Raw genomic sequence first — 71,340 nt, forward strand, 5'->3', positions numbered from 1 at the left:
AAACTACTATTTGCGGGCCCCACTGTACTTTTTTACTCCATTCTTTAACTAAGGAACGGAACCTGCAACCCTCCGTTTCTTATCCATTCCTTAACCGTTCCTTAAATTACTATTCATTCAATTTCATTTCTTATTTTTATTTCCAACCCAATTCAATTAAAACAAACACACTTTATTAAATAAAATAAACTTACAACATAAAATTCGTAAAAAAAACATAATTTAATAATTTCCTAAAAAATAAAAATACACAATTTTAATAATTTCATCCGCCAAAGTTTGCTCAAATGTGCTCAATTAGATCCTGTTGGAGTTGGGTGTGGGCGCTAGAGTCGCGTGTCCTTGCACGAATAGATAACCGTTCTTGTATAGACGGATGCACTCCACTTCGAGGCGGACTACTTGCGGTTGAGCTTCCGGGGATTCAGGGTCGAACCAATTTCCCGCCTCGGGTCCTTCGTCTAGGACAATCATGTTGTGCATGATTACATACGGGAGCGTCGTTGGGGCGGCGCGGCTTCTTCCGCCTCCCGTCGTCGATCTTCTTCAAGTGATTGTTCCAATATTTGACGCATTTGTTCAAAAGGATCCATTAGTTTGATTAAATTTGGGAGAAGAAAAACAGAGTTGATTTGAAATGAAAATTGGGGTGGAAATAGAGATGATTTGAGAGGAATAGATGTGTGTTTGTGAGTGAAATGAGTATGAAATAGGAGTATTTATAGAGTAAATAAATTAAAAATAAATAAATAATAAATAAAAACGGATACAAAAAAACGGTAACAATACCGTTGCAATTTTTTTTTATTAAATTCGATTTTTTTTTTAAAAAATGAATTATTGCGTCACCGTAGCGAAACCCACTCGCGGGGCAGCGAGTGGGCGTCACGTGTCGAATGAGAGCCTGCCACGTCGCCTCGGCGCGTGGCGGAACGTGTCGTGCCGTGTGCCGCGGCAACGACACCCGGAACGACATCGACACGGAATGGCGACGAAACGGCGGCTGCAACGCGTGCCGCCGCGGAACCGTTCTTCAGGAACGGCATAGGCACCGCAACGGCACAACGTTACGGGTGCTCTAAGAGCGATTCCGATGCGTGATTTGAATTACAAATTACCTAGAAGGGCAAAATAGGAAAATGAATAATGAGATTTAGAGCATTGACCGGCTCATGTGGGTTTGACCAGATGTGCACGTGTGGGTACACGTATGCTACACGTGTGCCATGCTGTAGTTGGGATGTTGTTGGTGGAACCCATCTAGGATGCACATGACTCTTAATAATGTTGTTTCCAACTTGTTATTCTTAATTAAATTGAGATTAACTACCCCTAACTGCATATGATTAGCCATTATTGTTTCTCAATTTAATTAATCTCATTATTTAAATAATTGTTGTATGAACGAACTCTACTTGAGACTCGATTTGTGGAATCTTCTCACTTCATCAAATAATTGCGTTATTTACTAATGGTGATTAAATGTAACAACTACAACCTCAGGTGCATATATATGTACTAGTTTATGCCAAAACCACTATAATTAACAGTACCCATAATACGAGTAAACTCGTATCGGAGAATAATGGCGAGAAATCGCCCGATAAAGGAGGTCCGTTCGCGGAAGGAATTCCGTCGAGCAACCTATGAACAAAGACGGAACAAATACTCCTATTTATAATACTCCATAATAACTTAATTTAGTGATCAAGAAATAAGAAAGATACGCTAAATCAATAATATGTGAAATAATAGAGATATGAGAATATTCCGTAGATATACTCGTGTCAACCCATCATTAGACACACTTTCTCAATCAATTTTCAAAATGCACATATTTTATACTAGTAATTTATTTGTATGGTTTAGATTTCTTTTTAGTTATTAATAACTTATCACATTTGAATTGAATTGATATAACTTAGTCAATATCTCTTGTTTAAATCTAGCCTTATAAGATGTTATGTAGCATAAGTTATTCTTAATAATTTATGAAGATCAAATAATTATCTGACTTACTTAATTACTTTAGACATAGTAATTAGTTAATATTGCTAATATATCACAACCCTAATTCATTTTAAAAGCAAAACATAAAATTGCAATATAAAAATATTTAATTCTTGACCGACTTCCTACATCGTAAGTAGTAAAAGAATCGAGATATTAATACAAATTGGTCTTTTAAACACCTCAAAAATTGGATTAACAACCTAAATTATAAAGCATGGGTTAATTTTTACCTTAATGATTTGACGTAATGAGGTAACCAGTCGAAGCAAAATGACGAAATTGACCTTAAACGCATGTGACTAGGTTTTCTGTCTAGTTCTTCTTAAAATCAGTTAGATTACTGTTTTTAAGGAATTTAAGTTTTAAAATGATGCATGTTGTGCCTTTGGGAAGCCTACATAGGTATTATAATGATGCATGCTCAATATATATAATTGAAACCTAAGCAACATGTAATAAAATAATAGGGTTGCAATGATTATTGACATGAAGCATTGTTTAAAGTAAAATATTTGAAAGCTTGTAGTAGTTGTCAAATTCTATTAGTATTTTCATACTACATATATTCTGATATATTTGTATATTCACCGACTAATATATAGTATCTCTTCTTCTCTTATTTTATTTTATTTTATTTTTGAGATATTTTACTAACATGTGGGTTTCCCACCAATTTCTTAATAATACTATTAAATTTTTATTATTATTCTTTATTAAAGAGGACTTGCAACTGCAAATATATACTCTATCATCCAAGAATGAAAAGTTGATAGTTACCCTCGAACAAAAAACGAATGAAACTGATAGCCGATTTATAATTTCCAAATGCAAAGAATGATTGTAATCCATTGAATATTACTAACAATTCAATACCATCTTTCTCAAGTTACTTTTAGTAATCCATTTTATGATTTATAATTGAATAATAGTACTTCAAAGACGATATCCTTGTCTCTTACTTTATAAAGAGGGTTCAAATGATGCGTTTAATTGGGTTATCAAATATTGTGGTTCTCATATAATTGTTGTTATTATTTTGACATGACTATTAATCGGATATAAATAAGACCTTTTCTTATTTTGTTGTCCCAATCATGGGTATATATAAGAGGTGAACCATCATATAAATATATTCTAGAACTGAATTTACCATCTTTGTATACATAACAAAATAAAAATGAGTATGACCCCACTTCATGTATCAACTTTCCATGGCCATAGTGATGTTGTTCTGATCACCAATAATAAAGTGTCGGAATGAATGAAAAGAAAGAAAATAAAAGAAAAGTCATATATATATAGTGAATTATTGTTGACAACGATCGGTACTTTAGTTCTCTGCAATTAACTTCTTTATCTTCTTAGTTGTGTCAATTATTTAAGCTTTATTATTCAATCAACAGATAGAAAGTAATGAGTGGATGAATAACTTTCAAACAAGAAAAATAAATTATGAAAGATTGATGAGTATTTTATTATTGTCAATAATGTTGCGGCTAGCTAGAGGTCTCATCACTATTATACCAAATACTAATATTTTGGGATGTTAGAAAGAATCTGATGATATTGATCTTTCCAGCTTAGGCAACATCGATACATATATTCTTTTTTTAATCTGAATAAATCTTAATTTAATACTCCTATAGGACCATATTATAATGATCTACACCATAATGTGACGACCTAGCTACGTAAACTAGTTGCTTAATTGATTAAAAATTATATTCAATACTAACATGTATATATCGATTTCAATACTAATGTAACTATTTAAATTTTGGCAGATAGGTTTTTGCGAAAAAATGGAGAAGTCTTATGTTGAGACATACTTATAACTAACTTGATTGGGTAAAAAAACATTCACCCACAAATATTAATTTTCAACAATCATGACATATACGTATATAGTATCCATTCTATATAATTAAGTAACTATAATAATGAGTTATTAAATAACAACCCTAATAAATGTGAATAGATAGAAAGATGGTGGTGGGATTAAATAGAGTTGAACATGATGAAAAAGAAAACGCATCTTACATATCTATCACTTCATTTTATTTGAAGGAGGAATTAGAAAGAGAAGGGAAGGGCATGTGAAGATGGTAGGGAAGCACTTATTAAGATGTGGAATTTGATGAGCAATCAAATCAAAGGAATTAGGGGTGGACACGTTATAATACTAATATTGATTGAATTTTTCATAAAATTAGTAGTAAAAAATGGCCCAAAATTTTTATAAAAAAACTTCTTAATAATTGAAAAAATGAAAGGAAGATTATTAGTCCAAAAATGAAGATATTGAAATGAGGTGGGAGTGTGGGGCCAGGTTCACACGCAGATCACGTGGGGGGAGCCTCGTACAGCATCCAAGCGGGTAGTTGTCGGATACGGAATGTGGATGCATAATTGGGGAACACGTGGGGCAGCTGCTAGCACGCGCCCACACTCAATCATCACCCAAAATCTTGTCGGACCACTTGTGTTATTATTATTATTATTATTATGGGGACATATTATTGGGGCATCCATTCCATAATCATTTTCTTCATCACCAATCATCCTAACTTTCCGGAATTTACAATTTTTTGTTTGGACAAGTATTCAAAATTTAAGAGCAATATAAATACTCCATCTCTCCTCCTACAGGGACATGCCCAATTTATCCAACACATATTTTAATACATAATTGATAGAGAACGAGATATAAAAAGAAAAGTATTATTAGTAGATAACGAATATCACTTCAATAGAAAGAAAATGCTTATCAAAATTTAAAAATATTTATTTTTATAGAACGGGCTAAAAAGAAAAGTATATACGCTAGGAAAGAAAGAGTAATAAATAAAATAAAAGATTTAAATTAGTAATCCCCTCCCCATAAAAGACCTCACACTTACATGGAACGAGGATTTACTAACTTATTCATGCATGTAGTAACTATATTCAAACTATTCAATGCATATGTATATATTAATGGCGAGTTAAAGTAAAAAGAAAATAAAAAATCGACATCTACATTAAAATTGGATTAAAATTGCAACAGTAGCGCCCCCACCATATATAGCCAATCAAAGTCCCAAAAAGGTAAAAACTCAAACCACAAAGATCTTTACATCTAAGTAAGAAAACATAAACAGTTAAAAAAATTAATTGATTATTCATTTAATATAAGTCTTGCGATTATAATGTTTTCTTTATTGTGGTTCTTCAGTTTCATCTACGAACCTCAATTTCATACTATTAGATTGTAGCATCATTAATTCATTGTGAAGGGATAAATTGTTGAAAAATTTATAAATATTTTGATTTGGATCCAAAAATTCATCTGAAAACAAGATGATTCATGCTAATGTATACTCTGTAACGCATATTTTAGGAAGCTTTTTGTTTGACAGATTTCAGAACAAACCTACATGAAGATATCATGTTGGAAGAAAGCTTAAGATATCAAATATGGCTTGTTTTAGCTAAGGAGGATAATCTCGTGTTGCATATTAAGTTCGTGTTGTTTTCATATCACACGATAATTTGATGTGCAATTTGTGTCTGTATAGCATATTAGTATAATATGATAATAATATTATATATTGTTATATAGTATCATTATATAATATATAAATTTATATCCTAATAAGGATTTGAAGTTTAAGTGGCACGTCTACATGTCTCGTACCAATACAAATGTAATCATAACATTTTTGTAAATCATGGTTGGTTTTATTACGTCGAGTTGACACGATAATAACATGATATTTAGTACAAATTGTGTGCCACAATTACCGGTGGAGTATAAAAAATATTATAAAAAACTTTAAAAATCCTTGTTGGTCAATCAAAATGCATTGAAAACAGGAAAGATATGAATTATCATTTTATTAAATCACATTATTATCGCTTCGACACAATAATGACCTAATATGTATGAATTATGTGTCATAATTATGTATGAATTATGAATTATGTGTCATAATTACAGACAGATATATTCAATATAAAACTTAAAATATTATACACTACTTTAGAACACTTTTTGGGTAAATAAAGATGCATTGAAACGGGAAATATCTCTGGCCTTGTTAACATCTCATGGGCAAATAAAACTCTTTAATACACTTCCTATATATTAGTAACATAATAACACAATGGCCATGCTAGTTTGATTCAAATAATTGCAGGTGGATTTTGTGAAGGCCAATATGCATCTTCACATCACATTAGTAATGGATTCAAATCAAATATGATACTATGATAAATCTGGAAGTTGGAATATAAAAGTAAATCTGATTTTATAATTAAAAAGTGAAGATATTCTGTAGTAGAGAGTAGATTTTGTAGCAGAAATATGTAGATTTAAAATCTTCCATAACACTTAACACCATCTTATAATTGACAACTATCACAATAAACTCCACCAAGTTGTCTTAAAAAGCAAAAGAAAAATGCCTCCATTATTAAGACATCAACATTGGGAATGCTTTACCGATTGAGTAGCATTTGTAGTGGAAAATGTGTCTAAATTTTTTTGTACTATCATAACAACCCATCCAAAAATATACTATTGTCATTTCAAATTTCCCCTAAACTAAATACATCCCACAAAAATATACTCTGAACTTTTGCCCATATAGTTTCTCGTACCAAAATAATTATTGCCAGAAAAAGAAGTTCATAATCGATTTTTCTACCAAAATAAAAATATATCTGAGGTTGTATTTCATTTTAAATTTCCAATTTTTCAAACGAGTGAGAACAAAATACAAGAAAATGTGCAGAGTGAAGTCATTTTTGACTGATTCATTATTCTCCTAGCCTCATAAAATATACCATCTAATTAAGTAGCATTTGCCCCAAAAATCTTAAAGTATGGCTCGTCTCTCAACTTTAAAAATCAATTAAAAGATCACGATGTTTGATTTATTTTTAATCATCCCATGGTAAAAGAATACAATCATTTGCGTGTAATACATCATGGAACTATTCGGTTTGCAAGATTATATATCATGATTAAATATATATTTGGTTTATGAGATTGATTCTCACAACTTAATCCTAGATAAATAATCATATGATAATTAGTTATGAGAAACAAGCGACATCTATTTATATTTTTCATCCAGATAATATTATTTTCTTTATGAATAGATAATATAGTTTAATGAATTGACGGTGAGATTCACAAATGACTTTACTGACTTTTACCATAAAATTTCAGTATTAAATAATTAAATATAAATTTATATTTCAAAATTTTCTTAATCACGTTATGATTATTTTCGGCATTTGGGGAAAGAAAAAAACCATGATTGATGAGATAACAAGGGCGTCCCACTTCAGTCCCCGGTCAATGTGGTCGGTCTCCACCAATCATAATCTCTCTCTCTATCTCTACTTTCTCTCTCTCACACACGCACGCACGCGCAAGCTCAAACATAAATAATTGTAGAATCCACACCTCTTTCTTTCTTTATATAACAATAACACCATTTTCATCTCTGCATCTCAGCAAAGCCATTCTTTGTTAAACAAAGCACTTTCTTTTTTCCTTCCCAATTCATCCTTTTCCCTTTTGCAAGATCAAGATTCTTCAGCTGCGATTAAGAAAATGATGGTTCAGAAAGATCAAGAGCTGGGATTGAGTTTGAGTCTCAGTTACCCTCCGCAAAAGAGGGCAGATGTTTCAACTGCAAGTCCACTCCACCTCAATCTCATGCCTTCTTCGTCTTCACCCTCTCCTTTCACCATCAACACCAACACCAATTCCTGGACTCAAGCCTTCACCTCTTCAGGTTTGTTTCATTCATCTCCACATTTCTTTTCTCACTTACTGCTTTTGCCTTTTCAGCTTTATCCAGAAAAGGGCAAAATAGGAAAAAGATGAAAAAAAAGAGAATACTGCAATTTTTTTTTCATATTTACAAAAACTCAGATCCGATTACTGATAGATGCAGATCGGAGAGGTGAGGAGACGAGATCGTTTTTGAAGGGAATCGACGTGAACTGCCTACCCGAGACGGCGGAGGAGGCGGCCGCGGAGGAAGAGGAAGGCGGAGTCTCCTCCCCAAACAGCACCATCTCCAGCCTCAGCGGCAAGCGCAGCGAGCGCGAAGATCACGACGGTTTCTCCCGCGGAATCAGCGACGAAGAGGACGCCGAGAACGCCAGGAAGAAGCTCCGCCTCTCCAAGGATCAATCCGCCGTTCTCGAGGAAAGCTTCAAAGAGCACAGCACACTCAATCCAGTAAGTTCAAATATCCATCCATAAATTTTGCCCCCTTTTTTGCCCTAATTGATGAATTAAGCTGGCATATCGACGATTGCTTGCATCCGCAGAAGCAAAAAATGGCTCTGGCGAAGAGATTAGGGCTCAGGCCGAGGCAGATCGAAGTCTGGTTTCAAAACAGAAGAGCAAGGTCAGTTCGTATCAATTTGGTCCTTTTTCTCAACTGCAACATTAAATTCAAAGGCATTGAGATCTGATAGTTGAATATGCAGGACGAAATTGAAGCAAACAGAGGTGGATTGCGAATTTCTAAAGAGATGCTGCGAGAATTTGACAGAGGAAAACAGGAGGCTGCAGAAGGAGGTGCAAGAGCTGCGATCGCTGAAGCTCTCTCCGCAGCTCTACATGCAAATGACGCCACCAACAACTCTCACAATGTGCCCTTCTTGCGAGAGAGTGGCGCTGCCCTCCGCCGCCGATCCCATCGCCGCCGCTCAGCCGCGGCCGATTCCGTTCAATCCGTGGCCGGCTGCCCCTCGCTGCAGGCCTTTCGATGCTATGCAATCTAGATCGTGATTTGATCCCGTTTATTCATATATTTTTTTGGAGTTTAGTAGATTCATCTTTTTAGTACTGATTTTGCTTGTTCTTCTTCTTGAGATTATTAATCTTTGGATGTAAATTGGCTTCAGATGATCAAATTTTAGTGGAATAGTTGAGAATTGTGAAAGTTTTCAGTTTTGAACTAACAACAATACAATGGGAACAATATGATTAGTTGTTCTAGTTCTGGTATCGTGCAAACTATATGCATATTCTTTTATACTACCAATTTTTGTATTTTTGTGACATGAAGTGCAAAAAAAAAACTAAGCAAGAAAAACAAGAGTTTTGAGAAGTTGTTGTTTGATGATTGGCGAATTTTTGATGGTAATAAATGCAGGTAATAAATATAGATCACGACACAGAAAGTTACGTGGTTCGATTTACTGAGGTAAATCTACGTCCACGGGAAGAAAGGAGGGCAAATTTGTATTGCTTGATCTGGATTACAGCTTACAATACTGACTTGCTATATGAGATTCGATATCTAGAGAGCTTAACCCTTCTCTATCTGATCTAAGTTCTATTTATACATTTGAACCAAGATCGTGGCTTGCAGGTTGACAACTGCTTCATACCACTAGATAGATCGTGGGTGTAGTGGAGGTCGTGGAGGTCCTGCATGGGTCCACTATCTCCTTGTTCGGTCGAATACTGAGACCGAACTGCTGAACTTTGCCGATCAGCTTTTGCCGATCTGAGAGTAGAGCTTGATTGGTTCTTTTGCCGATCTGAGAGTAGAGCTTGATTGGTTGGCTTTTACCGAGCTGTAGGCTGCGACCGAACTCTTTGGTTGTGCCGAACCGAACTGAACTCTTTGGTCGTGCCGAACTGATACTCTTTCTTGGGTTTTGGGCTAATGGGCCGTCACTGCTATTGGGCTCGCCATTAGGGTTTAGTTGTTTAGTTCGTACCCCATCACTACCCCCCCGAAAAGCGAAGTGAATCACTTCGGCATTTTGGATGAGTGTAAGGGGGAGGCTGACGTCAGGGGACGTGCCATGCGCGTGTCTGCATTAAATGCGATAGCAAATCCGGCCGTTGAATCCAGAAAAAGGGGGATTTGAAACGGCGCTACGGATTTGAAATGCCTCTGTGAATCTGATAAATATTACCATTTTCCATCATTGGAACACTTTTGCTATTGTTTCTTCTGCATTCTCTCTCTTTTGCGCAAAATTTCCTTCCGCTCCTTCAAGAATTTCTTCAGAACTTCTTCAGACTTTCAAAGAGTAAGAATCATGTCTTCTTCTTCTTCTTCTGAGTCAGGTAGCGGTAGGAAAGGGGGTAAGGGATCTTCTAGCCGGAAAGAGTCCGGGGAGAAGACCGTAGAATACTTTCACAACATCTTGAGTAAGGACACTGTGATATCCCTACACGGAAAATATCTTCTTCCCGGGGGGAAGGTGGTGATTCCCGACGACGATCATAGGGCTAACTCGCCGCCGGAGGGTTATGCCACCGTTTACGAAGCCTGCTTAGAATGCGGGCTTCGTTTCCCTCTTCCCCCACCTTTTGTAGAGCTTCTTGATTTTTTCCAACTCCCTTTAGGTCAGGTGACTCCGAATTCTTGGAGGCACTTATCGGCCTTTGCTGCCGAACTGCGTAGGCTAGATAAGGATCTGTCTCTGAGGGCAATCCTTAATTTCTTCCAGTTTAAGAGGAAGGGATCTTGGTTTTACTTGATCCCTTTACAGCCCTTTAGAGCCTTTTGTAAAACCAAATGGCCGAAATGGCAAAATCGTTTCTTTTTTTATAATAGGACTTCGGCTTCGGACTTTTCCTGGAGAGGGCCGAAGTCCGTTATTTCTCATCCTCGGGTAGAACCGTTGGACGAGCTCGAGGCCGAGCTCAATAAGATTCCCATGATTAGGAAGCAGTACTTGGAGTCTGAGCTCGTCAAGGGCGACTTCGTGTTCGACTCCTCGTCTTCGGACGACGAGACTGAGGGTGAGGATTTCTTTTTTATGCATTACTGCCTTGACGACAAAAACTAACCTTGTTTTCTTGCTTTTTGGCAGTGAACTTGCTAAACAAGCTCGGTCGCAAATCCTCCGAATCTAAGGAACCGGAGAGGCCGAAAACCACCAGCTCGGCGTCTGATGCCGAGAAGAATCCGAAGAGGCAAAAGACCTCTTCGGATCCAAAGAAGCCGGAGTCGACTTCGGCAAAGGGGAAGGCGAAGCTTCAGAAGCCCCCAAGAGCGCCAGAGAAAGACATGGTCTTGGCGCCTCCTTCGGAACATATCTGTGAGCCCGTTTTATGGCCCACGGACTTCGCCGAGGTGAATTCTCTTCTTGATTTTCTGGCCTTGCTTTTTTCCTGTATTTTTTGTGGCCCCTCGGTTGACTTTTTCCTTTTTCCATTTTCAGAGGAACGATATGCTCAGCAAGCTCGTCGCAGTTGAACTCTCTAAAGCGTCCAGCGACTATGCTGAGATGCAGAGGAAGTTGACTGCTGCTCGTCTCCAGGCCGAACAGGCTAGGGCAGACTTTGAGAAGGCAAGGGCTGCTAGGATCTCGGCTCAGGATGAGGCACAGCGGGCAAAAAACGAGCTCATTATCCAGAGAGAGCAGTCGAAACAGAGGGAGGCTGCTGCCGTGGTTGCCCAAGGGGAGGCTCTCCGTGCTTTCGCGGAGAAACTCTTTTTGAGCAATCAATTTTTGGCCTTTGTCGGTGATCTGCTGAAACTGATGACCGATAATGCTGAGCAGGGACCCGAAGTCGTCCTGCCGCTGTATGGCCGAGAAATTGCAGCTCGTCTCCAGAGTCTGCCGCTCCTTGACGAGCTCGCGTCTTCCTCGGTCCTGCTTTCTGCTGACCGAGTCCGTAATTGCCGAGCTGACCGGGACGAGAACATGGAGGCCATCTTTGCCTCCTTGGGACCTGTTTCACCCGCTCCAATTTTCCAAGGAGAGGGTGAGCAGGAAAACGAGGCCGGCAAGGAGACCGAGCAGCCGGATCGGCAGACCGGCGACGGGCAGGCCGAGCAGGAGGTGCAGCAGATCGGCTATGGGGGCGCCGAGCAGGCTGGGGGGAGTAGGGAGGCTGAGGCTGAAGCCGAGGTGGTCAAGGAGGGAGAAGCTGAAACCCGGAGGGGAGCCGGAGATGAAACTGGAGGAGTATGATTTCATCTCCCTTCTCTTAGTTTAGTTTCTTTCTTCCTTCTTGTAAAATGGCCTTGAAGCCCTCCTTGTGTAAAAATTTTTTTTCTTATGAATGAAAAAATTTTCTTTCTACACTCGTGTCTTCGTATGGCTTTTCTTGATCTCTTTTACTCCTGTTGTGGTTTACTGCCTGCTCGGTAAGCTGAAATGCCGAACTGACCTAGCTGCTTTGTATTCTTTAACTCTAAGGAGCTGGAGGTACCTTACTGGAAGCGGCTATACTCTTCGGCTTTAAACGAAGCTGAGAAAAAAGCCATAGAGGACCAGATGAAGTATGACGAACTCTTGGCTCGTTCAGTGGAGCTGGAGTCCGACAATAAGGACTTAGAGTCCATAAGGAAGGATCTGGAGGCCGAGCTGGATATTGTCGTCGCTGAGAGGACTGCATATGAGGATTTCATCTGCGGACGCGGGGGAATGAGCATATCTGAAGTTCAGAATCAAGTTGATGAACTGTGGGAGGAGCTTCATGTACTCCGGAGGAACAATGCGCTGGAGAGCTCGGCTTGCCAACAAGTTGTGAAATCATTGCGGCGCTGGGCTTCTCGGTACGACATCATTCTTTCCCGGCGTCCTTCAATCGAGAGATTCCTTAGGCATTTCCCGCCAACAGATGCTCACACTCCAGCTCAAACCTCTGATCCACTTGCTCAAAATCCTACTCCAAATCAGCAGCGAACTCAGGAGCAACCGGAAACGTCAAGACGAGAACGGACTCAGGAGCAACCGGAAACGTCAAGACAAGGACGGACTGAAGTTCGTAGAGGAGCTGTGATTATGAGTGAGCAAGATCAACAAATGCTTCGTGAAGAGACTCTTCGCCGCCGAGGTGCCAGAACTTCCCGGACTCAGGGAAGAGGCGGTAGGTCGATCAGAGCATCTCGTCGACCTGCTTATTCTTCAGCTGCCCGGAACGCCCGAACTCGGCTTCACGAGGATTTTTTGAATAGGTGGCTCAACTTTAGCAACCGTGGACAGTAGAATAGTCCTTTGTAATAGCGTAACGCCTTCTCGTAGGGCAGCGGAGTTGTATGCCGAACAAGACTTAATAAATGAAATTTTTTTCATTTCGCTTCTATCACTGCGTACTTACAGTTCAGCGATTTTATTTCGCTTCTATCACTGCGTACTTACAGTTCAGCGATTTTTTATTTCATTTATTGTACTCGTCCTCGGTCTTATGAAGTAAACTTCTTTGACCGGACTCGTCCTCGGTCTTATGAAGTAAACTTCTTTGACCGGACTCGTCTTTGGTCTTATGAAGTGAACTTCTTTGACCGGACTCGTCCTTGGTCTTATGAAGTAAACTTCCTTGACCGGACTTAGTCCTCGGTCTTATGAAATAAACTTCTTTGACCGGACTTGGTTTGTGTCCTAATTTGGCGAGTTTTATCGCTTGGATCGGACTTTCCCTTTGTTAACCGAAGTGGTCTTATGAAGTAAAATCTTCTTTGACCGGACTTGGTTTGTGTCCTAATTTGGCGAGTTTTATCGCTCGGATCGGACTTTCCCTTTGTCCTAATTTGGCGAGTTTTATCGCTCGGATCGGACTTTCCCTTTTTGCAGTTCGTTTCAGACGAACTGCTTGTTTCTTAAGCTGAATTGTGGAGTCTTGTATCTTCCTGAGAAGCTTGGACTCACAATTGTCTTTAATACATGTTCTAAAAAGGGGATCAGCCTTTAAAGAACAAGATACCTCAGTAACATTTGTAAGAGACGACACGCACATAGAGAGACAACGCACATAAAGACAAATAAAAAAGACGAAAAAGGTTTTAAACTTTTATAAAACGACAAGCATGAAAAACAAGTAAAAAACAAAGAAAGCACATACCCCTAGGACCGAACTAGACACAAGACTGACTGACCGGACTGTCTCTTACAAATGGAACTTCTTGAGGTTGGAAATGTGCCATGTTCGGGGTACTTGTTCTCCTGACATGTGAGTCAATTTATAAGACCCTTTGCCGAGGACTTCTGACACCCGATATGGACCTTCCCATGTGGGTTCGAGTTTGCCCAGCTTTTCTGCTCGGCTTACTTCATTGTTTCTCAAGACGAGATCTCCCACTTGAAATTGCAGCTTTTTCACCCTTTGGTTATAATACCGGGCTACTTGCTCCTTGTACTTGGCTGCTTTTATGCAGGCCAATTCTCTTCTTTCTTCGGCAAGATCTAGTTCGGCTCTCAGTCCGTCCTCATTCAGCTCTGCTGAGAAATTAAGAGTTCGGGGACTGGGTATGCCGATCTCAACCGGAATCACGGCTTCAGTGCCGTACACCAGACTGTACGGAGTTTCACCGTTTGAGGTTTTTGGTGTAGTTCGGTAAGACCATAGGACTTGAGGAAGATTTTCTACCCATTGTCCTTTGGCTTGTTCTAACCGAGCTTTTAAACCTTTCACCAGAATACGGTTTGTTACTTCCGTTTGTCCGTTTGCTTGTGGGTGAGAGACCGAAGTGAACCGCTGTTGAATATTCAGCTCTTGGCACCAATTCTTGAATGTCTTGTCGGTGAACTGAGTCCCATTATCCGAAATGAGGATATGGGGTATGCCAAATCGGCAAACTATGTTCTTCCAGACAAAATCCAATGCCTTCGAGCTTGTTATCGTAGCTAATGGTTCAGCCTCCACCCACTTCGTGAAGTAATCCACGGCAACGATAAGGAATTTCATTTGCCGAGGAGCTTGTGGTAGTGGTCCTACTATGTCTATGCCCCATTGCATAAAAGGCCAAGGGCTTTGCATAGCACATAGATCGGTCTGCGGCATCCTTGGGATATTTGCATGGATTTGGCACTTCGTACATGTCTTGACGAGCTGCACTGCTTCTTGTACCAAAGTTGGCCAATAATATCCCCATCTCAGAACTTTTTTAGCTAAAGCTCTAGCTCCGATGTGGCTACCGCAAGATCCTTCATGAACTTCTCTAAGGATGTAGTCCGTCTCTTCTGGTCCTACACATCGCAATAACGGTTGAAGGTAGGACTTTCTGTATAGGACTCCTTCATGAAGTTCATACCGAAGTGCTCGGCATGTGATTTTCCGAGCTTCTCTCTTATCCTCGGGCAGTTGTCCTTGATCTAGATACTATAAGATCGGCGTCATCCAGTTCGGCGAGCTGGTTACTGAATGTACCTAAAAAATCAGGGAAATCAGGGAAATCAAATCTCAAAAGAAAATTACTCGGTTTATCCACTGGTTTTTATTAATAATAGATTTTAAATTTTAAAATTAATTTATGGCATTCTGTTTAAAGAAATGATGATGGAATTACTCTTATTACATATGAAATGAAAGTAATACAAGTCACGCAATAGAGACTGCTGGTCAAACTGTTGGTGATAGAACATGCCTTAATTGATGATAATCGATTGCTTTTGTTATTTCATTGTCTAATCAATAGTCCTCATATGACTTATATCATTTCAAAGTTGACAACTTCGATTTTGTAAGTTATTCTTAATTAATTTCACATGTAACAACTTATTTACTGATTCACAAATATCTTGCGTTCCATTCGTCTATCATCAATTCTCTTGAAAGTTAACTAGAAAAATTATTTCTTTGTTTCTTTCTTTCATATGGGTGCCAAAACTACTATTACAAGTTGCAAATAATGCACGATGACATGCGTAGAAAAAAATACATGAACTTGCCATAACTAGCCGTCTCATCGTGTAGAAAAATATATGATGACATCCATGACTACTTTCTACTTGATCGTGAATATCTCGTGTAAAACCTCAACGAGATATTTGGTCCACATCCATCTATACAAGAACCTCTTCCTCATTTTGGTCCATATCTAGTAGGACTGTAGGAGTTTGAGTTGTTTCATAAAAATCCTACAGGTGCTTTACTGATTTGATGCTTTTGTCATGCCATCATTGCATCTTATCATCTAATTTAACTTCCTCATTTGCATATACGCAAGTGTCACAAAATTGAGGTCTGATCGTTAAACTACCTGAAACTGCATTGTGTGTTTTCACAAATCGTTTAAAGCATGCTTTGCTCTCAAGGACAAGTTTTTTGTTCCTTTCTTGAAAATAATAGCGAGTTTAAAAGCAGACCTCACATACTTTGGTTCCATTTTTTTGACTTTGGAATCGGATTATTATATCTTTTTCTTTAAAATTCAGATTTTCAGTTAAGTTTTGATTGGATTTTAAAATTAGAATTATATCTAATTAAATATTTGAATATTATACTTAGATAAAATTCTTACTCGAACAATATTTTATTTAAATAATTCTTACATGTAGGAGTACTATATATGGAATTCTATTTTATAGGTTTATGTTAAAATATATATAGTATTCAATCCACAACTAAGACCAATCCTACACTATTAGATCTTAAAATAAGTGAATGTGATTAAAACTCACAAATTTCAATAAATAGTAAATAAAATATCAACAAAATGATTAAATAGTCAATGTGTTATAACATATTAATTTTCACGGATTTTTTATATGAACATAGTATATTACAAATATCAACACGGTTTTATTGAAATTGCACATGGATTATATTGAGATTGTTTGATGCATTTATTGGATTATATTGAGATTGTTTGATGCATTTATTGATATAAAATCTGCTTATCAACATTTAGGAAAATTGAAATAAAAATTATAAAATTTCATTATCCGATCATCGTTGGAACATATGCAATTAAGATCTCGTTAGAATCCTTATGAGATTACCTTTAATTTGACATATTTTTTACCAAAAAATAATTAAAATCGAGAGTGTTATGTAAATTTAAAATTTTAAGACGGTTTTGAGGAGATAGGAATGATTAATTTTAACTCTCATATATAAAAATTGACATTAACACTCTTAAATTTATTTAATAATTTTTTAATTTAAAATATACTCCACCTGACATAAGTGAATAAGATTTAATAATGGGATTGCTAATTAGTTAGAAATCGATCATAACTCCTATTTTTTATTACTAGTTTTCAATTTGTGGATTTTTCGGTTCGATCCAAAATCACTTAGAGTGTCCACAATGGTGGCCCTTGAAGGCCACCAAATGTGGCCCGGCCACCATTTGTGGCTCTCTTGTGGCCTTTACAATGGTAAAATTAATAAAAACAATAGGGCCACGAAATGTGGCCCTCTCCAAAAAACAAAATTAATTTGTTTGCTTTTTTTAATAATATTTTTAATTTATGTCTAATAAATTTTATTAGTCTTTAAATTTATGATATTTATAAATTTAATTAAAATAAAATAATTTGGATTGTAAACAAAAAAAATTCACAACCTAAAAAAAATGTAACAATAACTTCGTTGTATTATATTAAAGTAGGAAAATTATACAACGAAAGTGACCTAGTTTAAAAACAACAACCCGGAAACCCAAAACTCAAATCACTCTGCGGCGCTCCTTCTACGGTTCCAGACCTCTTCAACCATATCAGCCTGCAGTGATGAATGCGATATTTGGCTCCCCATATCGGTGTACCGCTGGATCAGGTATTCATTACTACGTGGTACACCCATCTGCAGGGGCTCCATGGCAGTACCCGAGCTCGAACTAGCACCATCTTCCGGTGTCCATCGCTCTGCAGCAAATCCTTCGTCATCTATTATCATATTGTGTAATATGATACATGCAGTCATGATGTCTGCGACATCATTTTCGTGCCATTGTCGAGCCGGGCACCGTATAATTGCCCATCGCGCTTGGAGTACACCAAAAGCTCGCTCAACATCCTTCCTAGCACCCTCTTGTTTTTTCGCGAAGTAGGTTTGCTTCGGCCCAACGGGTTGTCGGATCGTCTTCACAAACACGGGCCAGCGAGGGTATATCCCATCGGCCAAATAGTACCCCATGTTGTACTGAGTGTCGTTGGCCATGAATCTAACTTGCGGACCCTCACCCCGGCTCTCGTCATTGAACAGGTGGGACGATCGTAGAACGTTGATGTCATTGTTCGATCCAGCGACCCCAAAACACGCGTGCCAGATTCGCAAGCGGTAATCAGCAATTGCTTCAAGAATCATCGTGGGATGTCGGCCTTTGAAACCAGAAGTGAATTGCCCCTTCCAAGCCACCGGGCAGTTCCTCCACTCCCAGTGCATGCAATCGATGCTCCCCAACATCCCTGGAAAATGATGTACAGTCCCGTGCATATCCATCAGACGTTGGCAATCATCAGCCGATGGCTTCCGTAGATACTCCCCTTTGAAGATATCCTTAATGCCCCTGCAAAACTGCCTCAACGACTGTAGGGCAGTCGTTTCACCCATCTGTAGGTATTCGTCGAACATGTCAGCGGGTCCGGCATATGCAAGCTGTCTAATTGCCATCGTACACTTCTGGTATGTCGATAAGCCGGGTCGGCCGGTGGCATCATATCGCAAGTTGAAGCACCTGAACCGCTGCGCCAAACACGTCGCTATATGGACGAAGAGACGTTGCGACATTCTGAATCGCCGATGGAAAATTTCTGCCGGATAACGGGCGTTCTCGTTGAAGTAGTCTTCCATCAACCGGCGGTCAGCCCCGGCATGATCACAGTCAAAAAATCGCCGATGATGAAATGGCCGAGGGACTGCCACCGCCGCCTCCGCCGCATCTTCCGCCTCGTCGGCTTCACGTTGCACCGCTGCAACAAGGTTTTGGAACTCCAGATCTACCGCTTGTTGGAATTGTTCATCGTCGGAATCCATAGTTCCAAGGTTGAATTGAAATTGAAAGGAATGATTGGAGGAAAATGGAAGTAAAATGGAGTTGGAAAAATGGAATGGAAGTGTAGTGTTTTATAAAATAATTTTAAAAAATTAAAAAAAAAAAAAATAATTTTTCTGCGGCCCGCTGCAGTGGAGGGCCGCGGCTCACACGGCTCAGCAGCGTGAAGGCCGCGGCCGTGGCTCACCCTCGGCTCTCGGCCCTGCGCCCCGGCTCTCGGCTCTCTGCAATGGGGGGCCGCGCACCGAGCCGCGGCTCCCCCATTGTGGACACTCTTAGTAAACATTTTAGATGGGTAGGAACTACGAATTAGACAAAAATACGAAATACGGATGTTTGTTGGTCATCATCATACAGCCACGCAATTCCAAGAGATTTGTAGCACTCAATCAAATTCAAGTGCAGGAGCAGGAGCAGGAGCATGAAAAATATTTGGTTAATCAAACACTAGAGTCGTATACTTAAATAGCAACACAAATTAAGTATGAACCCACCATTTTTTACATAGTATTCTTCCCCGCACGCTGCGCCGCTGATCTTCTGATCGTCTCTATCCTCTGCTGCCGTATTTGCTCCCGGAATTTCGCTATAAACTCGTCGGCCTTCTTGTCCACATCGGGCCCACTCTCCTCTCCCCCTTCGCTTGTTGAGATTCCTTCATCAGATCTCATCATCTCCTCATGACTCCGAACGCTCCTCGCGCTTCGTTCCACCGCCTTCTCGCCCGAGCCTAACCCGGTTTTGGTGCTGCCAATGCTCGAATTCGCCTTCATCAGCACCGACTTCCTCAGAAACGCCGGCGAAGGCGGCGGCGGAGGAGCCGGTGGGGGAGGGACGAAGCTCTTCTTCCTCACCGCACCTTCTCCGCTCTTTGATTCAGATTCAGATTCATATAAGAGAGATGGCGACGACGGTGATGAATTAGGGTTTGCCCTAAATGATCTAGATTGATCACTCCTCTTCAAATCCAATGAAGGAGAAGTGATTTCGTCATCACCATTCTCTTTCATCTTCATCCTCCCCGACCTTGATCGCCATGGAATAGGCGATCGGAGCACCACCTTCTCCTCCTCCTCCTCCTTCTCCACCTCTCCGGCTCTTGAATTAGGGCTGGGAAGGGGGTGGTTCAAGCTTCTAACGGGAAGAAGGAGAGGCTTCCGGCTGATCTGTGAAACGGCGTCGTTTTGCTCCCTGACTACAACATCCGGCTCGCCTCTCTGATACTGAGAATTCAAAGCTTGAAACTTGTTCTCCTCGATCACGGCATCGGATTCGGATTCATCGTCGAAAACAGAAGAAACCTGCAGCAGCTTGGACAAATATAGCTGTGCATTATCAACCTTGTGGTTGTCTTTGTGAGGCTCAATATCGTTTTTCTTGCTGAACAGCCCGTACGAAACGGCGATGCCCACAAAAATGAGCTGCAGAAGCTCCCAGCTTGTTGAGTGAAAGGTTTGGCTGAAGAAATCAGGAGCTAGAGAAGGGAAAAGTGGGACCAAAACCAGGACAAGTGTGACAAGGCCAGCCTTGTATAGAAAAAACTTACTTTGATTTCCATGATCAGAGGGTGATTTGGTTTGGGTTTTGGGAGCTGCATCTGCCATGGATGGTTTGGTGAAAAAGTCTAGTTTTTACAGATTGAAGATAGGAAAGGAGAAGGAGAAGGAGAAGGAGAAGGAGAAGGTGATGGACAGGAAGTCTTAGGCACTAAGGAAAAGTGTGGGAAAGTGGAAGGAGTGATTAGGAAAAGTTTTGGGGTGTGAGATTGTTTCAAGCTATGCTTTACTTTTTCTTCTTTTTTTTTGCCATTTTGATGATTTTACACTAATGCCCCACCCCCTTCTTGTTTCTGGATGGCTAAGAATCTTCTATTTTGAATTCAAAACCATTAATTATTATACTCTCTATTCATCTTTATTTGATGATATATTTTGAGTTTTGTGTGATCTTAGGGTGGTGTTGTAGACCATTCTTACCATTTCGCAGTCTAAGTGTGAAACAGATCCACTAAAATTTACTAGTAGCATTTCGTGTATAAAAAGTTGTTTTTAGATTAAGACAAGAAAATGAAGAAAGGGCATTAGTGGAAATGGGAGAAATGAATAAGGTAGGTTGCGTGGATTCTTCTTTTGGACTGCGTACGCTAGCTTTTGATTTTGGGATTAAAAATGCTGAATAGTCACTTTTGTCCCACTTGAGTTATCCTTTTCTTCTTCACCACATTCCTCTATTTTTGAGTTTCATACAAATTTAAGATGCCCTCAAAAGCCACATTCCTCAATTTTTGAGTTTGATACAAAGATGCCCTCAAAAGGTGTGTGTGTGTGTAAATTTGACAAGGACCAAAATTAAGTGATCCCATCAAGAAATTTTTGTCTACTAGACCAAAATAGTAATTGGATAATACTAGTTGTTGGCAATTGAAACATAAAAATAAATATAATAATATCTCACATCGGTGTACACAAAGAGCTTAATCCACTATATAAGTCTCATGAGCCTCTCCTCTTATCACCAATTGGTTTTATGATGGAACCCATGGATTTCTATCATGGTATCAGAGCGGGTCGCCGACTGTGGGTTATATTTAACTAACCCAGTAGTATATCTGTGCTGAAACCGAAAAAAATGACTGACCCAGCAGTATAACTGGGCTGAAAATACTGACCCAACAATATAACTAATCAAGAAATCTATTAGAATAACAATTTTCAATCTATATATTAACAACATGAATCATTTCAATACAACTGCAAGGCTGAATTTTTATTCCTTTTAATCTTAACAACATGCATTCAGAGAATACAAGCTCACATACAAAACAAGCCAGCAGAAAACTCAGGCATGCTAAGAATTGAGAAGTAGGCAGTGTGCAACTTCTTATATTTAATGATTTCCTTCAACATCAAAATACTACGATTGATCAAATCTTAATTGATCGAATGTCCTAGGCGGCACCCTGTAAATAAGGGACGACGTGCTTCTTCATGTCGGCTGTGGAGATTCCAAGGTGATTTCCGGGCACCTTGATGAACTTCACCCTTCCAGCCTCGTCTAGCGTTTTCAAACCAATCCAATCCTCCGAATAAAGTTTAGTCTGTGCAGTGAAATCCAAGAAAAAAGTATGACAACAGAGTTATGTTTAATGTGCATGATGCAGAACTCAGAAAGATATAACTAGACAAATATAACAAGATCTTTGACTGAGATTGAAGATTCCAAGAATGGAGAATTGATGATTTTTGCAAATGAATTCGTAGATAGATTGATATACAGCTGCATTTAGGTCTAAGCATTAGAAAGTTTGGCAATAATCTTACAAGCTTCACCTTGCAGGTTTTGAACTACTACTGGTTTTCTTACATAAGCCATCAACCTTTTAGACATAAAATACTGAAGAAGATTTTTGAAATTACATTTACTTTGGAATCATATCTAGCACAAAAGCAAGACTCCAGAAGAAATAACACAAACTAGTTTATCAAAAAATTACCTTCTGTGGCGACAAAACCGGATTGAAAGTCCCATCTGGATAGTATCCGAACCAAGAGGTCTCCTTCGGTATTAAAACAGTCTCATGTTCAAACTGCTCACACAGGGGCAGAGCGAAGGGTATCAGTCTATCAGATATTGCGCGACAAGTCAAATAAACAAAACCATCTAAATTTAAAATGTGTAAAGGTTCCAGTTACCATGATCAGCACAAGGTTTTGCAGGCTCGTAAACCGTTGTTTGTAAGTGGCATTTCTCGCTTCAGGGATCTCATTGTTGAGCTTGGGGAGAAAACTACATTTGTCCAAGTAGGCAGGAATATTCTGAGAAAACAAGAAGATAACCACTAGGAGTTAATAATGCATACATAATGAAGATTGTTTTCTTTGCTTTTCTTGAATATAAATGCAAAGAAACTCACATTTGGCAGTTTAAGATAGCCACTAGGAGCCAAGTGTGCCTGCAAGTTCACATATTAGCACACTATGTTTGGTACGAAAAGGAAGGAAAACCAAAGTTGGAAAGTATACTTGGACGTAGTCAGTGTAGATGCCCGATTTGATTATGTTATCTGCGAGAATGCAAAATGTGCCGTTCTGGGAAAACAAAGCAGTGTGAGAACAGATATCAAACTGATATATAAGGCCATATGTAGTCAAAGAACAGCCCTAAACGAAAGACATGTACACAGCTAGTTTCGAGGTTTTAGGGATGGTCATGAACATATGAAATTTGACAAATCTATGGCTGTGTATCTCAAGAAGATTCACTCTAACTGAGCATCAACTCAGTTAACAAAAGAAGTTTAAGACTTACGCCGCAGAGAGGAACTGAAGCAGTACCGGCATGAGGCCCTCCGAGGGAGATAAAATTCTTTACCTGTCACACAAAATCAGACATATAGATCCTAAATATACAGCCTGCAACTAATAAAAGACAACAAGAAATATCCGAAAACTTGTGCAAAATGATGTAGATACTAAAAACATGATTTGGTTTGGCCCTTACTGGTGGTCCTCCATCACAAAGCTGCACAATACCTCGCCCGATCAAGTTACCCTGTATGTACAACCAAGAAAGTTATCGGTCTATGTCGTTTATTTGGCCGGGACTTCAACTATGTGATGATAAATCATCCTACTTTAGGGTGTAATTGAGTTGATGGATCATCTTAAGTATCTTAATCGTCACATGTATCAGACATATTAGTATATAACCGGCTTAGGAAATCACCTGGGAGAGACCAACGATGTTGTAACCGTCTTTCAGTTCCTTCATTTGCTTGACCTGAATTTAGTTCAGACTCATCACTGATCTCACCACTCACTATATCAGCAATTGAGAATGCAAAAGAGCTTTGTTACCAACCTTATTACATGCAATTTCTGTCTGCAAGTCAAATAGAAGAAAATCAAAATTAGACCTTAAATAAGAAACATGGACAAAAAACAAGATTGCACTGTCTTCTCCTTTACCTGTTCATTAAGTGTCTTAAACCAAGAATCCCATGTTCCATCTCCAATTTCTCTACAAGAAACAAAGAGAAAATTCATAACAAACTTCAGTATACCAAAAGAAGAATGCAAAATCTCAAACATGAATTCAAATGATTCAGAAGGCTAAGAAAGACTCTTTTGTCTTTGTATATTTCCTCAGCTGTAAAAGAAACGCTCTTATGCTTACTTGTTCTGGTACATGATTTGAGCCATTTATTCAATCAGAGCACATGACTATGTCATCATAAGCCTAAGAAAATCATTGAGCACATACAAAATATTCAAGCTATACACATCTAAGGTACTGCATATGGTTGAGTTCATCTATCTAAAATTTTAGTGCTTGGTTCTGCTCTAAAATGGATTGATTAATTCTGAGCTTGTTTGACCATCTTATCCTTCAAATACTCGATCCTATCACTCAAAGTAAACGCCCCCTTAACGATGCTTACTTTTCATGACTGATAAAATACATGATTGAGTATTTTTTATCTTCGTTGCAAGAATTTCTCCAATCCTACTGTTGTGAGACTTGAATCAAGCAAAAGGACAAAGGAAAAACATGTGAAATCCTTACAAGCAGAATCCTTTAGATTTCGACAGCTCGGTTAGCTGGTCTGTTATGTTCTTCACTCCTTTGTTGGCACACTGATCTGCAATACCTACCTCACCACCACCAACAACAAAAACCCATAAATACTAGTCTACACCATTAATGATTCAAAGAACAAAACGGAGACAAGCAAAACATTTTACCATGGAGTAGGATGAAAGGAAGAGAAACAGAAACATGGATGAGAGAGGAGGCAAAGAAACAGAGGATCAAGCCAGAGGATCTCATTTTCTTGAATGGGTTAAGGTAAATTTTGCAGCCCTCCTTTTCCAAGATCTTTTGCGGGAAATACAGTTGGGATATTGGTTTCTTGAGGCAATTTATAGTTGAGATTTGTTGCCGCAGCCAATCGGCGTTGTCCATAATTTATGACATATCAATTGTGCTTACTTGTTTATTCCCTTCAGTATCTGCGATTCCCATACTCTAATTATTACTTTTATAAATTCATTAATTATGTGATTCTCCATGTAGAGTGGAGTATTCTACATACAATATACTCCACAAATTATATACTAGGAGTACTAGATAAAAGAGTTTTTAATTTTAAATTTTAATAAATAAGTTGCTACTTAACAAAATCCTGAAAAAAGTTTTTTTCCCTTTCTTCTTTTTTAATTCGTATTCCGCCTTATATTTGGTACCTCTTCTATTAATCCATATCACAGCTTATCTCATGCTTACTAAAATTAATGCATATTACATCCTATCACATCACATGTCTAATAGTAATTTTCTTTCTTCTTATAGAGAGAGGGGTTGTGTAGGATCTGAGTTTTATGAAATAACAATATTTTTCTTTCTTTCTTTTTCTTTTTCAATTAATTCATATTGTATCTTATGTCATTCTTTCTTTTCTTACTAATCCATATAATATCTTATTACATGGAGTACTACTTACTAAAATAAATCCTTAATATTTATAAGATCTCAACTTTATTTATTAACTTTCTAGTTAAATGTATTTTTAATATATGTTTTACTTATCTTAAAATACTTAATTTTGGTGATCCATATTGCCTCTTATTTTATGCCTATCAAAATGGATATTCAAAACAATTCATGCCTATTTTATACTACATGTGTTTTTTGTATTTTTATTTCGTATTTAAAATCAAGCTTTTTGATATTTTGTATAGTACGTATTACTATTTAATTAAAAATAGTTGATTATTTATATATGTAAAATTTGGTTTGAACTAGGTAATGACAAATGTATGCTCTTGATAATCTTACTTTGCAGACTAGCAAAATAAGTACTTCCCCTCCCCCGCCCCTCATAATAAGAGTCACATTTTTTCATTTAGCACTGTTCCACAACACATTTAACTTTTACAACAAATGGTAAGGATGTTTTACATTCCACTAACTTACATCACACTCATATTCTATTATAAAATCATTATAAAAAAGTGAATCACATATTTCACTACCTTTTCCAATCTACTATTCTTTATATTTCTTACCGTCCATGCTCGCACTAAATGTGACTGCTATTATAAGACGCATGGAGTATAGTCAATACACATAGTTATCCTAAATCAACAGAATGATCTAAATTTTTTCTCAGGGTAGGATGAAAAATGGTACCACCGCCACCCTGATCAACAAAATTGTCTTTCGCAGGAGAATTAGATGAGATTTTTAAAACATATTTTGCAAAAATTACAATTTTATCCATAGTTAAACCGATAAACAACGCTGTTTACTTCTACTATTTCGCCCCCTCCAAAATTTACCTCGGATCTGGCACTTATCCTAACAAGTAACAACCCTTAAAGAAACATACACGAACACGAACACGCCATGCCAATGAAATAGCTTGAGTAAAGTAGTAAATCACAAGGTTAACACATGATATTCTCCCAGTAAATTGACACTCTCTTCATTTTCTTTACTGCCATATTTTGCATACAACACCTTCCCAGCCATCAACACCACTGCCATCATGCTTAATACTGCAATAATCACTGCTACACAAAAAGGATTAATATTACTGCAACACAAAAAGGATTAATATTCTATTCAAAATAGCTCAAACACAAATAATTTGCTCATTTTTTCACTCTTTTCACATGTTTAGAGAGTGGATAATTTATCCTGCAGATTAAGTGAAAAAAAGTTCAGCATACTAAATCCTTTTTCCTCTTTTTTTTATTCCAATTCTGGACAATATATCGTAGTGATATTTTCCCTTTTTTTCTACGTTAAGAAATATACATCAAATAGAGACAATTGAAATGTAATAAAATTTCAATTTTTTTAACTACTACTCCATCCGTCCCCAAAAAATATGCACTTTGGGTTCGACACGAGTTTTAATGCAAAATTGGGAAAGTAAGAGAGGGATAGAGAGAAAAAGTAATTAAAGTATTGCTAGTGGAGAATGAGTCTCACCTTATTAGAGTGAAAAAAGTTTCCAAAATTGAAAAGTGCATATTTTTATGGAACGGACTAAGAATGAAAGAGTAGATATTCCTGTGGGACGGATTAGTTTGTGACGATAAATTTGCAATCAAAGAGAATGCACCCATAAACCAATAACGTACAAGGGGTTTTTAGGGAAGCACAAGCACCCACCTAAATGAATGTCTTTTTGTGAAGATAAAGAAACTTTATGTTAGAAATTGGAAATGAGTAAGACGCAAAGATGGAAATATGTGTTCGTTGAAGTGATGACGTAAATATGACTTGCATCTTAGGGAAGAGTCGTAAGACGCTAAATTCGACTAGCGTCTCTTGCCTCCATCGCACCCAAAACAAAACCACATACACTTTTGCACTGTCGGTGTCTTTTTCTTCCGAAATTAATTTCTGGGCCTAAATTTACCAAATCAATAGTAGTATTAAATATTTAAAACCGTCTCATACATACCTCTGTAGTTGTAGTTATACTCTGTTTCCTCGACTGGAGCCGAATGCCACGTCAGCCCAAGTGCAAATTGCAAATTTCCAAGTCAGCAGTTACCCTAAGGCCTAAGCTTTAGTTTAGAGCATCCGCAATGGCTGACTTCCGCGCGGAATTCCCACGGACGTCCCGGAATTCCGTCGCGGACGTCCACCATTAGGCGTGCCCGCCACGGATACGGAATTGGGCTGAGGACGTCGCATGTCCGCGGCGTTAAGCGGAATTCCGCGGGGAAGTGTGGCAGCGTAAGGGTCGTCGTTGATGTAGTGTTTAATTATGGAAATGTATTTTTTTATTTGGTGAAATGTACTTTTCTTATTTTAATGGAAAATTTTCCTTATTTTCGTCGAAATTTTAATTACGTAAATTGTTACTTCCGGAAATTGTTTAATTTGTGAATTTGTGATTTTTTTTTAATGTGGGAATTCCGCAGGGGAATTCCGCCACTGTGCAGTGGGAAATCCGTATGACGTGGAAGTGCAGCGGGAAGTCCTTATGACGTGGCAGAAGGTGTTTTTGGGAATTCCGCGGGGAATTCCGACGGGACATCCACACCACTGCGGATGCCCTTAGGGGGTTGGACTTGGATGGATGACTTGCATTTGGTTGTGTTGACCATTGACCCCGGAAAAGGTACATGACCAGTCAGTCATCGTATTGTAAAACTTGGATAGGGTTAGGGCATCATTAACCCCGTCCTCATTTCCGGCCCCAAGTCCCCTCCACGTCATCATTCCTCTACAGTTGCGGCCCAGGCCCCAACTGCTGTAACCCTGCAGGTTGCGGCCCGGGCCGCAACTAATAAATGACACTATTCACAACTCCAACCTATTTAACTCGTAAAATAAAAAACGCTGGAAATTTATAACACGGAAAATTTAATTTCATCGAATACTGCAAAATTACAACATATAAATTTTAAAACTGAAAATAAAATACATAAAAACATAACGTCAATTCTGGAAAACATTGGTGTGAGTCCAAATTTCTTCGATTAGATCGGCTTGGAGGCGAGTGTGTTGTTCCTCTTGGCGCATCGCAGCTGAACGGGCCATGACATTGCGGATGTCGTGAAATAATCCGTGAAAATCCGCAAGGCAGCTTGTTCACGGTCTCGGTGAATATACATACGGGTATGTGGTACCCGGGTTTGTTGTTCGTTCCAAGCTTGAATAACAGCTTGGTAGCGTTCAACTTCGTTGTTGATTTCTTCTTGGATTGCCGGTAGCGCCTCTGCTAACGACCGTGACATTTGATCTTCGAATATTCTTTGACGTGGAGGCATTTTTTCGAATTCTAGGAAGAGATTTGAAGTTGAATATGAAGTTGAATGTGTATGAAAATGGAGTAGTATTTATAGAAAAAAATTTTGAATTTTAAAAAAAAAAAATTGATTGCGGCCTGGCCCGAGGAGCGTGTAACGCTGGGCCGGGACTCTACAGTTGCGGCCCGTCACCGTGCAACGCCGTCCCGGGCCGGGACGCGGGACGCGCGACAGGCCGGGAACGCGGCCCCGGGACGGGCCTGGGCCGTGACTCTCCTCCATGCAACGCTCGGGACGGGTCGGGACTCGCGAGATGCGGCCCGGCCCCTTGCGTTACAGATGCTCTTAGATCTATAGTTATTTGATTAAGCTCTTTTAAAATGTTGAAACTAATAAGTTTTTCAGCTGGCCTATCACTCTTAGATCTATAGTTATTTGATTAAGCTCTTTTAAAATGTTGAAACTAATAAGTTTTTCAGCTGACCTGTGATAGGCATATTAGTCTTAGTGAATGCATGGACCGAGTCACCGAGTTATTTTATGGTTCGTTGAAGCCTATTTTAAAATCCATATTTTGGTCTAGATATTTACTTACTATCTTCACCTTTCTTAATTCTTACTCTCAATTGTGCAAATATATTGTTGGGGTTTTTTTTAAGGTAATTTTATCACTCAGATATTTTAGTTCATACTTTAAAATTTTATCATTACTAAATAGTAGTACGAATTAAAACATGAAATAAATTTTTAACTAAACTACCAAACACATTAATTAGATAATTAACCCAAGCAATGATATGCTAACAGAGTTATTAATACCATACCCAGCTGAAAAAACATACTGTTAATTATGGAGCCTAAAATATCTCTTACCATGTTTAGGATTTGTTTCCTTGAAGTATATTTCCTTGTGATAGATTTATTCCTTAAAAGATATTTCCTTATGGAATATGTTTCCTAGTTTGACTAGAATTATGGCTCTCTAGTTACTTATAAATAGAGGTGCTCCCTCATTGTTAAATCATCCTGAAATTATATAGTGAAATCCCTGGCTTGGCATCGCCCCCAGACGTAGATACACATTGTATCAAACTGGGTAAACAACTTCTTGTGTTCATTCTCTTTCATATTCGTGATTGCCTGTGTTTATTTCCCAATAACTGGTATCAGAGCCTAGGGTTTAAGAGGCAGAAATCACGATGGGGATCGACGAGAAAATTGCTGTAGAGAAGTTCGATGGATCTGATTTCGGATTTTGGAAGATGCAGATTGAGGATTACCTGTACTGTAAAGATCTCTGGAAGCCTTTAAAAACCAAACCCGAAAAGATGGAACATGAGGAGTGGGAGCTGCTGGACAGAAAAGCGATGAGCGCGATTAGGCTATCGTTGTCCAAGGATGTAGCTTATCACACGACTGCAGCAAAGTCGACAAAGGAGATGATAAAGATCTTGGAGGACATGTATCAGAAACCATCAACGGCAAACAAGGTACATCTGATTAGACGATTGTTTAATTTTAGAATGCAAGAGGGAAAGCTGGTGCAACAACATCTCAACGAGTTCAACATGATTACTTCGCAACTGAACTCGGTTAATATAAAATTCGATGATGAAATTCGTGCCCTGATTTTGCTATCGTCTCTGCCTGAGAGTTGGGCTGACACAGTGACAGCAGTTACTGCTGCAGAGACAAAACTAACAGTTGACAGAGTAAGAGATCTGATGATTGGTGAGGAAGTTCGCCGGAGAGATCAGGATCTTCTACTTCGGGATCAGCACTGAATACAGAACAGAGAGGCAGATCGAAGGGAAAGCAAAATCGTGGAAGATCAAATTCCAGAGGAAGGAGTCAATCCAAGAAGGATTTGGATAAAGTTAAATGCTGGAATTGTGATAAGTTTGGGCATTTTAGAAATCAATGTGAGGCACCGAAGAAGTATAAGAATAAGGATCAGAAGGACAAGAAGACAACAAACGCTACCATGTCTGATGACGATGGCGAGGCGTTGGTCTTGAGCGTCAGTAGTCCGATAGAATCGTGGGTATTGGATTCTGGGGCGTCGTTTCACTCCTGCAGCAATGTGGAGATAATGGAAGACTACGTTTCTGGCGATTTTGGGAAGGTACATCTGGCTGATGACGAGCCCTTAGATATCGTGGGAAAGGGAAACGTGAAGGTAGTGACGTCCAATGGATCCGTAATAAAACTGAATGGAGTTAGACACATTCCTGGATTGCAGAGAAGTTTGATTTCGATTGGGCAGCTTGATGCAGAAGGGTACACCGTGACGTTTGGCTGCAACAATTGGAAGATTACCAAGGGAGCTATGATAGTAGCTCGAGGTAAGAAGGAGGGTACGTTGTATACCACAACTAACTCCAAAGATTGCATTGATATTGCAAGTGAGGCAAATAATGCAGATTTGTGGCACTGTCGTCTTGGCCACATGAGCGAGAAAGGGATGAAGATAATGTGCTCAAGAGGTTTACTGCCTGGCTTGAAAACTGTTGAAGTTGGCCTGTGCGAGGATTGCGTGTTTGGGAAACAGAAAAGGGTGAGTTTCTCAAGAGGAGGCAGAAAATTGAAGACACAGAAGTTGGAGATGGTCCACACTGATCTATGGGGACCAGCACCTGTGAAGTCCCTAGGAGGCTCTGAATATTATATGACTTTCATCGACGACTCTACTCGAAAGCTATGGGTTTATTTTCTGAAGAGTAAATCCGATGCGTTTGACGCTTTCAGGAAATGGAAAGCCCTTGTTGAAACTGAAACCGGGATGAAGGTGAAGTGTCTAAGATCCGATAATGGAGGAGAATATGAACTTGCAAAGTTCAAGGAATTCTGCGCCGAGAATGGAATCCGCATGGAGAAAACTGTGAAAGGAACTCCACAGCAGAATGGAATCGCAGAGCGCATGAACAGAACGTTGAATGAGCGAGCAAGATGCATGAGGTTGAAAAGTGGATTGCCAAAGAGTTTTTGGGCAGATGCAGTCAACACAACTGCATTCCTAATTAATAGAGGTCCATCAGTTCCCTTGGAGTTTCGGATACCCGAGGAGGTTTGGACAGGAAAAGAGGTAAATCTATCTTTCCTACGCATCTTTGGTTGTGTTGCTTATGCTCATGTTAGTTCCGTTGAGAGAAGTAAGTTGGATGCTAAATCTATTAAGTGTACGTTCATTGGTTATGGAGGCGATGAGTTCGGTTATAGACTCTGGGATGAGCAGAACCGTAAGGTTATTCGCAGTAGAGATGTCATCTTCAATGAACAGGTATTGTACAAGGATAGATTGGAGGCGTCAAGTCCCAGCAGTTCTGAGCCACAAGTGGTCGAGCTAGACATCTCAAACTCGAGTGGGAGCAAGGAGAGTCAGAATGCTGAAGAGGTGCTTGAAGAAGAACCAAACACTCCACCACCGACTATTCCGCTGCCTAAATCGACTAGAGAGCGACGTGCACCTGATAGGTACTCGCCCTCTAATTTCTATTTGTTACTTACTGATGGTGGTGAGCCCGAGTGTTATGCAGAGGCAGGAGAAGGCCCTGATAAACGAAGGTGGAAAATTGCCATGGATGGCGAGTTTGCCTCTCTTCTCCTAAATGGCACATGGGAGCTTGTGGAACTTCCTAAAGGGAAAAAGGCATTGCATTGCAAGTGGGTCTATCGAATCAAAGGTAAAGCTGATGGTAGCAAGCGCTACAAGGCTAGGCTGGTTGTCAAGGGATTTGAGCAACGATACGGTATTGATTATACAGATGTGTTCACTCCTGTTGTGAAACTAACTACTATTCGTTTAGTGTTGAGTATGGTAGTTGCAGAAAATCTATTGTTACATCAGATGGATGTAAAGACGGCATTCCTTCATGGTGATTTGGAGGATGAGTTGTACATGACACAGCCTGAAGGATTCATAGTAAAAGGAATGGAAAACCTTGTATGCAAGTTGAAGAAGAGCTTGTATGGTTTAAAGCAAGCTCCTACAAGAAGTTTGATGGATTCATGATGAAGATTGGCTATAAAAGATGCTACACTGACCATTGTTGTTACTACAAGAGGTTTGACAAGAGCTATCTTATTCTGTTATTATATGTTGATGATATGTTGATCGCAGGAGGTGATCAAAAGGAGATGAATAAGTTGAAAAGGCAATTGTCTGAATGATTCTCCATGAAAGATCTTGGAAAGGCTAATCAAATTTTGGGCATGAGAATCGAGCGTGACAAGGCGGCAGGAAAATTGTATCTTTCGCAAGCTGCTTACATTGGTAAGGTTTTGGAAAGATTCAACATGGATAATTCGAAGCCAGTAAGTGTGCCTTTGGGCAGTCACTTTAAGCTGTCGAAGAAGGAGTCGTCGAGTACAAAAGAAGAACGTGCTGAAATGAAGAAAATTCCTTATGCTTTAGCAATTGGCAGTATTATGTATGCAATGGTGTGTACGAGGCCTGATATTGCACAAGCAGTGGGAGTAGTGAGCCGGTTCATGGGTGATCCGGGCAAGCAACATTGGGAAGCAGTTAAATGGATCCTTCGATACTTGAGAGGTACTACAGAAAGCGTCTTATGTTTCAATGGCAAGAATGTCGAGCTGGCAGGTTATGTGGATGCAGACTTGGCGTCCAATGATCTTGATGGGAGAAGAAGCACAACCGGGTATGTATTTACTTATGGTGGTACTGCTATTTCATGGACTTCTAAGTTGCAGAAGACTGTTACTTTGTCTACTACGGAGGCTGAATATGTAGCTGCGACAGAGGCAAGCAAGGAGATGGTGTGGTTGCAGAGTTTCTTAGATGAACTTGGGAAGGAGAACAAGAGTAGCATACTCTACAGTGATAGTCAGAGTGCTATTTTCTTGGCGAAGAATCCAGCGTTTCATTCTAGGACAAAGCATGTGGAGTTGAAATATCATTACATCCGACACCTAGTGGAGATGAAAATCCTGCAACTTGGGAAGATACTTGGAAGTGAGAATCCTGCAGACATGTTTACTAAGGTGGTGACCTTAGAGAAATTGAAGCTATGCATAGCTTCAATTGGCCTTGGAACTTGAAGAGAAGGTTAGGCGATGCTAAGCGGATGAAGGGATGCGATCACGAGGAAATGGTTGTTTAGGAGTTGTTAGTCTCCAAGTGGGAGATTGTTAATTATGGAGCCTAAAATATCTCCTACCATATTTAGGATTTGTTTCCTTGAAGTATATTTCCTTGTGATAGATTTATTCCTTAAAAGATATTTCCTTATGGAATATGTTTCCTAGTTTGACTAGAATTAGGGCTCTCTAGTTACTTATAAATAGAGGTGCTCCCTCATTGTTAAATCATCCTGAAATTATATAGTGAAATCCCTGGCTTGGCATCGCCCCCAGACGTAGATACACATTGTATCGAACTGGATAAACAACTTCTTGTGTTCATTCTCTTTCATATTCGTGATTGTCTGTGTTTATTTCCCAACACATACATAGTTTACCGAACGTATTTATATAGTGGTTTGGATGTTAGAACATCTAAGTAGGGGTGCGTTACGGTGACACCAATCTTAAAGTGACAATTTGACAACAACGTAGCATGCAATCTGCGATACATATGCATACAAATCGGCGTATGGTTCCAATCAATCTGCGATACGAAATCAGAGCACTATGGTGACACCATAATTAAAATGACAATCTAGGCAAACAATGTGCTATACACAATCTGGTATACATAGGCATGCAATCTGTGATGCATAGACAAGCAACTCGGCATATGGTTCCAAACAATCTGCGATATGAAATTAGAGACAATTAAGTAATATGCGATGCATAAGCAAGCAAGTCTATCACATGGCATGCTAAGATTGAATCTACTATTGAATCTAAGGGTCCTTATTAATGACCGGTCGTCATTTTAATACATATCTAAGTATGATGGATAATTTAAAGTATTTCTACCTCTATTGATTTGAACCAAGTGTCAAGCTTAAAGATTTTTTTGTCACTCTTTCAAAAAAACATTTTGTGAACTCTGTTAATATATATATATATATACACATTAAATTGTAATTTTAAATAATATTGACAACAGACTGAATTAGGTGTATTTGTCATCTGTGTAAGTTTTTTTTGTTATATAAATTATCTCAATAAAAACTATATTTCAAATTTATTCTCTCTCTTTGATCAGCAGTTTGTTATAATTCAATATTTATCGTTTAATATGCATCTGATGGTTAAAATATAAATATAAACTAATGATAATATTCCTTTCTTACTTTAGTTAAGTGTAACACTGGAAGCAATAATTGGAGTTGGGTTTCTTGTACTCGCCAAGTGCTTTGATGAAAGTTCTACTCAATTAAATAATGCAAAAACAGTGGCTTATGCCATATCCAACTAGCTACAAAATGAACCAAAAGTAAGGATAGAGGCTATTCCATTATTAGTGAGAAAGGAGTTGGTTTCTTCAAAGTAAAGTATTGTATTTAGAAAGCATTGATTTATTTGAAAAGTTGAATTGTCATATCCTAAGATTGAGACATATTTGCAATGAGGTCCCTTTTCTGGAAGTTAGAGTTATACCAAAGATTCATTTCTTACATGCAGATTGGGGGTTGAACTAATTCACTAAGGAATATTTAATTATTAACTTTACTCTCTAAAGCCAACAACCAAAAAGACTTAAAGAGTGTTGTAAATAAACCTATATACTCTGTCAAATTATTCATATATGGACTCAGACAAATGACTCAAGCTTAGTATTTAGCAATTGACATCACCAAATTTATGTCACACTTTAACTTGACGCGGGTTAAAAAATAAATGTAAAGCCTTGGAATGAGTCATTGAAGTTTAGTTTCTTATCTAAAAAGAACACTACATAAATATTAAGATTCAAAATAAATCCTAAAACAGAAGTTAGTGGACTCGTTCTTTCGTAAAACAAATATGCTCAATAAAAGCACTGTTTAACAATATAATCAGATGATATTAAACTCCTACTTACAGTTAAGGCCTTACATCTACATATAAATTGTATGAGCCAAACTTTCACATCCACAGCTGGTCTCTTTGACCACCATCTGCAGTAGAAAATTAAGACATATACCAGAACCAAGATACGACAGGAAACCAATTTTCATGCGGCTTACAGAAGGCGTGCGTAAGATTTCTGCATACAGAAACTCGGAGCAAGTCCTGCGAAAGAAAGCAGTCAGCAGCAGGAAAAAGAAAAGAGTTTGAACAATCATAAGTTATTCTATTATTAAGAAACTAATAGGTTGGAGTAACTCGGATATCACCTCAACGCTCAATCAAGAAACTCGCTATGAACTCCAGATGAGAATGAGATGCCATGAACAACCAAACTGATTCATAAACTTCAGAACCATGGCCGAGGATATACAAGAATGGTAACCTTGTATTTGACTAACAAAAATGAGGGCACTAAACAACTTTCAGATGTACTATATATGCCTACAGGTTACATTAGAGATCTACATATTACTTGTACAAAGATAAAAAAAAACAAACATACATACAATTAAAGACGATTTTTTGTTTGCCACAGTTGCGGTCGATCTGAAAGTCCCACATTACCATGTGCTGAGATAAGCACATGATGATCAACATCCTCCGTCTCACTCTCATCTGTTGCATATGATCCATCCGAATCACTCCAATCTATTTTGGTGTAAATGAAAAGTTTAATCAGCTAAGTGAGTCTCTGTAAGAATACGGACTAAAATGTAGAATCTTACTGTTACTATGCTAAACACAAATAAATATTACAGTTATGAATGACCATGTTAATATGATGCAAGGAAACTTCTCTGTTTTGTTTCTTGATAAGTTAATCAAACTCAAGTCTTTGCGAAAATATTATCTGTGATCAACTCATTAATGTCATAACATTACCAGATCCATGTTTGCATACCTTCGGACAAACTGTGTGACACTGAATAACATTGCTGGTTACATTAAAACACATTTTTCGGCTCTGTTGTTTATAGTCACCCAAGAAAAAATCAAGATGCTAAAAGGAACAAACCAATAAATAAAAGAAAAAACACCCTTACAGGTTCTAGCTTATTAGGCAACACTAGCAAAAATGATAGACATTATCCAGAGCCAAACATAGTAAGAATTGAAAAATTTAGAATCACACAGCAACAGTGAAAAAAAACACAATTCATTACTTGCCTGAGTATGTTTGGCTTTCAGTTAATTGTCTCAACGGTGTGGTCTGGGCACTTTCAGGAAGCACAGACTCAATAACACTACCTGAATTTACAGATAAGAGAGGGAAATATTGGTCATAATTTTTACTGTTACACAACTCAATGACATTGACAAATAAAGTAAGGGGATGGATCAGAAGTACAAAAAATGTCTTGAATAAGCACAATACTTAAGAAAATGCAAAAATAATATGCTTACAAATAATAACTTATTCGGGACATGCTTAAAAAATGCAAGAATTAGATGCTTACAAATAATAACTTATTCGGGACATGCTTAAAAAATGCAAGAATTAGATGCTTACAAATAATAACTTTTCCGGGATATGCATCATCCAAACATGTATAACAACAAAAAGATTTCCATTACCTATTCGAGCCAATCTGTTGACCCAACCAGGTATACGATTTCCAGTTAGACAATGAGAAACTTCATCCGTGAAATGGTTGCAATTCTTATATATTAAATTGTATGTATTCCCTTGATATTGGTCTGCTATAAGTTCCATGAAAGAGCAAATTTCTGAGCGGGACATATCAGTACTGCCCAGAAGAATTGAGCGCCTAAAGACATACTCAGGGCAATGTCTTGGTTCAACCTCGAACACTCCACTTGTTGGTTCCACATCAGCTCCAAAGGCATACTCCAAGCCGTGTACTATTTCAAAAAATTTACAAGTTTAACAACCATACATGTATAAATATTAAACAAGTACATCTAAACTAGTATTAAGAAATGTCTCCATGGAATCTGAGATGGATATACAAAATCCAATAGCATCTAGCAGAAGAGAACGTCTTGAAATAAGGATATAACAAAAGAGGCCAGCCAATAAATTGACTGGCACTAAAGCAATTTATACTATTATTTATTTCTCATTAGAAAATTCAACAAGAATTTTTTAAAAATAGCCTCATTGTACAGAATAATCATGGGGACAACTGCGGCCATAGTATCAAGTATCATCATAAAAAACCAGACAATCAAACACTTCTCATTGCCAAAAAGACCAAATTACCATTAGTTTCAATATTACATAATCTGTCCTTCTCATACAACAGTTTTTCAATATATATGCCCTTACAAGTACATTTAAGAGATGCTAAATGTGGAAGCATCATAAGCAAGTAGGCATATCAGCATTGTAAGGAAGTACAAAACAAAGAATACAAGTAACCATTCTATCATGTACTACTACATAACAATGCCTTGAATAATTGTCAAGAAGAGTATTGCCAACAGCAATTTACATTTCACAGAACTGTTATCAACCAGGATATCCTAGTACCTAGTTATACCTCAAATGCATTTTCAATCTCAGACACAGAACATTTTAACTACAACATTTTCCAATAAAGAAGAATGTTTTGGCCAAATTACACAAAACTACAACCTACTAGTTGTCTAGTTCTAATAACGCTTCCATCAATCATCCTTTATAAGAATCAAAGGCACCAAATTAGCTTCCAAATGTATCTACACTATGGAGGCCAGCAATGACTATTGAGAGTCTTAGCTCAACAAAGAAGGTGCACTAAGTTAGCAAATTGTACCTTCTATACCCGAGTGGTAGAATCCAAGTCCAAACCAATAAAGATATTTGTTTGCAGGAGTGAGGTCATATACATTTAGGAACAGCATCACTTGATTATTCTCTACATCAGTTTTTCCTGCACGCGATTCATCTATGCAGGAAGAAAATGGAAACAATCGCATTTCCTGTATCTTCAGCTCATCCAGCACAAAACAACCTGAAAACTCCCCAAAAACTGAGGAAAAAGAAACTTCATAAATTCTTCTAAGACATTCTCGAGATTGAGCTAAAAATAGAAAAGAAATCCCCAGTTAGCCCATGAAAAGTGATTATACACGGAGATTGATCATAAAAAGTGTAATCAAATAGGATAAAGCCATTGTGAAAGGCATAGAAACCAGGCGGGAACTCCAAACACATCTTTTCAAGATTTCTTTAGAGGAGGAAGCAAATGAATAGAAGGACCTAAACATGAAGAATTACAGAATTATCCACGTCTCTGCTCGATAAGTATGTAGTGAACCTCTATATGAATATTCTAGTCTTTCTCAAAATTGAAAGAGATCCTCAAACCTTTCTATAGGATACAAAACCAGTGTAGTTGGGGATTAAATGCAGTCCATTAAAAGATAAACACAAATAATAAGGTATAAGGATGATGAAAATATGAAACAGAGAAAAAGAACATACGTTTAGCGCACCAGCATAGAAGTGATGAACCCTCTCAAACCAAGAAAATCTTTTTCTCTGTAATGTGTAATCGTCCGAACCTTTAATCAATAAATACGAAGCGCATTATTGGAAAACAGAGGATGTGGCACAGAAAATGTGCGGAGACGATCACAACGGAAATTGAATTAAACAAAATGATAAGATTATTCATCAAATAATGATCAATTCAGATTGGCGAAACAACCAAACAGCGCATTACATTATGTAGAATAGCATCATGTAAGACGGGAAATCATGCTAACCGTGGAGAGAATAAAAGGCCGCAGCAACTATCCTAGCGTAGCGGAAGGTCACAGCGGCGACCGGGTGGAATCGGCGAGGGGAGTAGGGAGGGAAATGAGACGATATCACATGGGTGACGTTAAACGCATCATCATCATCATCATTTGTAATGGTAAATTTCATTAGAGCATCTCAGCGGTTCTGGATAAGCCATAGGCTAGCCACAACTTCTCCTGCCACATCATCAGGATAAGTTACTGGATAAGCAATAGACTAGCAATATGCTAACCACAATAAATAAAATTATAAAAAATAAATAATTATCAATCACATAAAATACGGAATTAAATTTACGACATAGATACGGGAAAATTCAATAATAACATTTAAATAAAACTCGTTAAAACAAGTTGTGCGAGAAAACTCAATAATAACATTTAAATTTACGACACAGATACGAGAAAACTTGTTAAAACAAGTGATGCGAATGAAAATGGCATGCAAAGCGCGTATATATAGTGTTTCGAAAATTAAATAATAATAAAAAAAATCGGCTGGCCGATCGCTCCCCGATCGGGAGCCTGCAATGGCGGCCAGCCGATATGCGAGCGCCCGAAAATAGGCGTGCGCTCGCCGTTTTTCTCGCCGATTTGCCGCTCGCCGGCTGCAATGGTTCGCCGAGCGGACCGGCCAGCCCCGGGAATCGGCTAGCCGGTCCGCTTGCCGCCATTGTGGATGCTCTTAGCCAATGTTTTAAAAACCGGACCGGCAAGCGAACCGGCGACGTTACTGGTTCACGGTTCAACCGGTCCAACCGGTCGAACCACCGGTCTTACCGTTTTACTGTTGCAAATATATATAAAAATATATTAAATTTAGTAAATGATTTACAATTAATAATATATCACAAAACATTAAACCTTATAGATAAGTAGTGATATATAAATATAAATAATATTAAAATTTAGTAAATATATTCAGATATATATATATATATATATATATTTAATATTAGTTAGTCTAGATAAAAAATTAATATTTCACGTATTAAAATAGATAACGTTTATATTAATTTAAGAAAATTTATTTCGTAAAATAATATATAATTAAATATGAATTAAGTACTTATTAATTAGTTTAGATAAGATTATTCATTAATGTCAATAGCTAGGGTATATAAATTAAGTGTGTAATATATAAAATTTATTTATAGTAAATAATGAATCTTATACGGTACTAATAATAATATAGGTGGTAAGTAGAGCATCATTAAAATATAAAGGATGATAATTATATATATTATAATTAACAATTATATTAAAGAATAATAAAATTAAAATGAATTATTAGTTTTTGTAGATAAAAATTAATGGTTAATGTATAAAAATATTTAATGTTCAAATTGTTAATGAGCCCATGTGGTGGAGTGATAGAGATCTTCTTAACTAAAAGAGAGGTCATGAGTTCAACCTCTACCAACAACAAATTTTAAAATATTTTGAAAAAAATTAAAAACCGATTTCTGGTTCACGGTCCAACCGGTCCGACCGGCCGGTTCCACCGGTTCACGGCGGTTCAATGCAGTGGTGGTTTAAAGGGGTGAATCGGACCGGACTAGCTACTGGTTCGCGGTCCGACCGGTCGAACCGGCCGGTCCGGTCCGGTTTTTAAAACATTGCTCTTAGCAACCTAAAAATCTGAATTTTATTTTTATTTTTTAACTATAAATAATTAATTTATTTATGTTATAACCCAATTTAATGCATGATTCTTATATTGTCTTTTGACTAAAACACAACCGGTTAAGTAAACTCTGAACCCGACATGCTACATTCACTCGAACACAACTTGCATATGACACGAACCTACTGCCGACACAATTATATTCGTGTTGATATGACCCGATTAAACATGATAACAACGTGAACTCGACTCGATACGATAATGACACAATATTGAGACAAATTAGACACAACAACAAGATGATAACGACGCGAAATGATTCAATAATATAGTGAATCAGATATGATTTGACGACAACATCATGGTAGTGGTGGTCGTGACGGGAAGGCAATGAAAGAATAACTAGAGTACTACCACGGTAAAGATACAAAAGGCAAAAATTCAAATAACCCACCAACATAATGCACATTTGAGCTTGGAGTTTACAAATTTGTAACTTAAGGTAAAAATGATAAAATTGGAGTATAGTTGGAGATTTTCCAAAAAGTTGAATATGCATATAGGAGAACCGTACGTCAATACTGTTATGTACAAACATATGTGTGTTACTATACGAGGTAGTCCATATTATTACATGATACAAGGTAGTAATTGGTAAGACTTTTCACATCCCATTAATAGGTCATGAGTTCGGATCGTCAGTATCACAAGATAGATGCGAAATCATTATTAATCTTGTGGTTCATTCAACTCTGCAGTCGGAGTCATCATCTTCAACCATGTTGAAATACAATGAGGAGAGTCTGCCATCAAATTTAGACACCAATTGATGTACAGATAATCCACAGTAACGCATCCCCAGCCGTGCAATGCATATATATATTATTTTCTTGAACATACTGTCGCTTTGTATGAATGGTTGTGTCACAAATTCCTCCAAAGGCATCCACTGTATCCACATTTATAGCAAATAAAGAAAAAATTTAAATTATACTTCTAATATCAGCTTCCAATTTTCATAATTCATATCAAATCTTGCTTACCTTGGCTGCTTGAATTTCAAGATCATCAACCACGATTTCTGTCGATGTAGGTTTTAACATGCACACGAAAAATAGGTCTGATTTCTCAAAAGAAACTTTTTGGGCATGCCTGCATGAAGTGCACAAGCAGTCTAAATTAAAATCAAATGTAGATTAAGTCCTCTTTAATTAAGATGTTACACGGAAGATATCCTCGTACCTGAAAGCTACAACTTCGACAAACTCAGTGTCGATCTGGAAAACGGAATACAAGAATTTCATCATCAAGAATTCAAGTAGTATATGCTAACAACAATCTTGAATTTGACAACATTCAAGTATCTTACTTACCCCTGTTTCCTCCTTTACTTCTCTTACAGCTCCTGTGTAGATCTCTTCGGACTGATCAAAATATATAAGTACAATGTAAGATACATATAGAATTTAGCATGATCAAGATTATAGAATTTTTAGGCATTTAGCATGATCAAGATTATAGAATTTTTAAATAATGTACCTCGAGAATAAAACCAGTGGGTATTTTCCATAGATTAAGAAGATCTAGAGTGGAATGCTTTTCTTGTACCACTAGCACCTGTTTGGTCAATTTTGCATCAGAAAATAAGCACAAGTTACTAAAGAATAGGGGACTGATCCTTCTTGGAATGTGACAAATTTTATTCAAGTTATGTTGTGTGGAAAGTAATTATTATTTACCTCATCTTTGTCATTGATAACAAAGGAACCAACTCCAACATGATGAGTAGCGTTAGAAGGAAGCAAGCAAGGCCCCTCAGGAATCCAGTATGTCATCATCAGATAGCCTTTCTCCGCGTGATGGTACTCGAACCCTTCCTGCACCGCTAGATGCACGAGTTCAGACCTTTCGACTGGTAGTTTAAGCCAAACTCCCTTCTTCCCCTGAAGTTAACCAACCAGAAAACAATCACATCTTTGCCAGAAAATGCAAACAAACTTTTTCAAGACTGGTTGTACTGAAAGCAAACTACCTTTAGTTTCCAATGGTGTAGAGACGAGCGAAGTGCAGAGGCGAATACATGAGGATTGGAAGGGAGAAGCCCCGGATTTACTACAACTCCCTCATACTCATCATCAAAAGCATCAAGAACTCTGTCTTTCTTGAGGAATAAGCTACTAATTGGCGCGCTCGTTCCATTGATTCTTCGCGAATAAGAGTCCAGAACTCGGTGTGGGCTAGCCGAAGTGGTCTCATTAGGCGAAGTGCTCGAGTAGGAGCCCCTCAGTGAAAAGCCTACAAACACCACAAACTGTGAACCATCATACATTTCCTTGTCCAAAATGAAATCCCACATGGCCTATTGCAACTAACTTCATCCAACAAAACCAGATTCATCACTCCCATCTCATATTTGAAGTTAATAACACTAGATTTCCCCCAAATGCAAAAATTCAACCACATTAAGTACTGATATCATCAAAATTAAACCCTTGACTCATTTTTTATATTTACCTATTTCAAGTCTAAACTCTCAAATAATCCAAATTATTCAAATTTCAAGCTCAAAACCTCAAAAAAAGAAGCTGTCAGAATCAAGAATAACTACCACAGACTAAAAGATCCCTAATTTTACAACAAAATGTTGAGAAATTACTAAAGACAGGAACCTCCTTGAAACGGACAAAATCCCCCAAAAGAAAACAAAGACAAAAAAACATAAATTACTCAGAATTCACCACCTATGGTTTTCTTGAACAGACATTGCATACCTCTGCAAGAAGAAAGCTGGGGAACAAAACAAGGGCGTGAAAGCATCATCTCTGAAGTTGAGGAAAATGACTTGGAACCCAACATAGCCAACTCCATTGTTGATCACTTCTACAACCTTTTCAAAATCTGTTCCACTATAACAACAAATGTATGGAGACAGGTGTGCAGAATAAATAATGGAAGGGTTTATCCTATACTATCCTATCCTATTTAGAAATATTCAGAGAATCCCCCGGGACTTGCTAGACAACAAGAAATCTTCTTGGGATTCTTCACCTTTCGGGAATAACTAAGAAATGTGGTAGATAATTAGGATATGAACATGATTTAGTGGATGCTCTACGTGCAACCAATCCAAGTAGAGTGAGAGAGATGTTGGGGCCAGGTCTGTGTATTTTGTGGTGGCAAACAATACATATAATCTGATTTCCAATAATGCCCGCAAGGGCGTGGCGCAGTTGGCAACGGAGGGGCAGATCTTGCTACAATGAGGGTTCGAATTCCACTGCTGTCGTGTAGTTGCTTCCATCTCTCAGGCACAAGTGTGCCGTGTAGTTGCTTCCATCTCTCAGGCACAAGTATGAGGCCTTGGGAGATGAGCTTCTGGCCGCCAGTGGGTTAAGGCCTCCTCTTAACAGGCTATTGCGTACCCTGATTAAACCCCCTCACATGATGTCGGGCCGGAGTGTGGGGGCCGCCAAGGCGATGGAATCGCCTTTATTGCTGCAATGATTTCCAATAAAGAAGGTAAAAATATCTGAGTTAACATGTGGAAAACGAGGTGGATTCTGAAATTGAGGGAAAGGTACGGACAAAGAGGAGTTGCAGTGGAGTCCACATTGGATAAGGGAAATGTGTCTGAAATTGTGGATATGACTCAGCAAATTCTCCCTGTTTGATTTGTGAAATTTTAATTTGATTCGATAAGTGGATAATTGCACCCAAGTCCCAACCTAATAATGTGGTTTGGTGCTGTATGATTAATCGAAATATTGTAATTGCCAACTGATGTATTGTGGGGCAGATGCAAAGATTATAATAAGGCTTGATTATTTTCTAAATTTACACATAAAAAACATGTTTAACCATGGTATTGTTGGATTTTATAAATCTAGATACGGTCATATTTATTGAAATGTATTAATGTGCCTGTTATGTCAAAAGATATCATTCACTGAAACATAGTATTGTTCCTAATATGTGAAGGGTAACAAACCAAATTCTAGTAATGTTTATATTTCAAACCGAATTGTTAATAGAAATATCTAATAAGGAGTAAATTAGTTAATACCTTTTTACACTTTATATTTTCTATATAAAACAAATTATACTACTATATAAATATCTCAACAGATATATATTCTAATAAATGATTGTAAATATCTACAGATATTCTAATAAAGAATTGCAAAAATTATATGTCAATATATCATAAGATATATTCTAATAAAGAATTGGCTAATTCGTGGAAGATGTGGTTAGACGCGTATGGCAAATTATGCTATGTGTGGGAAAGAACGTTCTAATAAATATATGGAGTACAAAAAGCATCAAAGCGACACAACGATTTAGTATAGTAAAATATTTTGATAAAAGTATAACCAACACAAATAAGAAGTTCAAAACTTCATGGATAATTAATTACTACTACTAGATATATGCACACCATACACATTTTACGATGTGAAACTCAGTAATATATACCAAATACTCCCTTTCTCCTTAAAAAAAAATACTTTATTTTCAACACGAGTTTTAATGCAAATTTTATAAAGTACAATAGAGATAGAGAAAAAAAATAATTAAAATATTGTTAGTGGAGAATATGTCTCATCTAAATAATTTACAAAATTAAAAAATTCATATTATTGTGGAATATACTAAAAAAGAAAGAGTGAATATTTGTGTGAAATTGACATAATAGTAAGTAATAAACAAGATTCCAAAATTCTTGTACTCTCACAGCTTAACTCCTAAACAAATATAGTAGTAAGTAAACACTAATTGAAGCTCAAGATCGATTGATGAAAATGGAGGAGAGAGTAGTACTATTCTCTCTCTCTTCTGTTGTTTCTGTATTTAATGCATTAAGAGATACAAAATAAATCTCATGATAAAAAATACTCTTTTCAAATTGAATAACATAGACGCATAATAACTTTTTTGGAAATGGTGTTTTTTGCCTCTACTTTTGATGTGTTGATATATTGGTGATGTTTCTTTTACTACAAGAAGTTTTATTCTTTTCCCCCCAAAAAGTGGTCGTTATACTTACTACTATCCCTATGTCTTAATTGGCGTTTTTGATTAGAAAATTTATCATTCATTTAGAGTCAATGTAGACCAGACCGAATGTTTGAATCTTCCAATTAAGGAAATTGCTCAGATGTACAGTTTAGGCAATGTTTTAAAAACCGGACCGGACCGGCCGGTTCGACCGGTCGGACCGCGAACTGGTAGGTAGTCCGGTCCGGTTTACCCCTTTAAACCACCACTACAGTGAACCGCCGTGAACCGATGGAACCGGCCGGTCGGACCGTGAACCGGAAACCGATTTTCTATTTTTTTTTCAAAATTTTTTAAAATTAGTTGTTGGTAGAGGTTGAACTCATAACCTAAACTGTTTAGGTAACCTACTAATTAATGAGCTTTGAATTGAATCATCAAGAATCCGTTTTCCCCCATGTATGCATTAATGTCTTAACCCCTGCAAATGATCCCACCTTCCCTATCAGTGTAGGTCCATCAACAAATATAATTAGGCCTAAAATATAAGCCCACTTTCGCTCGAGGCTCCATACATGGTGAATTATTAACAAATTTCCCGCTTTATATTTTCATCACATCACATAACTATTTATATAAGATTTGAATTACTCTTTCTTTGAATAATTAAAGGAATGCAGCAGACTATATGTTGAGCAATTGTTGACTATTTAATTTTCCTGCATTGTTTAATTAATTGAATTAACTAATCTTATTTCATTGAATTTTCATCTTTTTGCGGAGAATTGATGGTGATAGTTAATGATAGTAGAAGGAAATTGAAGAGCTTTGCCATTTGATGGATTGTTGCTATGCAACCAAAAATAGGGATGGATAGTCTAAAAAGGAGAAGGCTAGAAGCAAGTTGAAAATTTATATCGCTATCTTTGTATTTGAGGCTATAAGTGAAAATAGATTTTGATTAGAAAAAAAAAACTCAATTAACATTCAAACATTAACTAGAAAAGTGAGATCATATTTAACTATGTCGACGGAGGGAAAGTAGAACATTTTACAGTGGAGGAGCAAGTGCTCATTTCCACTCCGCCGCCTCACTCTTCACCGCCTTCCTCTCTCTTAGCTCCACCTCCTCTCTCCGCCGCTTTTCTCCGCATTCCCGCTGAATCTCGAGCGGGAAGTTGAGGATCGCCTTCCTGCCCCTCATCCTGAACGCCGCCCTATCATAAGCCCAAGCCGCCTCCGCCGCCGTGTCGAACGTCCCTAGCCACACCCTCGACCCCCGCCGCTTCGGGTCACGTATCTCCGCCGCATGCTTCCCCCACGGCCGCCGCCTCACCCCCCTGTAGTGCTGCTGCTCCTCCACCACCCGCTCATGATGATCATCATCATCACCACCCCCGAACACGATCCACTCCAGCTTCTTCGCCGGCCTCGATTCCGGCGGCCGATCAAAATCAAAGGACAGCTGTGAATCGCACGATGATTCCGAGGCGGAAACCGACGGTGTGCGATCAATCTCGAATTCTCCTAAGAGATGCATTCTGATTCTTTCGATTGCGGAAAATTCATCGGCGAACTCCATGGAAACGAAATTATGTATCAAATCGAGATTAGTTAGTTTAGATTAACTTTTTTTTAGAGAGAGGTGAGAAAGTATGATTGTTGAATTTTGATTTTTGAGCGTGGAGAGAGTGTGGCGTTGTGTATATTTATATACTACTATGAGGGGAATCTATGTACGACTCGTCAATTCGTTTGCGAAAATTTGAGCTAGTCTTGACGAGATCTCAGCCGTTGATTAGATGATTTTGTTGACCCGCTGACCGATAGACGGTCGATATGAGCTGACAGGTCATGACCTCATATATTACATATTATTATTATTAATAATATGTTGAAGGAATATTTCATTTCTATATATTCGAATAGTAAAACTTTGTGACGGGAATTATATTAATACAATTCATTATTTAAGGTGAAATTTGCAGTTTAAATGTAACTTGATTGAAGTTGTTAATGCAAAAATTAACGTTGTGTGGAGGCATTCAATATCTTAAATAGTAGTAGTACTACTACAATTTTTGCTTGTTTAATTGATGTTTCCATTTTAATATTTTGTTTTTTTTTATGTTTTTTCTTTCTTTTTTTTTTTCTGGAGCACAATTAGTTGACATTGCATACTTTTATAAAGAAGATAAAATTAGAGCAATAGAACTTGGACAGTTATTTTATAGAGGTCAAGGTTGATAGCCAATTAGATGTCATATATATCTTCTAGAACAAGAATTCATTCTCTACAAATGAACTAAACTCAAATACTCATATCGTAATTAAGTACTTAATTTTTATTTATTCGACATCTTATCATTTAGATGGTGTACTTAACATATTAATCTATCATCTACCATTTTAATAAAAGTAAATTTCCTCAATTCACTATCGTGTATCTAGATGTATGATATATTTACTCTACCTAAATATATTTTAATTAAAATTAATAAACTATCTTAGAAATTAATAAACCCCGACATTCCAAAATTAATAAACTATTCCTCCAAAATATACTTATACCTTGTTTTTTAGTTCACATTTTTGGGGTCCATTGAACTTTATGTTGGTTGAAATTGACATAATCGAATGTAAACACGCTTTTATACTAAAGATAAAACACTTACAAACATGAAATGTTGTATAGATTATTATACTATTGACCTTTAGAGGCTTAATTTATCCGATTTCAAATAGATTTCAGAAATAAACAACAAAAGAGCTTCACGGACAGTAAGAAAATATGGACACGAACAAACATGTAACCATATAGCAATAAATAAGAAAGATTGAAGTCTTCCAACGTTGCTATAATATGTACACATGGTTTTGACTATTTCCACGGTCTAAATGTGTGGAACATATCAACCTAATAAAGTTAGCACTAGTTATCTAGTACAATATTTATTTTAATTACTAATATTAGTGTATGGGTTAATTATTCTTAATTAAAATGTAGTTTTATGGTAACATTTTGGTTTGAATTTACAATAATTACAATTTACAAACATACAATGTTGTATTGTTCATTTATAGTCTGGGTGAAATTATCACACAATTATATTGAGGTTGATTAGGCCTGTCAAATCGGGTACCCGCGGATACCCGATCCGAATTTGATTTCGGGTACCTTGATACCCGACTCGGGTATCCAGTCCCGATTGTAATTTTGATTTTATTTTTAAAAAAAAATTAAATACAAATTTTAGAATTTATTTAATATTATTTAGTTCTAATGATCAAGACACCATTCTTCTTTAGTGTTTCAGAATCAAGACGCCATTTTTCTTCTGTTTTAGAATCAAGAACCCATTTTCTTGTGTTTTTAGAATCAGGACACCATTTTTCTTTTGTGTTTTAGAATCGAGGCTTAGAATTATAAGCTCATTGTAATTCTCAAGGCATAAATTTTCCCTTCAAACAAAATCTAAGAAACATAACTCAAAGAAGGTGGAGGTGACAGCAGCTATAATTTGATATGGGGATTTAATACATTGTCAATAATGGAGGCAGTGACAGAAATACTATCGGCGTCTTCAGAGGCTTTGGCAGTTGCAGATGGCGGAACAAAGGGAGGCGGCAGCTGGGCAGTAGAGAGCGGGGGCCGAGAGGAGAGGGAGAGACTGCCGAGAGGAGAGCATGCGATGCTGGGAGAGGAGACGCCGCCGCCGCGGCGGTGGGCGGCGGCAGAGGGAGGCGCAAGCGAGAGGGCAGAGCAGGAGAGGTGAAGGAGGCGCTATGAATTTTGGGGTATACGACCCTAAGTCACTATCACTAATAGCCTATTACACTAACTATTAAGTAAAATGTAATTACATTTAATTAGAATAAAAATATAATTTATTAATATAAAAAAACAAATCGGGTATACCCGATAATCTAAAATTCCCAATACCCGATCCCGATCCGAAACCCGAAATCGGATTTCGGATATTCAATTACTCGATTATTTCGGTTTGGATAACGGGTATCCAATACCCAATATTCGTTTTGACAGGCCTAAGGTTGATGGATACAGCTTAAAAAAGTCTATTTGACGTTTTAAATATAATAATGTTTTAATAATTCTTGAGTAAGAACTAAGAAACGCCAAATTAAAACGAAGACATTTTATTTGCATCATTTTGTTAAAATTTAACTTGGACTATAAAATGAACAGAAAGATACATATATAGATGTATTGTAAATACAAATTGAAAGGTCACCAATGGGACAAAATTTGGAAAAATAACCCTTAAATTTTATGGTAAAGAAAAGTTATCATCCAAATTAAAAAGGTTTATCCTAATAAAAAAATAGATTAGTCTATAAAATCATGAACTTTGGCCAAATTTTGGTATTTTTCACGAACTTTAAAATTGGTCTAAAATATCACAAACCTTGCATTTTGTTTGTTCCAATCCAACCCAAATAAGATATCTTTGACACAAAACTTATGCTATGTTGGCAACCGTGACATATTTATGATATTCTAGACCACTTTTTAAGTTCATGGTAATCATGATAAAAAGTCACGTAGAAACCACGTTTAATTTAGTAGTTCCAAGTATGATAAGAAATGCACGTAAGTCCATAATAGTAGAGTTATTTCATTTTTTTAATAAAAAATAACACATTTTCTCACTCTTACTTTACTCTCTCTATTTTCCTCTGTGCTAGTATTATTTTTATTTAATACTACGTTACACATTTTTTCCTTAATCTCTCTGTCGTCGGAAATAAATGTCTTTACTACTATGGAATGAAGGGAGTATAGTAAATATCCCAAATAGCAAAATAAATCATTGTTTTATAGATATAGAGAATAATTTTTTTTCACATTTCTAAAAATTCGTAGACTTATAGTCGGGATGGACTGACTCTTCCACGTCTCATATATAAATATTGGTTTGATTCTGCAATAAAAGTTTGATCTTTTACTTTGTATCACTTGCTTAACATGAAATTTCATTTGCTCTTAAAAAATCTTATTTTCACAATATATTCGGAGGATCTCGGCGCCGAAGGATCAATTCATAATTATAGTGAATAGGAGACTGATTCTTTATGTATAGGAGACTGATTCTTTATGTTATTAAATAAATCAATCTATGAATTAGTGAATAGATAATTTAATTAATTATGAGCATAATTAATAGACAAAATTTTGAACATGACAATATCGCGAGAAAAATATTGCGCAGTCAGTGCTACAATGAATAAATATGATAATCAACTTAAAAATACAATAATATTCTACTACTTTTTATAATTATCATATTTTGATTCACAAGAAATTTTTAAAACTTGAATAAAAATAAACATTTGCTAGCTAAGAATGACGAAACTAATTAGTAATTAAACACCATCGATTCCCCTATCAGTTAGTTAGTACCCATCTATGTATAGAATGGTCAAAATTCTTATTAATTATTTTACATGAATAGTATATTATACTGTATTTAATTCATGCGGTATTATATAAATGTATTCAATGTGAAGTTACCATACTTAAAATATTGAAATTTTGCCCCTAACCAGTTCGAACCTAGGTTTTCACTACTTTTTAATGAACCCAACATATAAACAACACATTCATCATTAATTGCTGTCGTCTTCATGAATCATGATTAGTGTTTATTTATTCATATATCCTCCTGATTGAGCCATTACAAATATTTACTACTCCGTATTTCTTTCTTTTGTTCAATTACAAATGAAATTCAACGTACATGCAATAATAGAGGGGACAAGTCACAACCTAAAGTAATCTCATCAACACATGTATCAGGACATGAGTGGTTATACTAATATTTATCTCTTTATTTGTTGAATTACAATTGAACTCAACTTAAAATAATACTGGGACCAATAGAACTTAAAGAAAGCAAAAAAAATCAGGATATGTGTGACCACATACTAATATTTTTTTAGTTTTGATTGGCGAAACTGAAGTAACTAGGGATCAATTAAAATTATAGAAAGCTCAACAAAACATGTAAATCAGGACTTAAAATTGGAAATAACTGTACCAAATTAGGAACCTTCACCATATAAAAACGATGAGATGGTGGTTTTCTAGTCAACCGATTATAAAGTAACCAAAGGTAGTTGGTGACATTTTTCTTTTGACTTGAAAAAAGATAATAAGAAATTATATAAAAAATACCCAATCATTATGAATTAAGCGATTCTTCCCGTGAAGATTTTTATGTAAAACTGTTGCTGGATAAATTTCTAATTAACGAGATTCACATGATATATTTTACATATATAATTATGGAAAAACCAAAACCGACAAACACTGAATTAAGCGTTTCTTTCCATATATTACATAGTTTTCATGACAAAAAATTTCAAATTTTATTTAATTATTTAAACAAGATGTATATAATATTTTTTGTCTATACGGCAATTTTATCATTTTTGTAGTTTTCCATTTCTAATAAAAAAGGAAAGATGTTCAAGTTCTAGTATGTCCCACATTTTTAAAAATTGAATTATAAATTATGAAACTTGCAGTTTTCACATTTATCCCACATCTCTCATTTTCAGAGAAATATACGATGATCGAGCGGCTGATTTTGAACACACCATCACCACATGAACATGTAAGAAAGTTAACATTCTTAATATCATTCTTAACATTTTCACATATTTAAAATTGATTGTCACAACTTCGCGTATTATGCTAGAAACAAAATTGGAGGGATAATTGCGAATACAAAGTTAGGGATTTATATTTATACACTTTTTAGTTAGGGATTTATATTTATACACTTTTTGAAAAGTGAGAGAATTATGATCTATCTTTCGTAATTTATTTTACAAATTGCCCTTATTTAAACTATTAAAAAATTGCTTGAGACTTTATATATAGCCAAACCCAAACTCAAACCTAAAACCAAAACAATAATCTTGACCTAACTTCAGCATAGACCAAATATGGATGATAATTGCATAGCTATACTATACGAATATTTGAAAAATATATACTCTTTCTGTCCACAAAAAGTAGTCTTATTTGTGGACATCAAGTTTTAATGAGAAATTGGTAAAGTAAGAGAAAATAAAAAAAGTAAGTAAAGTAAGAGAGAGAAAAAAAAATAGATAAAGTATGAAAGAAGGGAGAAAAAATAGGTAAAATGTGGAAAGAAACTTTTCATTTTTAGAAATAAGACTATTTTTTGTGGACATCCCAAAATAAGACTATTTTTCGTGAACGGATGGAGTACTAATTTTAGCATTATAACTTGAGGGCCAAATTAATTGCATGTACATTGAGAAATAAAGTATATTGTACTGGGCCTTCAGCTCAAGGCTGAGTAAGGAATAGAAGCCCAAGTAATTAATATTGGGCGTTATTTCTAGCTGGGCGTTGATATTTCATCTGATATTTTAGCATTTTAATACTCATTGGAGTAATATTTTTTGGCATAAAAATCTTTAGATGTATCACTTTATTGATTTTTGTTGTTTTGCCTTTGACATAATCTTTGCTTGTCCCATGTCAACTAGAGCCTTTTTCTAAAAAGGAGTTTGAAATTTTTTTACAATCATAAATAGAAAAAGTAAAAATAGTGAATAATGAGTTTGTGAAAATAAGAAAATTAATGTATATTTGTTTGTGTTATCGTTTTAACTATTTTTTTTTCTTCTTTCTCCGATACAGTATTATATTCCGCCCACCTTAATGTACCCTCCACAAAACAAACCTTTGGCATAGCTAACTGAATTCTGGTGTGGCTAAACACTTCTTTTTATAGTAAGGTGGGGTGGCTAAATATTTCTTTTTATATAAAATAAAATGTTCATACTTTTGTAATACCACTTGACAGTAAAGGTTCATTTTGACATGAATAAATTAGTAAAATATAAATTTAAAGTGAAATCAATTTCGCTGACGACAAATTTACGACGGCTCCCTGTCCCACATAATACGATTGTTTATCCAATCAGATAAATGAAATTGTAAATCACACTTGAAAGCACCCGTGTTTGAAGATTTAAATAAAATATCTCCAGTTGATTTCAGATGCATGTACTCGAAAACCTATAGATTAGCCCATATTCCCAATTTCAATCACCAAATCAAAACTTCAAAAAATCAGATAAACCCTAATAATTTTTCCCCAAAATGTCGTACGGGGACTACTACAATTACATGGAAGACATGGCATTTCTTGATTCAATCAGCAGGCATTTGCTGGATGAATCTCAGAACCCTCTAATGTTCACCGGCGCCGACGACGGCGGCCTCCACGACATGCTAATGTACGCCGTTCCAGCAGTTGTGGTGAAAACCGAGCCTATCCCCGAATTAACGGCGCAGCAAACGGAGAGAGTGACGGCGAGGGGGAGTCAATACAGAGGGGTGCTGTTGAATAGGGAGAATATATTCATTCAAGTATATGATCGGTAGGAATAATACATGCCTTAATAGGCAGAGGAATTTTTACATATGGTAAGATACAAGCTTGATTTGCCCTAGCTATAATTGGGGAGGAATCATTGTAATTGATCTCGTAATTAATTCCGTGAATATTTGCATATCTTCCAACACTCCCCCTCAAGTTAAGCAAGGGGATTTCCCATTCTTAACTTGCCCAATACTTCATTAAAGCTTCTTGCATCCACAACCTTTGTGAGGATATCGGCTAGCTGATCCTTTGACCGGACATACGGGAGATCTATCACTCTTCCCTCTATGTTCTCCTTGATGAAATGTCGATCCACTTCAACATGCTTCGTTCGATCGTGCTGCACCGGATTTTCAGATATACTGATAGCTGCTTTATTGTCACAAAACAATTTACACGGCTCTTTTGACATCAAGCCGAGTTCTGTCAGTAATTTCTTTAGCCACAATATCTCTGTTATCCCACTTTTGATTCCACGAAATTCTGCTTCTGCACTTGATAGAGCTACCACCTTCTGTTTTTTGCTTCTCCATGTCACCAGATTACCTCCAACGAAGGTAAAATATCCGGCAGTTGATTTCCGATCATTTGGATTTCCTGCCCAATCTGCATCCGTGAACCCGTGTACTTCCAAGTTCCCGTGATTCTCAAACAGAATCCCGTGCCCTGGTGTTCCCTTCAAATAGCGCACAATTCTCAATATTGCTTCCCAGTGATCAACTTGAGGTTTGTGCATGAACTGACTGACTATTCCCACGGCGTATGCAATGTCGGGTCTCGTGTGAGAGAGATAGATGAGCTTACCCACCAGTCGCTGATATCTTGTTTGATGTGTGAGTTCAGCTCCTTCGGTCAGTCGTAGACCGTGGTTCTGCATCATCGGGGTCTCTGCAGGCTTGCAGTCGAGCATTCCTGTCTCAGCTAAGAGGTCAAGGACATACTTCCGCTGGTTGATAAATATTCCCTTGGCGGATCTCATCACTTCAATGCCCAGAAAGTACTTTAGTAGGCCCAGGTCCTTCATCTCAAACTCGGTGAATAGGTTCTCCCTCAACTGTTTGATCTCGTCCTCATCATCCCCAGTAAGAATCATATCGTCCACATAAATAATCAGACAGGTGATCTTCTCTTCCCTCCTTTTTATGAACAACGTATGATCAGAGTTACTTTGTTCGTACCCATATTTCTTCATCACTTCTGTAAATCTTCCAAACCACGCTCTCGGTGACTGCTTCAATCCATAAAGTGTCTTCTTGAGTTTGCACACTTCTCCCCTTCTGAACTCCTCATCGAACCCTGGTGGAGCTTCCATATAGATCGGTTGTGTTAGCTCTCCATGCAAGAACGCATTGGTCACATCGAACTGATGTAGTGGCCAGTTTTTTGTTGCTGCAATAGAGAACAACACGCGGATCGTGTTCATCTTTGCTACTGGTGAGAAGGTCTCGGCATAATCCACTCCATAGGTTTGTGTATATCCCTTAGCCACCAGTCTCGCTTTGTAGCGATCAACCGATCCATCTGGTTTCCTCTTGATCGAAAAGACCCAGCGGCACCCCACTGGCCTAGATCCTTCCGGCCTTTTACAGATTTCCCATGTCTTATTCTTCATTAGTGCCTTCATTTCCACGATCATTGCTTCCTTCCAATGTGGGATCTTTATCGCCTCCTCTGCTGTCCGGGGAAGTTCCTCTTCTTCGTATAAGGCAGTCATAAAAGCCTTAGCCATCTTGGTCAGATTTGCCGCCGCGAAGTTACCCACTGAATATCTGCTCTTCTTTGATATACGCTCGGGACTGTATCGTTTAGGTGGAACACCCCTTGTACTCCTTTCTGGAAGAATGTACTGTCCTGTGTCCCCATCAATTGCAGCATTCTCCGTGGGTTTTACACCAGCATCATTAGGAATAATTGTACTATTGACATTGGTTTCAGTGTTTACCTCGGACATCACTGGAGGAGGATGTTCAGATGTGGGTGACTGAGAAGGCTCTTCTGGTGACAAAACAGGCTCGGCGGCAGTGCTAGTTGACTCTGTTGGTTCCGCCACAGAGTCGCTTGGTGGTGGCACAAACCAATTTAGGGGTCCACTTGTCCTATCAATCAATCTACTCTCCCCCTGACCACTAAGATTGGTGTAGAAGTATTCGCATTCTAAGAAGTTGCAGTTCATTGTCGTTATAATCTTCCTAGACGATGGGTCATAACACCTATATCCCTTTTGATTTATTCCGTACCAAAAAAAAAACACATTTTATGGCGCATGCGGAAAACTTTGTTCGTTCGTGTTTAGAAACATGGACATATACCGAGCATCCAAAGATTTTAAGGGGTAGGGTAAGAGGTTCAGGCACATCGGCTAGGGAAGACAAGAGGTTCAACGGGGTTTTCATGTTTAAGATTTTCGTAGGGAGTCGGTTTACTAAATAAACGGACGTAGCAACAGCTTCAGGCCATAGAAATTTCGGGACTTTTGAGTCAAAAAACAACGCAAGTGTAATTTCCAAAATGATCCTATTTTTTCTTTCGGCTACTCCGTTTTGTTCGGGGGTATAGGGGCATGAGGTTTGATGAACTAACCCGTTGTCTGTGAAAAAATTTGACATGTCTTTGTTAACGAACTCCCTCCCATTGTCGGACCTAAGAATTTTTATCGTGGTCTGAAATTGAGTTTGGATTAGTTTGTAAAACAGAACAAATTTTTCAAAGACTTCAGATTTGTTTTTCAAAAAATACACCCAAGTCATCCTTGAGCAATCATCCACAAATAATACGAAATATCGAAAACCATGATCCCCAGTAACGGGCGCGGGACCCCAAACATCAGCATGCACAAGTGAAAAAAGACTCTTAACACGAGTTTCAGTAGATTTAAACGATTGTCTGTGGCTTTTCGCCAAAACACACGACTCACAATCAAAATCCTTAATATGCAAAAAATTCGGGTAAAGAAGTTTAAGATAACCAAGAGATGGATGACCTAGACGTCTGTGCAACAACCAAGCGTCTCGAGTAGTAGATCCGTGAGCCAACATCGCGGCACTGCCTTGGTGAGCCATCTCGTCGACATAGTAGAGGCCTTGACGCTCAGTGCCACACCCAATTATCCTCCTCGTCCTGATATCCTGTAAAACACAGAAATTGGGATGCATCAATAGTGTACAATTCAATTCCTTCGTGACATGACTAATTGACATCAATTTATGAGACAGCTTGGGAACATAAAGACAATTTGATAGTGTCAACGTTGGAGTCATTTCAATTGTTCCACTCCCCTCTACTGAAGTAAGTTCCCCATCGGCAGTCTGTATTTGGCTTTTCATAGTCCCACAAAATTCCACAAAATCCTGTCTATCATGGGTCATAGTATCTGTCGCCTCGCAGTAAAAAATCCACCGATTATCCTTTTTCCTAGACTTATGTTGTACCGCACATGCAATAGGCAGATCATGCAAAATATCAAAACTATTGGGGCTCACATACAAGTCATCACACACCATGGGGTCCTTTTTCAATTTAGCTAAAGTTCGGGGGGCAGGATGCATAACATGGGGTTTAATGGGGTTCTGTTTCGAATTATCCAAAGGTTTGGGGTCAGAATGCATAACTCGGGGTTCCAACTGCAATTTTTTTAAATTATGAGGACCAAAATTAAAATCAACATGATATGGGCTAGGTTTTAGAAACCCTAGCCCATTACCTCCTTCGTCGGCGCCTCTCTCCACTCCCCCGACTCGTCCGGCGAAAGCCGCCTGACCGACCCCCTCCGCTCGCTTATCGCCGCCGCCGCGTGGAGTGACGCCGTCAGTGCTTCGTCCGCGAGTGGTGCTCTCTGTCCCACCGGTTTCTTCCATCCCTATAGCCAATTTCGCCTTTCCCCGTTGGCTTTCGTCCCACCACTCCGGGAATCCGATCAATTTGAAGCAGTTCTCACGGGTATGTTTGTTCATCCCGCAGTTTGAACACCACAATTTCGTCTTATCTGGCTTGGTGGCTCCGCGGCGGCTATTGGTGGCTGTGAGCGGTTGGCTGGAGCGGGTCGGCGCTAGGTGGGTTGGTTGCGTCTGGAATCTGGTCTGTCGGGCTCCAAATCCGAGCCCCACCCCGTTAGCTGCTGTGGTTGTGTCGGGGTTCACCGATGGCATAATTTTAAGCCGAACGGCTTCCCGCTTGATCCAGCCATACGCGACATCCACTGGAGGGGTTGGACTCTCCTTGAGAATGTCTCGTCGAGTCCCTTCGAATTGGGAGTTCAATCCCGCCAGGAACTTGTACAATCTTTTCTGGTTTGTAATTTCTCTATACTCACAGATTCCCTTATCGCAGCAGGTAATCGTTTTGGTTTGGCATCGATCAATTTCGATCCAAACCCCGTGTAGCGTCCTCCAGTACGTCTCCAGGTCCATGTCCCCTTGGACAATCCGGCTGACCTTGTCCTCCAAGTCATATATCAGGTAAGAATCCGACGTACTCTGGTACGTCACGGCCAGGCTATCCCAGATGGCCTTCGCGCTTTGGTGGTGTGCGAAGTCCGCCACAATCTCGATCTCCATGTTGTCGACGATCCATGAGAAGACCACCAAATCGGTCTCCTCCCACTCCAGATACTCCTTATCTGTTGGCTTCGGGGGTTCCGGCACTCCGGTGATATGCCGTAGTGCTCTCCGGCTTCCGATGGCTACCCGCATCAGTCGGGCCCATAGAGCATAGTTTCTTCCATTTAGTTTGAATGCAACTGTTACATTCTTACTTGCTTTCAACTTGAGATCGCCAGTCTTGACATCTTCGTTGTCTGCCATTTCAGGTCTTGATTCGTCCGTTACCGCCTTCTGGCCGGGACAGGTATTCGGGCGATGATGATATTATATTCTGAGCCTGTGGTAATTTGGCTCTGATGCCATGTTGAATAGGGAGAATATATTCATTCAAGTATATGATCGGTAGGAATAATACATGCCTTAATAGGCAGAGGAATTTTTACATATGGTAAGATACAAGCTTGATTTGCCCTAGCTATAATTGGGGAGGAATCATTGTAATTGATCTCGTAATTAATTCCGTGAATATTTGCATATCTTCCAACAGGTGCGGCAGAGGCGGTGGGGGAAATTCGCGGCGGAGATAAGAGATCCGTCGAAGAATGGGGCCCGCGTGTGGCTCGGGACGTACGAGACGGCCGAGGACGCGGCGTTGGCGTACGATCAAGCGGCGTACTCGATGCGGGGATCGAGGGCGCTGCTCAACTTCCCGCTGAGGATTAACTCCGGGGAGCCGGCGCCGGTTAGGATTATGTCGAAGAGATCGGCGGCTTCGCCTGATCAGTCCTCGACGTCGTCTTCCGACACTGGAAAATCAAGGAAGCGGAAGACGGCGGTGGGTGGTGTTGTGAAAAAGGGGCGAGTTGAAGCCGGTTTACAATAACGGCGGGAATGGTCTACTATTTGTTTATTTTTCTTTACTACTTTTGTTGTTGTATTTCTTCAACTTGTGTTAATGAAATACAGTATTATTCTTGCTGAAACAAGACAAACAATGAAAACGCAACCAACTTGTATAGATGCTTCATGCTTACGAGATTGATGATTTATGATTTAAAATGTAAGTGGAAATTGGGACCTGCGTAATAAACTTGTCGACACATTTCTCTTTTGTATCATCTCCAAGGGAGAAAGGTATAATGAGAAGGTATATTTCTCATTTACCTTCTAAAAAAGATTATTATACCTTCTTAAAAAGTAATGGACTCCAAGGAAAGGAGGTAAACTAAAAAGGCAAACAAAAATAACTAACTTTTTACCAGAAGAGGTAAAGATACATTCTCAAAATAAAAGAAGGTATAATACCTCCTCATATACCCTTTCCATTGGAGCATGAAATTTTATGAAGAAGAAATAAATATGGTAGTTATTTCTCTTTACCTCTCTATTTATCCTTTCCCTTGGAGATGCTCTGATGGTTAAAGTTGTATAAGAAAAGTATTACACCAATACAATATGCAACAAATTATGAGTAAGGTAAGCATGCTTGAGTTATTCATTTCCTCCTAGAGTCCTATGTGAATTGAAAGAGAAATATATACAAATAATATCTTCATTTCCAAATCATGATACAAATATTTAGTGCGGTCAAATTGTAAACAATTTAACCTGTTAATGTAAAATTCGAACATGACATGTAAAGTAGTAAATTTTAACACAGTGACAAACTCAACCTGCCTCATTAAACTCAAACACAATCCGCACATGATAAAAACCTATTAGCGATACGATCATATTTGTGTTGGCAAAATATGATAATATTATGATAACGACATGACACAAAGACTAAAGGAATGGAGGTGGTGCTTACTTGCGGAATTGATAACGAAAGCAAGGAATGAAATGAAGTCGCATATAAGAAGTGATAAAATAAAAAAACAATCATAACTTTAAGAAAATTAAAAAGATAATAAAATAATTAAAATAATAATATAGTTAGTAAAAAGCTATACAAATACAACCCAACACAATCCAAAATATAATATACCATTATTGGACTATAATAACTAATAAGGACACAAACACTATGATACTAATATGTTACTCCTCCGTCCCATAATAGGAGTTACATTTGGTGTGGACACAAATTTTAAGGAATGTAAAGAATAGTGAATTGAAAAAATTAATGAAATATGAGATCCATTTTTTTATAATAAAATGTAAGTGAAGTGACTTAGTGAAATGTGAGACCTTTTTACCATTTATGGTAAAAGTGAAATGTGACTCTTATTGTGACAGACCGAAATTACAAAATGTGACTCTTATTATGGGATGAAGAGAGTAATTTAATTAGTTTTCGTGTAGTATAAAAAATTAGTGGTCCGACAAATTTTATGAAATGGGTAATTAACAATATATTCGTTAATGCCCCTCAAGGACTGTTAAACGGCCAGTTATCCTATTTTATGAAATGGGTAATTAACAATATATTTGTAATAATTGGGCAGTTATAATTGGCGAGTAGTCACATTCTACGGTTTTCTAAAGTAGCCAAAACAAATGAAAAATATTAAACAGAAAAACCTTAAAACCGTTAAAGAGTATGAACATTATTAAAATCTACTCGTACTACTAAAATACAAGAAAAAGAAGCAATGTAAGAAAAAATGCAATTGAATGTAACTTAAACAGTTCAAAATTGCTAAAAGTTAATTAACACGTGCGGGAAGGTTGAATTCAAACTGACGAGCAACAAATGTTGACGTTGTAATCGTGAAGATTGTTTGAAATTGACTCGCCAGCTCAAGGAGTGTGGTCGAGTGGCATGAGATTCGTCCATCCTTAACCAAATGGTCAGGGGATCGATATTTACCTTTAGGTATTGATCAGCTTTAAATCTTTGGGTCAGCTATCCCACCTTTTAAGGTGCCTACAACGCAGGGAATAGTCACTGGGCCGGCCCGCCTGTGGATACCTTGGTAATTAAAAAAAAGAAATTGACTCGCCGTTACGGAGAAAGATTGTAACGGCGCAGCAGCAGTGGCCGCGCGTGGGGAATCGTGTGGCTTGGGACGTACTCGATGCGGGGATCGAGGGCGCCCGCTGAGGATTACGTCGACGGCTTTGCCTTATCGGTCTTCGGCGTTGTCTTCCGACACTGGATCTTCGCGGGTTCTAGTGGTGGACAAAAAAAGGGAATATATAATTGAAGCCGGATTACAGTAACAATGGTAATTAATTAATGTTCTACTTATTTGTTTATTCTTCATTATTAATTTCTCTTCTTATTTCTTCAACTTGCGACATTGAAAAAGAGTATTCTTGATGAAAATCGAAAAAGACAATTGTGATAATGGGAACATACAGCCAACTTGTATACATGCTTTACGAGACTCATTCTTAATGATTTGAAATCTATCTATACATATATAAAAGTTGAGTTTTGGAGGCATTTTGGGAATTAAAAATTTTAGTTTGGGATTATACTGTGCTATTATAAATATTTAAATGAAATTATAATGTGTACGGTTTTTATTGTTGTTATAATAAATTAATAATTTAGGGGAGTAAATGTCAGAAGTTTCTTTTCTAATGGGCAGTTTCATCACTTCATGGTAATATTTAATTCCCTTTATGCCGTTAAAATTAGAATAACAGCTAGAGTAGATTATTTGTCTCTCTTCATTCTGCCGTTACTGACAATTAACATAATACTACTTAATTTTCTTTTAATTCTACCATCAATACTCATGAACATATGAATTACCGTAAGAATAAGAAGAGTGAAGAGTCATTGAATCAAAGAGACTCTTGGTATGGAACAAAGCAAAATCTCTATAAATACTTCTCACAAACAAATTTTTTCCAACAAACTTCCAAAATTCAACATGACGCATGCGTCCGTGCCGTTTAAACGGGAGGATAAGCCACGCCCAAATCAGTGGTGAAAGCTGGAGATGATGATCTCGATAATTGGGAAACGACATCTCTCTCTTCGATGTCGGCTTGGTTACTGCAGATCCCTAACATGGTTAGTAAGCCACAGTCGCAAACGAGGATGATAATCCAAGGTGTTTTCTCACCGCTGCATAAGAAATACATCGGAAAGATGAAGAGACAGAAGTACAGAGATGTAGAGGCTGCCGAGCTGACGGGCGGGGCATTCTCTTTCTCCGACGAGAGATGATCAGCGACATCTATGGGCAGAAATGGGATTTACAGAGAAAATGATGGATGGGGCGAAGCTAGGGAGATAGATAAATGGGGGCGGGAGTACTATTATTTAGCCTAATAAATATGTATCATATCAACTCTTGATTTTTAATGAACTTTAAAAATATTTCTAATTTGTTTGTCCACTTATTTTATTAAATAGATTATTACCTTTTAATTATGTTAATAAATAAATTTGATTATGTGTTTAATTTTTTAAATTTTGTTGTTTAATCTAATTTTCTTACTTATTTATTGGACCAATTTATTGTTTATAATTGTAATTGAGAGTAGTGTGAGAGATGGTAGTGTGAAGAGCTTCTACTACTATCATGAGCTTCTACTACTATCATGGTCTCCCAATATGTTGGTATAGCTAATACCAACGTATTCCTCAATAAATTAATCGATAATGTGAAGTTAGTACCAAAAAAATAAATGAGACCCATATTTCTTATTAACGTTGTTTCACTATTGAAGTACACGTGTTCTTGATTATATATTGTTGTGTTTGTAGTTTTTGCATTAGATATAAAAAATATTTTAGTCGCTATTTATAGGTTATATTTAATGAATGATTTTTTTTATATTCGGACTTTTACGCATAATAATTGCATAATATAATTTTGAAGGAAATACAATGGGTCGTGCATATAATTGCTATAAAATACTGCTATGTCTTAGTGAGGCAAGTCAAATGTTTTTCCAATTGTTATGATATATGTTTAGAGTTTAGAGTTTAGGATTTAAATTTTTAAAATGAAAAGGTTTTTAAATCAAATAACATAAATGTTATTGAAATATCAAATGTTAAATATTAGAAGTGATAGTAAATTTATTTAAAAGCTTTCTTCAGTTACAATATTATTAGTATTTGATTAAAATGACAAGCCAAAAACTGAAAATTCCCAATTTAGTAGCATATGAAATGTACAATTAATTCACACAGATTTTTTTTACATTTAAACGGCATCCCGACCTTCTCAATTCCAACCGTTCTCTTTCATAATTTCCAAAATAAATAATTACACAAGTTATGTAACTGAAAAAATCTTTAAATAAATTTACTATCACTTCTAATATTTAATGTTTGATATTTCAATAGCCATTTATGTTCTTTGATTTAAAAACCTTTTCATTTTAATGCTTGGATGAATGCAAGCAAGTTTTTTTTTTCACCGTTCACATAACCCTATTGTAAAACACATTTTTGATATGAGCATATAAACAAATTTACAGACAAGATTCAGGTAAAAAACCTCCACTATCAGTAAGGATTATCAAGTAGGCCGACCCAATGTAAGATATCAAATACAGATCTAAAACCCCCAAAATAGAATAAGTGATCAACAAAATACAATTGAACTGGAACGGAGGGAGAATTTTATTGATATTTGGCTCATTTGTTGGTCATGATGAGTATATTTTGAATAAGTGATCAACAAAGTAAAATTGAACTGGGCGGAGGGAGAATTTTATTGATATTTGGCTCATGTTGGTCATGATGAGTATATTTTAAAGTTAAGGGTTTATGATTTAGGTTTCAATGTTTGGGTTTTTAGTGTATAGGGTCACTATATTGCAATGAAAGGAAGCTCGACTAGGAAGTGTCTCACCAGTGCAATCTTAAATTATTGCAACGTAAACTTGTTCCTGCAGTTATAACTCAACGGTTAATTCATATTTTCACATAGTTAAAATGCTTTTTAATTTTAAGTCTCATATTTAAATGTCAAGACAGTTTATGAAAATGTCAACACAAATATGTGTTGAAATTTTAATGTGATCGTATTGACATTTTTAAGAAAAGTTAGTACTTAAACGCACTCTTGTGGCCATGTGGAGTTAATGCGATTGAAAAAGTATACTCCAAAGTAAGAGGACGTCGAATATTCTTTTGTTTATCATTTCATAAATTTTATTTCGCATAATGAAATAAATATGAAGAAATTAAAATGACCCGTGAGAGTTAAAATGAGAGTTGTGTCATTTATTTTAGTACCCGCTAAGACATTACTCATCTAGAATCATAAGGAAATTTAATCTAGACAGTCTACTCCGGTTCTAACATAATTCGAATATTTTTTACTAGCATCAAAGCACTTAAATATGCTTCTCTATCATTCAACATGTGAACAACAACTAAATTATCCTCTCAACAAATAAAATCCGAACCCCTTGCTGCTACACCAATTGAAATAAATTGAAATCGACGTCATTAAACTAATTCTGCTCCTACTACCATATGATGGTTTTGAAGTCCAAACCGCTAGATTCGAAGATAAGTAGGGTCTGAGAAAAAATTACACAAACAAGGACATAAAAGTGAAAATGGTGCCTAATAAGATTGTCGAAACCAACAAAATTAAATGTGATTTTGTTTGTAGTAATATTATTTAATTTTTTATCCCTCCATCCACGAAGCTTTTCTTTGTTGGTGTAATGACTGGAATTACAAGAGATAGACAAAACCGTGCGTAATACAACCTAAGAAGGAAGAACTAAAACTGAAATTACAATGGAAATGAAACTGGAAACCAAAACTTAGCCGAGTCGAGGAAAGTCCTCTTTCCGCAAGACGAGATACGCCCCGGTAGTGCTCCCGGTTTGGCGTGTCGTCCCCAAAGATAAAACGACAACGTCTCTGGTGAAGCAGCACCGCTATCAGCAGAGCTCCGGCGAACTGGAAGAGGAGAGAGCAGAGCTTTGGAAGAAAGACTAGTCCACTGCAGGGGTCAATTCAGCCTTGATGGCTGTCATCATGGCTCATCATGGCGTGGCTGTAACGGCCAGCCGTTACGAGTTTGAAAGCTGGAATGGTCGACGGTGAATCTAGACGTTGTGCACGTCCTAGTTCATTCGTCACATGTGGACTGCGTTACGTGGCAGCCTTGTAGACTTTGACTGTGTCATAGTTGACGATGTGTCATGCAACTGGTCTCGCTGACTAAGCTTTGGTCCAAAACATTAAGTTTGGGTCCAGGGACAAGCCCAAGCACCAAGCCCAAAGACCACCCAAAGACCAAGATCCAAGGGCACGGGCACGGGTGCAGGTGCGGTCTCGGGCTCGGGCGCGGCTCGGCTCGGCGAGCGTGTGCGCGCGTGTGGGCTTCTTCAATCCATCTTAGTCCACTATAATTATTAAGTGTAGTAAAGTCACTTAATAAATACACATTAAAAGATGTGACTAATCTCCTATGTGGGATAATTAACACTAGTTAATTACTCCATAAGCTTTAATCTCGTAGCTTTATTAAAAGCTACAATGTGACTAACTTTAATCCACTTTTTCTTACTAACCGGGAATCGGATTTGAGAAAGTGAATATACCACGGTCATCTACGCGGAACGTAGATCGATGCTATATCATTTAATTTCCAAAAATTAGATGTCTCGTCACATTTATTATTGGTCAAATTTCATTGACCGGACATCTTAAATTCAAGATTCCAATAATCCCCCACATGAGTGGAAAAAGTCAAATGCATATGCATGAAGACACAAGCTCAATCCTCACGAGGTATATAAGTATAAGGATAGGTAGTTTTTGGCCTTGAACCATCCATAGATAGCACCATCGGATACACATGCGGACTAGTAGCGCGATGCTTTGAACTATTCCTCCACGGTGTGTACCGAGACAATGATGTTAACACTTAAACACATCAACCTCTTCCGTTCTTACAGTTTGTGTCCATTGCGGTCTTGGACACCACTTTGGATTCATAAATGCATTTTGTGAAGCGACCACACTTCGCATTTACATAGGTGGTTCTTAGTCAAGTACCTTGCCCTACCTGTTCTTTTTGAGAACTCAATCTCTTTGAGATCCTTAAGAACCATTAAAAGTCATAGACTTAACCTTTACCACTTAGGCATGTTTTTCAACACTCTATTGCTCTTTAGGAAATAGATGTAGATGAGTGTTTCTCATGAACTCCCATAGCTTAGTTTTCCCATTGAACCGAGTTCTTGGGATCTCCAGTCATCATGGTTGGGTTACCACTATGATTGTTCTTTTAGTTTGTGGATTTTAGACCCATTCCCTCTAGCAGTTTATTCATTTGATCACGATTTAACCATTTGGTTAGCGGATCCACTAGATTATCTATTGACTTTACATAGCCAATTGTAATCACGTCAGTTGTGATCAAATGCCTCACGGTGTTGTGCCGTCGACGAATATGTCGAAACTTACCATTATAGAAGCCATTATTTGCTCTTCCGATAGCTGCTTGGCTATCACAGTGAATTAACACTGGAGGCGCAGGCTTGGACCAACAAGGAATGTCCTCTAGGAAATTCTTAAGCCACTCGGCTTCTTCACCAGCTTTATCTAAAGCTATGAATTCAGATTCCATTGTTGATCGGTCTATATAAGTCTGTTTTGTGGATTTCCACGAAACAGCACCACCCCCAATAGTAAAGACGTATCCACTTGTAGAGAGTGAGTCTTTGTTATCGGATATCCAGTTTGCATCACATTACCCTTCAAGTACCGGGGGGTATCTCGTATAGTGTAATCCATGATTTTGAGTATATCTTAAATATCTCAAAACCCTTACAAGAGCAGTCCAATGCTCTTTGTTTGGATTGCTCGTGTAGCGTGCTAATTTATTCACAGCGCAAGCAATATCGGGCCGGGTGCAATTAGTCAGATACATAATGCACCCAATGACCTTCGCATAGTCTTCTTGTGCGACAAGTTCGCCTTTGTTCTTGGTTAAATGAACATTTAGCTCTATAGGTGTCTTAGCCGGCGTGCTATCGTAAGCGTTGAATCTTTTTATTATTTTCTCAACATAATGAGATTGTGTCAAGGTGATTCCTTTGGATGTTCTTAGAATTTTCATTCCAAGAATTACATCGTCTAGACCCATGTCCTTCATGTCAAAGTTTCTCTTTAACATGACTTTCGTGTCGTTAATCACTTGGGTCTTACTACCCATGATTAACATATCATCAACATAGAGACACACTATAACATATCCATTATTAGTGTTCTTAATGTAGACACATTTGTCACATTCCTTGATTTTAAATCCATTTGATAACATCACGTTATCAAATTTCAAGTGTCATTGCAACGACGCTTGTTTCAATCCATAGAGGGATTTAACCAGTTTGCATACCTTTTTTCTCTTGTCCAGGTACTACGAAACCTTCAGGTTGTTCCATATAGAATTCATCTTCAAGGTCACCATTTAGAAACGTAGTCTTAACATCCATTTGATTAATTTCAAGATTGTGTATAGCAGCAATCACGAGAAGCACTCGAATTAATGTAATCTTCGTTACAGGTGAGTAGGTATCGAAGAAATCGTACCATTCCTTTTGTTTAAAACCTTTGACTACCAGTCTAGCTTTATACTAGTCCACTGTTCCGTCGGCCTTAAACTTTCTTTTAAGGACCCATTTGCATCCTAAAGGTTTAGCACCTTCAGGAAAATCAACCAACACCTATGTGTGGTTTAGCAAAATTGAATCAATTTCGCTTTGAACAGCTTCTTTCCAATGCAACCCGTCTGGGCCTGCAAATGCTACTTTTATCGATGTTGGTTCTTCGTCCAACATGAATGCAATATAGTCAGGACCAAATGTCTTTGGTGTTCTAACCCTATTCCCACGTCTCAGTGCTGCCTCATTCGGATCAGGCGTTGCATGTTTGCGTGAATCGGGCTCTATCTCCAATGGTTTAGAGCTGGTGGCTTCATCCTCAATTCTAGTCTCACTACGTTTTCCTTATTTTTACAAGGAAATATATTTTCAAGAAATACATCGTTTCTTGATTCAATCGTTGTTCCTACAGTCACAGTTGGAATTTCGGACTTGTGGACCACAAATCTGTATGCACTACTATTAAGTGCATATCCAATGAAGACGCAATCAACCGTTTTAGGTCCGATTGTGACTTTTTTGGGCGGGGGAACCATCACCTTAGCCAAACACCCCCACACTTTGAGATATTTGTAGGATGGTTTCCTTCCTTTCCACAGCTCATAAGGAATAACATCTTTGCCTTTGAGAGGGATTTTATTTAAGATATAGTTGGCGGTCAAAACCGCTTCCCCCCACAAGTTATGTGGTAATCCTGAAGTCAGAAGCAGTGCATTCATCATCTCTTTTAGAGTTCGATTTTTGCGTTCTGCAACCCCATTAGATTGGGGTGAATAGGGAGCAGTTGTTTGATGAATTATGCCACTTGCATAGTTCTTCAAACGGGGCTACATATTCGCCTCCTCTATCACTTCGAATCATTTTGATTTTACAACCAAGTTGATTCTCAACTTCGTTCTTATAATTCTTGAACACTTCTATTGCTTCATCTTTGCTTTTCAAAAGATAGATGTAGCAATATCTTGTGAAATCATCTATAAAGGTGATAAAGTACTTTTTACCACCTCTTGTTTGCACAAATTTTAAGTCGCATACATCGGTGTAAATTAATTCAAGGGGTTTGGTGTTTCTTTCAACTGAATGAAACGGTAGTTTAGCCATTTTTGCTTCAAGACAAATCTCACATTTATCTTTACTATAAACTTCACTTGCCTTTAGTAAATCAAGATTTACTAATCTTTTAATGGCGTTTATATTTACATGTCCCAATCTACAATGCCACAAGTTTGAATACTCAATCAAGTAAGAGGAAGTAGATGCAATGTTATTGATAGCCAAAGGCTTTGGAACAAGGCGCGTAGCCACACTAAGCTTAAAAAGTCCATCGGTTACATAACATTTTCCGATGGACTTTCCAAACTTATACAATACAAACCTATCGGATTCAAATACAAGTTTAAAACTCTTATTAACTAGTATAGATCCCGAGACTAGGTTCTTTCGGATGTCGGGCACATGCAGTACATCCTTCAAGGTGATACAGAAGCCAGAGGTCATTTTGAGGATCACATCTCCAGTTCATTTCACTTCGGATGATGCTTGATTCTCCATGTTGATCTTCCTCCCATCAACAGGATTGTAAGTTGAAAACTTATTCCTATCGGCACAAACATTAGCTGTTGCTCCAGTGTCGATGTACCAACTTCCTTTGTTTTCAATCAAGTTAGCCTCTTCAGTGAACTCCTTTTCGACGACGTGGGCAGCATGCTTCTTGTTCTTGCTACGGCAATCCTTGGCGAAGTGACCAGGTTTGCCACATTTGTAGCAGTCGCCTTTCACCGGTTGCTTTGCCTTGCCTTTGTCCTTTGATGTTGGACGATTTGGGCGAGGACGTTTGTTGGAGGGACCGCCTCACTCCAACAAGTTTGCCCTGGCTTCAAAGGAGCCATGGCCTCTAGCCTTTTGGTAGTTTTTGCGCACGTCAGATTCAATGGGCAACTTCACGATCAGTTCTTCAAGGGTCATTTCCTTTATTTTGTGCTTAAGGTTGCTCTTGAAGTCATTCCAACTATGTGGAAGCTTCTCAATTATCGTGCCAGAAGTAAAGTTTTCTGGCAAGATCATCCCCTCGACGACGAGTTCGTGGATGATAATTTGGAACTCTTGTACTTGGTCTATCACTGGTCTTGAATCGACCATTTTGTAGTCCAAGTACTTAGCTATTACAAACTTTTTAGTACCAGCATCATTACTACGGTACTTCTTCTCTAGGTTTTCCCACATTTGTTTAGATGTGGTTACATTAGAGTATACATTGTAGAGGCTATCATCTAATGCACTTAAAATGAAATTTTTACATAGATAATCTCCTTTGTGCCATGCGTCGTAGTCGGAGAAGACCTCCAATCTTGTCTCTTGATCGCTTGGCGCGGGTGGCTCGTCTTCCTTGAGAAAGTGCACGACCCCCAATGTTGTCAAGTAGAACAACATTTTCTGTTACCACCTTTTGAAGTCGGGTCCTCCAAACTTGGAAGGCTTCTCAGCGGGAGGCATCATCCTCGGCATCAAAGGCACCGAGCTTGGTCCTTGATATGGACCGTTCATGTTGGCTCCAGTTGAGCCTCCAAAATTCGTGTTGAGCGTATTTCCCCCACATATGTGTGGCCCATAGTTGGCCTCACATTCGTGTTGATCCCAAAAGATCCAACACTAGTATTGAGTCCGGAGGCACCAACACTAGATCTATTAAAGGATCCAAATGAACCACTAAAGGTGGAACCAATCGACCCACCAAAGGTGGATCCAGTGGACGTCCCAAAGGGGTTGTCTCATACCGAAGAGGTATTTGAGGCAGAAAAGGGAGTGCCTTGACCCATCAATGTTGATGAGAAAGCGGCAGCAATGAAGGCGGCGGTGGCCAGAGTAGTGGCAGCGGAGGTGTTGGCGTTGGTCGACATCTCCAAGCAAAGGATTAGG

The 71,340-nt window shown here is 37.8% G+C and overlaps 7 protein-coding genes across 11 annotated transcripts; 2 read left to right on the plus strand and 5 right to left on the minus strand.

Annotated features, from left to right (window-relative positions):
• Window positions 1-7,463: 7,463 nt before the first annotated feature.
• LOC121799897 (homeobox-leucine zipper protein HAT4-like) lies at window positions 7,464-8,966 on the plus strand. Of its 2 annotated transcripts, none has more exons than XM_042199413.1 (4): window positions 7,464-7,802; window positions 7,959-8,254; window positions 8,347-8,426; window positions 8,509-8,966. In XM_042199413.1, the coding sequence occupies exons 1-4, from the start codon at window positions 7,619-7,621 to the stop codon at window positions 8,810-8,812; spliced, it is 864 nt and encodes a 287-aa protein (XP_042055347.1). In that variant the 5' UTR covers window positions 7,464-7,618; the 3' UTR covers window positions 8,813-8,966. The 2 variants fall into 2 exon arrangements, with proteins under 2 accessions (XP_042055347.1, XP_042055349.1); XM_042199415.1 differs by having other exon boundaries at window positions 7,476-7,802; window positions 7,965-8,254.
• Window positions 8,967-19,219: 10,253 nt separating this feature from the next.
• LOC121801116 (formin-like protein 2) lies at window positions 19,220-20,323 on the minus strand. The gene has a single exon (XM_042200574.1). The coding sequence runs from the start codon at window positions 20,321-20,323 to the stop codon at window positions 19,220-19,222; it is 1,104 nt and encodes a 367-aa protein (XP_042056508.1).
• A 1,092-nt stretch (window positions 20,324-21,415) lies between these two features.
• Window positions 21,416-24,742, minus strand: LOC121801352 (palmitoyl-protein thioesterase 1-like). The gene is made up of 12 exons (XM_042200824.1): window positions 24,464-24,742; window positions 24,285-24,369; window positions 23,687-23,738; window positions 23,580-23,600; window positions 23,445-23,498; window positions 23,220-23,270; window positions 23,028-23,090; window positions 22,742-22,807; window positions 22,633-22,671; window positions 22,412-22,534; window positions 22,213-22,305; window positions 21,416-21,816 (listed from the first exon to the last, which is right to left on the minus strand). The coding sequence occupies exons 1-12, from the start codon at window positions 24,681-24,683 to the stop codon at window positions 21,667-21,669; spliced, it is 1,017 nt and encodes a 338-aa protein (XP_042056758.1). The 5' UTR covers window positions 24,684-24,742; the 3' UTR covers window positions 21,416-21,666.
• A 10,625-nt stretch (window positions 24,743-35,367) lies between these two features.
• LOC121799004 (deSI-like protein At4g17486) lies at window positions 35,368-39,359 on the minus strand. Of its 4 annotated transcripts, XM_042198306.1 has the most exons (8): window positions 39,230-39,359; window positions 38,946-39,025; window positions 38,275-38,490; window positions 37,091-37,378; window positions 36,683-36,763; window positions 36,022-36,163; window positions 35,782-35,897; window positions 35,368-35,677 (listed from the first exon to the last, which is right to left on the minus strand). In XM_042198306.1, the coding sequence occupies exons 3-6, from the start codon at window positions 38,435-38,437 to the stop codon at window positions 36,024-36,026; spliced, it is 672 nt and encodes a 223-aa protein (XP_042054240.1). In that variant the 5' UTR covers window positions 38,438-38,490; window positions 38,946-39,025; window positions 39,230-39,359; the 3' UTR covers window positions 35,368-35,677; window positions 35,782-35,897; window positions 36,022-36,023. The 4 variants fall into 4 exon arrangements, with proteins under 4 accessions (XP_042054240.1, XP_042054237.1, XP_042054239.1 ...); XM_042198303.1 differs by having other exon boundaries at window positions 35,782-36,163; XM_042198305.1 differs by having other exon boundaries at window positions 35,368-36,163.
• Window positions 39,360-41,427: 2,068 nt separating this feature from the next.
• Window positions 41,428-44,060, minus strand: LOC121801513 (nudix hydrolase 8-like). Its single transcript, XM_042201018.1, has 8 exons — window positions 43,664-44,060; window positions 42,925-43,187; window positions 42,632-42,835; window positions 42,432-42,509; window positions 42,266-42,316; window positions 42,135-42,169; window positions 41,936-42,044; window positions 41,428-41,841 (listed from the first exon to the last, which is right to left on the minus strand). Exons 1-8 carry the CDS (start codon window positions 43,758-43,760, stop codon window positions 41,635-41,637), a joined length of 1,044 nt encoding a protein of 347 aa, XP_042056952.1. The 5' UTR covers window positions 43,761-44,060; the 3' UTR covers window positions 41,428-41,634.
• A 2,724-nt stretch (window positions 44,061-46,784) lies between these two features.
• On the minus strand, window positions 46,785-47,556 carry LOC121800371 (ethylene-responsive transcription factor 5-like). Its single transcript, XM_042199944.1, has one exon. The coding sequence runs from the start codon at window positions 47,470-47,472 to the stop codon at window positions 46,963-46,965; it is 510 nt and encodes a 169-aa protein (XP_042055878.1). The 5' UTR covers window positions 47,473-47,556; the 3' UTR covers window positions 46,785-46,962.
• A 6,422-nt stretch (window positions 47,557-53,978) lies between these two features.
• On the plus strand, window positions 53,979-59,758 carry LOC121800458 (ethylene-responsive transcription factor 2-like). The gene is made up of 2 exons (XM_042200035.1): window positions 53,979-54,291; window positions 59,423-59,758. The coding sequence occupies exons 1-2, from the start codon at window positions 54,055-54,057 to the stop codon at window positions 59,756-59,758; spliced, it is 573 nt and encodes a 190-aa protein (XP_042055969.1). The 5' UTR covers window positions 53,979-54,054.
• Window positions 59,759-71,340: the final 11,582 nt, after the last annotated feature.

The sequence above is a fragment of the Salvia splendens genome, chromosome 4 (genome assembly GCF_004379255.2).
Source record: "Salvia splendens isolate huo1 chromosome 4, SspV2, whole genome shotgun sequence".
Lineage (NCBI taxonomy): Eukaryota > Viridiplantae > Streptophyta > Magnoliopsida > Lamiales > Lamiaceae > Salvia > Salvia splendens.

Excerpts from the sequence above, each read along its gene's own strand:
- LOC121799897 (XM_042199413.1), top strand. The coding sequence starts at position 7,619 with ATGATGGTTCAGAAAGATCAAGAGCTGGGATTGAGTTTGAGTCTCAGT. Across the intron at positions 7,803-7,958 it reads TCAAGCCTTCACCTCTTCAG|ATGCAGATCGGAGAGGTGAG; the intron begins GTTTGTTTCATT and ends GATTACTGATAG. Across the intron at positions 8,427-8,508 it reads TTTCAAAACAGAAGAGCAAG|GACGAAATTGAAGCAAACAG; the intron begins GTCAGTTCGTAT and ends TTGAATATGCAG.
- LOC121800371 (XM_042199944.1), bottom strand. The coding sequence starts at position 47,472 with ATGGAGTTCGCCGATGAATTTTCCGCAATCGAAAGAATCAGAATGCAT.
- LOC121799004 (XM_042198306.1), bottom strand. The coding sequence starts at position 38,437 with ATGCGATTGTTTCCATTTTCTTCCTGCATAGATGAATCGCGTGCAGGA. Across the intron at positions 37,379-38,274 it reads CTACCACTCGGGTATAGAAG|TACACGGCTTGGAGTATGCC; the intron begins GTACAATTTGCT and ends TTTTTGAAATAG. Across the intron at positions 36,764-37,090 it reads CAACAGATTGGCTCGAATAG|GTAGTGTTATTGAGTCTGTG; the intron begins GTAATGGAAATC and ends CTGTAAATTCAG.
- LOC121800458 (XM_042200035.1), top strand. The coding sequence starts at position 54,055 with ATGTCGTACGGGGACTACTACAATTACATGGAAGACATGGCATTTCTT. Across the intron at positions 54,292-59,422 it reads GGGGGAGTCAATACAGAGGG|GTGCGGCAGAGGCGGTGGGG; the intron begins GTGCTGTTGAAT and ends ATCTTCCAACAG.
- LOC121801116 (XM_042200574.1), bottom strand. The coding sequence starts at position 20,323 with ATGGCAGATGCAGCTCCCAAAACCCAAACCAAATCACCCTCTGATCAT.
- LOC121801513 (XM_042201018.1), bottom strand. The coding sequence starts at position 43,760 with ATGGAGTTGGCTATGTTGGGTTCCAAGTCATTTTCCTCAACTTCAGAG. Across the intron at positions 42,317-42,431 it reads CCACTGGTTTTATTCTCGAG|TCCGAAGAGATCTACACAGG; the intron begins GTACATTATTTA and ends TATTTTGATCAG. Across the intron at positions 42,170-42,265 it reads AAGTAAAGGAGGAAACAGGG|ATCGACACTGAGTTTGTCGA; the intron begins GTAAGTAAGATA and ends TCCGTTTTCCAG.
- LOC121801352 (XM_042200824.1), bottom strand. The coding sequence starts at position 24,683 with ATGGACAACGCCGATTGGCTGCGGCAACAAATCTCAACTATAAATTGC. Across the intron at positions 23,091-23,219 it reads TTTGTGATGGAGGACCACCA|GTAAAGAATTTTATCTCCCT; the intron begins GTAAGGGCCAAA and ends TTTGTGTGACAG. Across the intron at positions 22,535-22,632 it reads GCTATCTTAAACTGCCAAAT|AATATTCCTGCCTACTTGGA; the intron begins GTGAGTTTCTTT and ends TTGTTTTCTCAG.